A 71,835-nucleotide genomic window follows, 5' to 3' on the forward strand; every position below is an offset into this window, starting at 1 on the left:
ATTTCACTGCGGCTCTCCTCACAGCAGAAGGGCTTTTAAATGTCTCCCTGTGCACAAAGAGTTAAGGGGACTGTGCAGCTCTGAAGATAAGAAACAGATGATAAAGGTTAGAGGACGGATCCCATTTCCATTATGCAGCCTATAAATGCAAACTAATTAGAATGCAGCCTTGTTTCCAAGAAAATGCAAAGAAAGGAAAAAGAAAAAAGAAAAAAGAAAAAAATCCCCCTTTCCTCCCCAGGAAAGAAGCCGACTGAGCACCAAGGGGCTGAGAATATGGAATAACTCAGCTTAGAGCTGGAAAATACACATCAGCCAAAGCGTGCAAGTGGAAGATTGCTCCTTAGCGCTTTCCTGGGAGTGCTGGGAGGTGGCTGAGGAGGTGCTGGGCTGTCCCAGCCCTCTCCTGGGGAAAAAAACTTTGGGATTTACCCTATTCCAGCTGCCCTGTGGGTCTGGTAGCAGCTGATTCCTGCCTAGGTCGGACCCAATGCTTCATTGTGTTGGTCTAACACTTAGCTGCAGAAGGGTGGGAATTCAAGCAAACACGGTGGGTTTTGGTGTGCTATGAGATTTTAGAGCACCAAATGCAGGAGGCTAGCACAGATTCAACGGAGTTGTTGCCATTTAAAAAGAAAGCACTTCAGTGTGTGCTAGTTACGCATGTTTATTGCTGTTTACACTGACACACATACCTGCTGGGCTCTTGTCTTACTGAGGCAGAAGGGAAGCATGCCCCTAAAATTTTTGCTGACCTGGTGCCTAGGGTGTTTTTGGCAAAAAGGGTCTAAATACCAGTTATTTCTGGGACTTTAACGCCACCTATCCTTAACCATTCCCTGAGAAAAGAGTGTAGGGAGCTTACCTAGTGACTTAGAGACACGCTGCAGTTTCCCTCTGCGGATCAGCTCAATGTGGCTGTATGACCACCATTGAGTTTAATTTTTTTCTTTTGTTTTCTTTTTCTTTTAAACTTTATTTTTTCTCTCCTCTGCAGTTCATTAGCATCTTCCCTTTCCTTGCTTGCTTTCCCCCCCCTTGCTTTCTTCTGGAACCTAGAAGTATTTCACTGTGGCTTGCCAAACGATTTCTATCTCAGTGAAAAAGAACTTGCTATTTCCTGAAAACCTACCACTGTTTTCTCTCTCTCTCTCCCTCTCTCTAATACATTCTGAGTATTGAAACAAATCCAGGTAACTTGATAAGAAGTTAATGAAAACAAATGAATTCTGTTTTGCGAAGGTGCGTTGAGGAGAAGGGCAGCAGTGTTTGCGAGGGAGGGAATTGTCTCTGCTGAAAAGAGATTTCAAGGGACATCTGGCTTTAGAATCCTCCCGTGCCAAATTCTGAAGAGGAGAAACGGCAAAAGAAGAAGCTCTGTAAATTTCCACTTGTGTGGGTTTTTTTGTTATTTTAGACATTGTTTGTGAGAAAACTCTAGGATGATGTGGTTTGGTCAATATAATGTGATATGGTTTTGCAAGAGGGACCGCACTTTCCGCCTGATGAACCCCAACCTCCCAAGGACCTCGGGATCGATGCTTCCAGCATCAGTCCTGGCAGCCCCCTCCAACCACTCATGGCACCCTCCTGCCCAGGCTCCCCACAGCCCAACCCACCCCAGCACCCTGTAACAACCCAAGGAGAACCATGGCCATTACTGCTAACGCCAGTAAAAATCCTAATGTAGCCCTTATCCCATGGACGGTTGAAGAGCTGAGTCCCCCAGGGATGCAGGGGATGTGGCACCCCACCGTGCTCTGGCTATTGCTCTCAGGCCAAAGCGTTTCCAGCGCGATGGGGATGTCACCATTTCAAGGGGCATATCGGTAGGCTTTCATATTTTCTTTTCCACTGAGCTATTTTATGAACTGCACTGGAGCACACTGGGCAAAAAAAAGAAAATTAAAAAAAAGGAAGAAAAAAGGTCTTCATTTAACCAGCTGATTCTTTTATTAGGCTGATTTTCAGCTGCATTCTACCTTTCAGCACACAGGAAGTTTAGATTTTAAGAAGTTTATTTCTTTATCGTGCATTCATTTCCGAAGGCTTCGCTGTACTTCAGGGTAGATTTCTGTTTGGTTTGGGACTTGGAGAAATGAGCTTTTGAACCGATCAGTTGTGGGATAAGGTACTCTGTTTGTTAGATGGGTTTCTGTGTTGCATAACTCACAAATATCATCCAGCATTTAAGAAAATGGATGATTATTTTTTTCTTCACCCCCTCCCCCTCTCTAGTCGTCCCCATCTTCTGTGTGATTTTTTATGGTCCATGATTGGAAGCAAAAGGTCTAAAAGAGAGAGGAAATCAAGCCCGTCAATAAATGCTAAAAATATTTAGTGTGGCAGCCTCTGTATTTTCTTTTTTGTGAAACACTGATTAATATTCAGTGGTTGAAGGTTAATACCCCATTCATTTTATTCCCTTTACATCCTCTGCACAGCAGTTGCTGCTCCAATTTCGACTTCTAATTCATGCAAATCTGGTTCCAATCAGGATATTAGTAACTCACTGCATAAGCAGGAGGAGAGTTTAAAAAAAAAAAAAAAAAGAAGAAATCACACGATTGTTAAACTTATCTTTCAGTCCAAGCCTATACACACACAGGGACACCCCAAATCCTGAAGGCTGCTGTAATGAAAGAGTGTTTATTGTGCATTTCTCTTCTCCTTTAAAATATAGAGAGAACATCCACGTAGAATTTTTTTGGCAGGCTTAACTAAAAGTTATTGTTTTGATACAGGAGTGAAAGTGTCTGGCCTGGGTTATGAAGGAGATGGATAATAATAATAATAGCTCATGCTGAGCTTGAAATCTAAGATTCAATGCAGGGACAGGAATGATCCAAGCTCAGGTGAGTTTATTGAGCCTAGCTTTGTGTGTGAAATGTCGAGGTGTGTGAATAATGCAGAAAAAAAGTATATTTGTCACCTCTCACCACCCACCACCCCCTTTTTTCAAAAAAAACCCGTGAGTGCAAAGCACTTTCCATTGGTGAAGCGGCTATTTCCAGCCCTCTGGTGAAGGCTGTGGCTGCCTGTGCCCGGCTTTCCATCCCCTTTGGAGGGCGATGGGGTTCTGCATCCCTGTGGTGCTGTGTTGTCAGGATGGGCTCCACTGAGGGCTGCAGGGGCTGGATGCGGGTCCTCGGGTCCTGTGAGGTGAACCCCGGCTTTGCCCTGGTGATTGCACCACCGGGGCCAGACCCTGCCGCGGGCTGCCTGTCCATTGCCTCCCCACGGGACAGGGGGTGCCGGCAGGACCCGCAGCCCGGGGAGCACCACGCTTCCAAGGCTGGCACGCTGCTCACTTGCAGGGTGGTGGCACACGGTGCCACGGCACTTCCAGCATCTGGTCAGAGCAGACAGGCCACAGCAAAGGGCCTCCATAGAGTAAACTGCCTAAAGCCCAGCGTATTTATCTTGGAAAACAGGCAGGGTTCGGCCTTCCCTACCAGGAATCCCGGTCGAGGCCAGGAGCCAGGGTGGGAATGTCAAAACCTGCTGCCGGTGCCTCTGGGGGTGAGGGAGGATCAGGGTCGCCCGATGCCGCAAGCCCAGGGATAGGGGCAGCTTTGCCACTGAATGGTTTTAACCAGACTCAGGGTGCTGTGAGAGCCATGGCACGCGGCCGTACATCCCCGTGGCAGCGTGCGGGCGCTCTGGTCCCTGCAGCGGTCCCTGCGGCTGGGCTGCAGCTCTGCCCACCACTATCCACTCGCGAGCAGTTCTGCTGCCCTCGAACACCTCTCCAAAGTGGGACTGGGGGGAGGAGCGGGGTTATGATTTGATTTAGATGGGATAGAAGGAAGAACTGTTTTGTGAGGATGGTGGCGAGGCGCTGGCACAGGCTGCCCAGAGCAGCTGTGGGTGCCCCATCCCTGGAAGTGTCCCAGGCCAGGCCGGACGGGGCTGGGGGCAACCTGGCCCGGTGGAAGATGGCTTTGCCGAAGGTGGGTTGGACTAGATATTCTTCGATGTTCTAACCCAAACCATCTTACAATCTATGGCAGGCCTTAGCCAGTGACCAGGAAGAGGTGTCAGTCCAAGGTCTGATCCTCACCCATGCACTGTTGGACTGGGAGGCACCCATGCATGCTGTGGCCCCCTCGGACCCCCAGGAGTGGCTGTGCTCCCTTCTTTTGGAAGATGCTGCTCCTACAGCATCTTCCTCAAAGGCAAAAGCATTTTCTGCCTCCATGGATCACTGGTGACTTCAAGTTTTAAAAATAAGCAAAGGCTCCAGCACAGCCCTGCACGCGATGTCTAGCCAAAATGCAAAACTTTACCACAGTGCACAAGTGGGCTGTGTTTTTCCGACCAGGGAACAACGTTAGGGCCCTTTCATCACCTTTCTTTTGCACTTCTTTTAAAAATGATTTAAATTGGAGGCAATAGTACTGAACCTCTGACACTCAGACAAGACTCCCTGAATCACACACTTAAACTGCATCCATTTTCTGTAACCACTTTGCTTGCAGCTTTTGTGGTTTGTCCTATTTTTTTCTCCCAAGCATTTGTTCTTTCCACTCTGTTTGCTATTTGTGCCATCTTCGTGAGATTTCATTTGATTTTTTTCCCTCAATATAGGAGAGAGTGCTGGTGACCGCTGGGGTTCATTTCCCAATCCTAGTGTTGATGCACTCCAAAAACCGAGGCTTGCTTCCAGCCCTTCTTGAGCACTGGCGTTAAAGATGTTGTGCTGAACCCTCAGTCCCTGCGTCTACCGCTGAGGAGAACACACAGCAGAGGAAAGTAAAATTCCAGATTGCTCAGCAGAAAGGAAAAACCTGCTTGGAAACCCCTCTGAAAAGGGGCCAAGCAATAATCTCATGCTGTGTGGGTGAGAATGGCAGTATCTCCCTTGGATTTAGATGGAGCAAGAGCTGCTCGCACCCACTCAGCATCCAGCCTGCTACATTTACAGCCCGGATTTTGAACCAGCTGAATGAAAATACTTGTGGGCAGCAAAAATAGCCAGTGCTGAAAACTGGTGTCTGCTGAGGGTGGAAATTGCTGGGAGTTCCTCCGTGGCTGCAGCCGATCATTAGAACCTGTGTCATAAATAAGACGCGGTTGCGTGGTGTGCCACAGCCGGGCTCCCTCCCGCTGCGGCGGCACAGAGCCCGTGCGCCCCGGCCGCAGCCCCGGTGTGCTCGCTGCCCCTTGGCCAGAGCCCTGCTGCCGGGTGGCTCCGGGGATGCTGGTGAATGGCTCCCTGAGAAACAGGCCTTTTTGGGGGGCTAAAAAAAGATGCATCGTGCATTTTTCCATTGCATCAGCACAGTATGCAGTGTGATGGAGGAGTCTGTCACCCCAAACGTTAATGTAATTTCTACTCCCTCCCTGGGAGCACAGCTCTTAGTCTTGCGATGCCAGGTAGGAATGGGATTATGTGAAGCCACTGGGGTTACTGCAACTATGGTGTGTTCACAAAGCAGAATTTAGCCCTTATGTGTATGTAAACGTGCCATGCAAATGTATGCAAACTCAAATTTTATATGGCAAGTATATCAGCTGGCAAGATATAGTTAAACAATGTAATCTGGAACTCTGAAGGAAAATGTTAATGCTGTGCAAACCTCCTGCTCTGGCAGTGGGAAAGGCACTGGTGGCAGAGTGAGCACCAGCCTCCTGGAGCCTCCTCCTGTGGGAAGGACAAGCGGGTTCATCCCCTGCCTTCAGGCACGATGCCCTTCAGAGAGCAAGGAGGGGAGAGCTGCTGGACGTTGCTGTGGGGATGCAGAGGATGCTTTTGCATTTGAAGAGCCCAGCCTGAAGGGTCAGAGCAGGACCATGGAGCAGACCCCTGCTCGGGCTCGCATGGGCTGGCAGCCACACGGGAAAGCGGCTCTGCTCCCCGCTCTGCTGTCGGGGGTCCTGGGAGCAAGGGTGTGCAGCGGCCACGGGCCAGCAGCCAGCAGAGGGAGAGTTGGAGCGTGAAGCGTGGCTCTTCCCAGGGTTTGTTTCCCAGGAGTACTGGTTTTGAAAGCTGTATGTTGCCTTTGGATTTTAGCAGCTGTAAGGAAGCCCTTTGCCTCTCAACAGATGCTGTCTCGTGCAAAAAATGGTGATGCCATCACCAGTGTTTTAGTTGGCAGAACCCAGTGCCAGTAAACTGGGTGATCTGGTACATGTCCCAGTCTCATCTCCTCCCGTCTCCTGCTCTAGGAGTGGAGGGAGGAGGGATGGGTGCATGTGCCCTGTGCATGCAGCAGCTGGGGCTGCTGCCAGCGCTGCTTTGCCTTAGCAATATGAAAGAGAAGGATATGCCTGGCTTTCACCTGGAGGTCTCTGGGGTCCTTTGATGGACAGTGCTGGGAAGCACAGGATGACACAGCCACACCAGTAGCCACATCGGTCACAGGGGTGCCTCAGGCTCCCCCCTGCCTGGGCTTCACCTCTCCTTGCAGCACAGCAGAAGCACTGGCCATCAGCTGTTGGTACCTCGGTACTGACTCATTCATTTTTTGGTGCTTCCAGGGCTGGCTCTCAAAGCCCATGTGGAAATGCTTGAGCAGCCATTCTAACCTTTGGGCTGCAATAATTAGCCTCACATGGCATCTGATCTGCAACATGTGGCCTAGGCCATTACTTTGCTTTAGCTGCTTGTTAGGCCCTAATCTCTGTTTGATTTCAAGGTGAAACCGATTTGAGTTTCCTGGAGTTTCTCAAACGAGCTGCAGGGGTGCTGCCCCCTTCAATCCTGCTTGTCTCCCCCAGCTGAGCCTGTGTCTGGAAGGAGGAAGGAGTCAGCGATCACCTGCTGAACCCGGTCCTCTGGGTGCCGTCCCCGTGATGCTGCAGGGAAAGGAGGCGACACTTGGTTATACTGGGTCCTTGCTGATCTGAGGTATCCGTGGGCTGACGAAGGAGCAGGTGAGTCACCTCGAGAGGGAGGTTTGAATTCTGCTTGCACGGTCCTAGGTGGGTACATTGTAAATTAGCTACTTGTTGTTACAGATGTTTGAAGCTTTCCATGTCAGCTTTGCATTTGGTTTCCCTTCTGCCCTAATTGAGACCAGAAATCCAATTAGACAATAATCCTTTCCTTTTTGAAGTCCCTGGCTGCAGTGTCACATAATCTGAGATTGTGGGTGTTGTGCTAGTGATGGGACCAACTGGCCGCAGTGAAATCCTTCCCTGGTACAGATGATGAAATGCATTTTTCAGATCCATCCATCGCCATCCATGTCAGGAGTCGGCATGTGCTGTACTTTGCCGTTCCTATTAGGGCCAGCAGATGTTCAAACAAGGGGCTGTGGCATGCACAGCCTTCTTGCTGTTACTGATTAGGCATGAGCCCGTGCCCCATGTGGAAGGGACGGCTGCTGCTTGAAGTGGCTCGTATTTATTTGCACAGATGCTCTGGGTGAAGGGAGGTGGGGCAGATATTTCAGCGAGGCCCCTTTAGGCAAGTTCCCCGAAAGAAGCTTGTTTATAAGTGGCATTTCTTTGATTCAGAGGTCTTGGGGGCAGTTATGAGCAGCTCCTCTTAATGCCAGCTGCAGAATGGCTCTCCCTGACTGTGGGATGAGTCTGTAATGCCTGTCCGAGGAGCTGGACATGGCTTTGTGGTTCAGCACAGTGTTGCTGTCAATTAGTCGGCTCCTTAAAATACAGTAGTGCCCTGGAAATTGCTATCCTTACAATGCATTCAACATAGGTGTTATGTATTTTTAGTAGGAGTATATATATACGTAGCGTATGTGTATATATGCAGTGTGTACCCACCTGTTTACAGACATACACTCTTGGTTTGGTGTATGTTTTGCAGAGACTTTGAGGAGTTCAGATATGTTTAGAAGTTTTTTTCAACATTAGAAGTTAATGCTCGTGTATCAGGCTTAAGCACCGTGCCCCCAGTGGTTTCTGAGCCTGAGGGATGTTCGCAATGACCATTCGGAGCTGGAAGGGGGTTGTGCAAGCCCCGAGCTGGCCAGTCAGCTGCAAAACCAGACTGCTGCCCAGAGGTGCAATCAAACCCCATCCCTAGGCTTCCAGTTGCAAAAGCCAGCTGGTAGCTTGGGTAAGTGTTGCCTCGCAGTAGATGAGCTGCTTGGGGCTTGCTATTAACCATGGGTTGGAGCTGGGGCTCTGAGTGTGCTGCGCGGAGCTTTTCAGCCCAGAAGCACAAGAGCTGCAAAGCTCGAGCTGCTCAGATCAGCTGCATCTCCCTTCCCTCCTTCTCTCCTTCTGTCTGCTACAGAAAAACAGGAAGCTGCACCAAATTAGCTCGGCAGCTGAGCCTCCCGAAAGCCACAACATGGCAATTGTAGGCATCACTCAATTGTTTTTTTCTTACCCTGCAGCAGCTGTGCATTAGGACAGCAATTTGATTTGGTGTCTCAGCCTGGTATTGTAGAAGAAAGAAAGAAGGGGGAAAAAAAATTAGGGGGAGAGATTTTGAGCTCTGGGCCTCCCATTGCGTTTTTTTTATCCTTTTGCCATCCTGGAAAAAAGAATCAAAAATAGCTCAAACCCCATTTTCCTGCAGGATTACATTAGGCTGAAGAGATGACAGAAACAGCACTGTCGGGCTCTCGATGCTTTCATGCCTCATTGGGCAGGATGGAGTCGTGCCCCTGTGCAGGGAAGGGTTCTGGTGGAGCCGGGCTCCGGCCGCAGCGCCGAGGGCTCAGGGATGAACCTTCTGCCAGCAGGTTTCCCCAGGGAATGCAGCTATGGCCATGTCACACCTCCCACGGCTTGGCACGTCCTCTGTAGCGACTTGCACACTCCAGCACCACTGAAGTACTTTTAGACGGTTGTTGCGTGGCTGTGCTTTTGTCTGAATAAAAAAAGCCCAAACAAACCTAAAAACCCAACATAGCATAATGTAATAATTTCAGATGGGACTGTTTCAGCCATTAATTTCAAGTATGTTTTCTTGTGATGGGCATCAACAGCATCAGTGGTAGAAAGGATGTTCTTGTACCTGGGAGATCAATGTCTGCAGGAATGATAATGTGATGGGTTGAAGCCCAAATGGTGGACGAGTGGAGGTTGGGAAGGGGGAAAGTCCAAAATTTTGGGGAATCCAAAAACCTGTGCAAAAGGAAAAGACAGAAAAAATGGGTCACTAATTCTGGGAAGGTTTGTAAAAGCCAATTAAATGCATCATCTAGAAACACAAGCCACTCTATGCTGGTTTGGAAAGGAACAATTTGCCCCAAAGGGGCACGAGGAATTTCAAGGGAAAAGAAATGAAGCCTCATGCAGTGGGACACGCCTGCACCGCTTGTGCTGCTCTGGCTCATCCTGTCTTCAGCATGACGATTCTCTGTTAAAAGGGCAATTGTGCTTAGTTTAAAGTCATTTTAGCAAGGCTGGCAGGCCAGACAAGGGTAACACAGAGAGATTCAGCCTTTATTTTACCAAAATTTGGGTTTTTTTCTCTTTTCTGCACTTTAGTTGTTTCCCAGCCTGCTGATTCCTCCAGCCTTGCCTTAAAGCCCTGATTCTCAGCTGGCAAAATTCCCCTTATGCCTGTGATTTGACCCATTATTTGACTTGTTTGCTTTTGGCTGTTCTCCAAATATACCTTGCTCCCAGATGCCTCCATTTGTGGAGGCTTTAGATTGAAAGCTAACTATGCGTATTGATGAGTTAAATATAACCGCAACACTTATTTTCTGGGGGGAAAAAAAATACTAGCAGCTAGTGAAAGGGTAGGAAAAGTGTTTATGCAGGATGCGGACCGCAGTGCGCTGCTGGTTTTGGCTAGTTGAGGCTCATGCAATGTTACCCTCTGATAGGGACCTGCTGCTCGGTGTGGCCACAGCTGCCAGCTCCACAGCGATGGGATCCTGAGCCGGAGCGAGTGCCCACAGATCTGGACAGGGACCCAAGCGCTGTCACCTGGGGCTGCCAACTCCTTCTTGCAGCTTTGGGCAAAGCAACTAACACAAAGCGGAAGCCCTCACGAGGACCAAATTCTTCCCCAGCCTTTCAATTAGCTTCTAATCCCTTCGCTCCCATAAAATCTCAGCTGCAGGCTGCCCCTATTTGTGTATTTCCACTGGCCACGAAAGCCACCTCCCTGAGCATCTGTCTATGCGGTTTAGGTTGAAACCTCTCTCCGTGCCAATGGCCACACCTCTCTGCAAAGAACATGTAATTGCAAACTTTTTATTTTTTTTTTCTTCCTTTTCCTCCCATTTAATGTAAAACAAGCAGACACCCGTCACCATCCTCTGCTTCAGCTCTGATGCAAACTTTTTCCACCTGGCCAAGTCAGGCATTCAAAAAATATAAATAAATATAAAAATAAAAAGGGGGCGGGGGGGTGGGGAATAAAAAAGAGGCCGTCAGTAGAGATATTTTTAAACACATGACACAGAGGAGTGTGACACACTTGGTGTTCTCAGTGGGTGGGTGCAGTGTTATTTCATGTTATTCTTGTCGCTGGGCCCAGCATTACAAGTGTACACGTTATTAGTGGTGACTGATAATAGCGTGTGGCACCACTGATTGGTTCCAACCTGCCGTGAGGGTCCGGAGGGCTGCGGCAGTGTGTGCCTGGGAGGGGTTGGTGGGTGGGTGTCCAGCTGCAGCCCCGTGCCGATGGTGCAGGTGTTCTTTATGCCACTGAGCATCATTAGAATGGGGAGGCTCCAAATAAGGGGCATTTCATTGCCTTGCTCGTACCCTGTTCTGCTTGGGCATGTCCATCTGAGCTGGCATTGCTGCAAGTCCATCTTTGCGCGTCCAGTTGTTCACCTGAAGGGTACTGGTCCTCAGGTATGGGTTCTGGGGATGGAGGGAGCAGGGACCACGCGTGTGCGGGAGTCAGGGAGGTGGTGGTGAAGGTGGCAGAGGCTGATGCCAGCCAACGTCTGACAGACTCTTACATGAACCCGTGGTTTTATAGCCCTATAAAAGGCAGCTGACAGAAAGGTTCTGATTTCGGAGGCTCCAGCTGAGCTGGGAGGAGCCGGCCTCGTCTCCGGCGCCGGAGCTGTGTCTGCTGGTGCCGAGCCCCGGCCGTGACGTTGGGGAGGGAGAGCCAGGATGGGATTCCCAGCGTGCTGGAGGGCAGGAGCTGCGCGCTCACCCCAGCCATCCCCGCAGCCCTGCCAGCAGTGCCGAGCTGCTGCTTTCCTGGCTCTCCTCTTGGAGACTGTGTGCAATGCTTGGAAGGGACTTTTCTAGCACCTTGCTCCACAGGGTGGGCACATCTCCCTCCCTTCTCTGGTTCTGCTGTTGGTGGCTGCGCTGCAGGTACAGCAGTTTGCAGGGAAGGATGAGGCCAGCTGAGGTCCTCGGTCTCCGTTTGTCTCCAGCATGCGTATGCCAGCACGATGGGCAGAGCTGGTGTAAAGCAATACAGCCGCACGGTGTGGTCCGCAGCTGGGTCCCTAGCGTGGCCTCTCTCGCTCGCGGGTTTGCTTTCTCTTCCCTGCCCGCTTCTCGCTGCATCCACTCATTTCTGGGAGACACTTAAACACCTCGCTGGCGCCAGGCCAGGTGACTTGGCTCGGGTCCCTTCTCACGCTCACCGCTTTCTTGTGGATTGCTGCCACCGTCTCTGGGGCTGAGCCCTCGGCAGGACCACGCCAGTGATGGAGCAGGATGGGCACAAGGTAGAACTACAGGAACAACATCTTTAAGATCCACTGACTTTGAAACCTTGAAGATTTCGAGCCAGGGCAGGGGCAGGGCTGGGTATGCACCTTCTGTTCCCGGTTACACTTGAGACAATCGCAGAATGCTTGCTCTCAGTGCAACATGGCCTGGCGTGTAGGTTTATTGTTGGACTCAGGGATGCTCCATATGAACCAGACTTAGCCCTGAGTTACCAGCTCAGAAAACAGGGAAGTGTCCTCCTCATCCCAAAGCAAAGGCAGCAAGAAGAAGCTACAGACTTGGAAAAAGGAGAATTAACCTTCTAAAAAAGTTAAATTTCTGTTAAAGACTATAAGACATGGATAAAAGGAGAAACTAACCCCTTGGAAATGTTCGAGACAGGTGTGTTCTGTAAAGCTGGTAACTGGAGGGAAACTGTCTCTTGGCCAATTTCTCTATGAAAGATGGGGAAACTCGCTGTGAAACTCAGCCTGTGGGATGTGCTGCTTCATCACCTGTTATCTGTGCAGAGGTGCAGGGCCAGCTTGGAGGCTGCTGCACCTCGGCTGGGTGCTATGTCACTGGAAAGCAGGGAAAGAAAATGAAAAGCAAATCCCTGAGCCTTCCCTTTCTCCCACTCAGCCTGCCCAGGAATCTCCGTGGTGCTCCTATGCCTTGATCCCCCACCACGACCAATGGATCCTGGCTCTTTTTTTATGGAGACTCCCCACCGAGGTAGACGCTAGTTAAAAGGTTACTACCCAGCTGTGAAATATGTAGACAGGGTAACAGCTAAATGGCGGAGTGACCTCATATCTCATATTTATTGACTAAATGTGGCTTGAACTAGTCACCACTAGTAAAATAAACCACAGCCCCAAGTACTGCAGGATTATTCCATGGCAGACAGACTCCTGGTTCCTTGTCACACTCTTTCTTTCACTTGAAATAATAAAAAAAAAAAAAAAAAAAAGGCAAAACCGTTGTTATTAATCACATTTCATTTACAAGGTAGGTCCTGCAGCAACCCTTTCAGTGCAAGCTTACTTTTTCCTATGAGAAGAGCTGGGAATCTCCAGTTTTGCACTGAGAGGGAGCGAAAGAGCTCTCTGGATTATGTTTTTGCCAATGTCTGCCTCAACAAAAAGCTTGATCAGCCTAGGACAGAGGTGTTAGGCTTTAACAGAGCGAGCTGGGGCCAGGTGGCTTTTTTGTGACATCTGTGTCCATGTCACACTTGCTAACTCAGTGATGAGAATTAGCTGTGAATAATCAGGGAACTGCCTTAGGTTTTGTCTGCTTGAAGAAGTTGATGTTGTGTAAAGGTAAAGTGATTAATTTCTTACTTCTATGGTGAATTAAACCCATTCAGTGTCAGAGATGTCTCCAGCCAGTCTAAACCCTCTGAAGGCAGGAGTGGCCATGCCATGAGTATTAAGGGCTTGGTAAGTGCACTGGGGGCTGCAGCATGCAGAGGGGTGCATTGGTAATGCTCCCAGAAACAGGGAAACTCCACTTTCACAGTCAAAGGGCCATTCAACTCCAGCTTCTTTTGCACAGCGCCCAGAAGAGATGGGGGAGAACTGGGAAAAGCTGCAAGGACTTGGTTTTTCAGCTTTGCGGTCATGACAGTGGTTGCCCACACTCAGCATAAAGAAACAGGAGAAAATTATAATCAAAACACTTGGAAGCATCAAGGTGAGTGGGTTTGTGATTCTGGGTGCTGTTGAACCAGGAAGCAGAAATTCAGTTTGTTCCATTCCCTGGCACCCTGATTGCTCTTGGCATCTCTGTCTTGCCATGGCACATGCCCTTTCCACCAGCCCCTGCCACGCTGCGCCTGGCCTGGGCACTGCACCTGGCTGTTGCACGCACAGCATCACCTTCCCCAGTCCCACGAAGTCACCGGCTGAGTGACCCATTTCTTGTTGCCTCCTGACCCAAAAGCCTGCGGGGTGTCGTAAACTGTCTGCGTTGTGGTTTATTAGCTCATGGCTGTCTGCGGGTCCTGGGGGCGGTGGGAGCCCGGTGCCACAATAACGGTAGTCTGGGCTGGAAAAGCCACAGCACACTGCAGGTGTTGCTATAACGTACTGCCCGGGATTACCTTTTTGGTCAAAACCCATGATGCAGTGTTTCCCTTTGGAGATTTACATGCACATGGAGGGGGGGATGCCGAGTATTGGAAAAAAGATGGACTTGGCACTGGGGTGGGATGCAGATGTTACTGCGTGAGCCCGTGTCAATGTGAGCTGTAAACTGCAGGCTCAGAGCCGAGCAGCTCTTGGTGGCTGCCTTTCAAGATGCTAATGCTGCAGAAATTCCGCCCCCCCCTCGCCCATCCTTCCACTCCCCACCCACTAATTTCTCAGCTAAACTATTAAAGAGCTTCAAAATTCAAGGGCTGACTGAGAATGATTATTTGGAGGTTGCTAGTGATACCTAGATACCTAGACTGGTCAAAAGTCTTCTTGGTCATGTTACCTGGGATCTGATACTAATTGTTATCGTGGTTAGTTTTTCCAAGCTAACGTGTAAAAAGATAACGAGGGTCAGAGAAGGGAGAGGAAATGGCCTCATTAATGCTCGGCAGAGATAATCGTTCCTGCTTCTGGCTGGGGGGAACTTTGCCGGCAGAGAACAACTGGAGCATCTTTCCCCACTGGTGTGACACCCATTCGTCCCTATAAAACTGGGTCACTGAGACTCAAGCCCTCTCTCTTTTTCCTCTTTTATTTAGGTAGGAAAAAGTAATTGTCTCCTACTGTCTATGGTAATATTTTGGTAGGGGAATAAATATCAAAAAGGCATTATAAATGTCCTGAATTACCGCAGCACTATTGCAGAATTCTGCATTTAGGGAAGCTTCACAAATGGTGAAGCTGGTGAATTGCTACTTTTCAATCAGAAAAAAAAAAAGGCAACTTTATTGCTTGCTTGCCTTTATTATCCTTTGATTTGTTTAATTTCCTGTCTCTGACTTGAGCAGGACACTGGTTTGATTTGTGTGTCAGCTACGTTTACTTGACACATGATGAACAGGGTTTGAAGACTTTGTTGGGGCATTTGTGCTGTTTGATTTCACCTGTGCTTCTGGCTGTCCCAGTTCTCCAGCGCTGAACCCAGCCACCTCCGGGCTGGGGTCGCCGACCATCCTCCAGCTCGGGGCTGGAGCCATCACGTTTCATGGTTTCCACCTGAGGTCATAAATCATGCCGGAGCTGGATTAAAGCTTAGGTTAGATTCACTGGCAGTTTTGCTATTTTCACTGAACCTTGCAGTGATTTGGATGTGAGCTGAAGATTTATGTGTATTTGCAGAGCCCACGGTTCCAGGTCAGGGCTTGGACTGAGGCATTACCAGGGAATCATTGCTTCCCTGAACGTCTTTGGTGGCCTCATCTGAAGCAAGAGACATTGCTAGGAAAACGTTTCCAGTGCTTATCTCCCTGCTGAGTATCCTTCTGAGAAGTGAGAGACTTGATAAAATAAGCCCAAAAATGCTGATATAAACATTGCTTAGGAAAAATGTGATCTGCCCTCGTTGTGCTTAACTCGGAGAATATCGGAGCCTGCATGTAACAGTGCTGGGGGGAAAAGCACATGGGCAGATCGTGAGCAGAAAACTAAAAGTGGAGTGCAACATAGGTTTTATTTTCCTTTACTAATCTCAGTACATGCAAATGGGAGTCATAGATGGATGGGCTATCTCGGGGAAACCCCAGCTCTGTGTCCCTGACATCAAGATAAATGGGCTGACATGATACTGGTGTTTGAACCAGGGTGATAGCCTCCAAAACATCCTGTCCCAGAGCAACTCCCCTCTCAGGAAAGGTAACTTGGATGGTCTGTTTGTTACAGCTGTTCCCTTTGCCGAGTGGTTCCCTGATGTGATGCACGTTGCCTTGTAATTGTGGCTATAATTTTCCTTTCTATATTCATCCGGACATCGTTGCCAGAGCTCAGCCCGCTGATGGGACTTTGTTTTGACCTCTGGGCAGGGGGACCAGGCTTTGCATGCTCCCCTGGGATGCTGCGACCTGAGACACCTCATGCTTATCCAGCTCACACGTGCCAGCCCATGTAAGCATCCATATGCGCACATGCACACGCGTTCCCTCGCCGGTCAATCTCCAAATCTGTTCTGGAGGAATTGGAGCCATAACAATATGGCAGTAAAAAATAATGAAATGCCATCATAAAAAAGATGTGGAAAAGCAATTATTTATTTATACCTAGGGAACTAGGAATAATACACCTGTTTCGTAGGGATGGCTGGCACAAAGCTGGCATTGCATAGTGGTACTTAATAATTTTTTACCGCACTTTATAGGCCCTTTCCTGCAATTAATGCTAAATAAAATCAACATTTCTCCAACTTGAGTTTCTGGCTCTCATTAACTCCCTTCTTGCCATTCATCATCTCTTTCTCTTGCAGTATCTTTTTTTCTTTTGTATGTATCTTGTGAATTTTTCTTCGCTCCTCACCTCTCAACGCTCTGGCCTGTGGCAGCTTCAAAGAGCAGCACCCACTCTCTAATTGAATTAACTGAGATTTCCCAGCCTGGTGCAGGATCATTCCAATCCACAGGGTTTAGCAAGGGCTGCTCACCCAGGCGGAGCGTAGTCACCTACCCAAGGGGCAGGGATGAGCCCCAGAGCCCTGGCAAGGGGCTGGGTGGCAGCACCCTCCCCCTCAACAGAGCCCACAGCTGGGAGGGTGGCAAAGCAGCCTGAACCACAGGAAACCCATGGAGGACCAGATTTACAGCTGATGGGTGGCAATGCAAGAGAAAGGCTGGAAATGTAGACCAGCATCTGCTCAAATGAATTGGTAGATAAATCAATGCGGGAAGCAAAATGCTATTGATGGTGCTGGGAGGTGATTTCAGGATGAAACTGAGTTCTGCACTGAATTAATTGTCTTTCTCTGTTATTTCAGGAAGGAGAAGCTTCAAGGACTCACAGTAACCAAGAGCCACTTAGAAGTGCTGGAAGATCTCGGTGGTGAAGTGTTTGTCCAGGTCTCAGGAGATGTGAGTTTTCTTGGTCTCTTGCTTTTGCCCCCATCCTCACATTTCCAACTGATTCCAGATTATGTGATTTCAACACTTTCCTTTGTTGTGAACTCGGAGGACGATGCACCCGGGCAGGAACACTGATAACAGGTAGGATGGAAATCCTGAAGAAATAGAAATTATTTAAGGGTCCATTTCACACTTTTAATATTTTCATATTGCAAATATCAGGCAGAAGTGTTTAATGGTGAAAATGTCCCCAGTCTGGTTGATACTTTCTCTGTTGCTTCACTTGATCAGGCAATTTTTCTTTCTGCTGCATCTCAACCTCATGCCCCAAATAACTTCTCTTAATTCCCACCCTAAAAAGGAAAGTGGGAACATTTTTGCTTCATTAATCCCTCCCTTCTGATTTTAAAATTGTGGATTTTCTGGTTTTAGTTTCTATTCCTTCAAACAAAACACACTCCTGATTTTTCACACAGAAAAATATTTGGGATGAAACACCCTCCCTCTCTCAAAACCTCCTACTTGAAAATGCATGGATTTGTTCCTAATGCCACTAAAATTATTTACTATATTTATTATTTGTTTAGGTAGACAAAGTAAGCTGGGAGAATAATAAAAAGGGGGGATTTCCCTGTGCCAGTGGACCCCAGGTGAGAAACTGACCCGTCACCTCAAAGGCAGGAGAGGATCAGCTCCAAGGACGCACACCACAAAGCCTGAAACTGGCATCACCCAGGGCATTTGCAATGGCACGGGGAGCCCTTCCGAGCCTTCCATTCATTACACCGAGAGTTTTTTTTCTTTTTTTAATCAAGAGCAGTTGCAAACATGCCTCAGATTGCAGGACGGCTTTATCTGCCATCTAGTTCAGATGTGGGGAGGGCAGGGGGAAATAGGACCCACATGTTATCAGCTGATATATGAAATAGAGAGAGGATTATTAAGGAGGATAAAGGCCACGAGGAAAGAGGAGCCGTGCCTGCTGCTGAGACCCATCTCTCCCTCCAAGCCTACGCTCCCTCCTCTCCCTCTTCCCTACAAACTCCAGTTAAATGATGAAAGGGCTGGTGTCAGGGCTTCAGAATTTATGTGGATAACAGCGCAGTGAGGCCTGGCATTAGAGAATTAGATCCACGTGTTGCTCCTGCAGGATGATCTATGGGCAGGTTTCTGGGGATCAGCAGAAAAGTGAAATATGACGGTGGGTCTCTGGCTGGCTCTAATCTTGCCCCGCTCCCACGTCCCCTACCTGCCGGCGGCTCCTCCTGGCTGTCTGCTATTACCCAGCCCACGTGCCCGGCTCCACCTTAATTACTGCTCTGTGGCTTGTGGATGCTCCTCTCGGGTGGCCTGTCCATGAGCAGTGGCTTGGGAGCACCGGTCCAGGGCCAGGTGTCCAAGGATGCTGCAGCCTGGCGTGGGCTGGACCCAACAGAGAGATCAGGAGCCTGCGCAGCACCCGGGGTAAGGCTTTTCTGAGCTTTTGCAGAGGCTGTGGAGTTTCATCCAGCAGCTCTGATGAGGGCTGAATGTATTTCCACAATATTTCTGGCAGCAAATCTGCAGCTGTGGCTGGGCACAACCACAGCCTCTTGTTTGCAGAAGCCCATGCAGCCAAGTGCATCAGGGAAGGGGGGAGGTTTGGTGTCAGCATCTCTGCTGGTACCCAGATTTAGTAGCAGGTCTCCCGAGTATCCTTTCCTCCTGGAGGAGAAAAGAAGGGAAGACAAGCTGGCAGTGGCGCCATCCACACAGGAGGGTGGGAGGGCAGCCTGGCTTAGCTCCGTCCCACTGGTGGGACTGCATGTGCTTGTTCAGCTCACCGTGCAGGGAGCTGTTGTCCAACTGCTGCTCTTCTCTGGTGAGCTGCATTCAGACCTGTGGTGCAAGGTAGCGTCTCCTGCCCCAGGACCTGTTTCCCTGCAGGCTGTGGTCCTCCTTGTGCGAGTTTGCTTATTAAATGCATGCCCCCCCACATCCATATCTGAGGAGGCAGCAAGTGGGTATTATACGTCTCTGAAATCTGATTAAACTCAACCTAGACATAATATTAATAATTTAATATTCCCTTGCATATAATATTTTCACTTGCCTCCCACATAGCCCAAGTAAAGGGTTAGAGATTTGCCTCAAATAATATTCTCTCACTGGTTTTCTACTCTGACCTTTAACCTTTCCAGATTTTCCCATTAAAACACAGAGGGAGAAAAGAAACAAGATCTTGTCAAAAAGGAGGAGCTACTGAACTTGTGACCATCATTGGAGCGGGCTCCCCCACTGCTGGATTTGGAATGTAAGTGGCCTCGTTGAAGTCTATCACTACTGAAAGAGCCCTCTTCCTCCTGCTCTTCTTGAGGTTAAAGCACCCGTGCTGGTAAGTCCATCCTTGCTCCTGTCCCCTCTTCCATCTGTCCTGGTCTACCACACTCCTACAAGGTGACGGGTGCTGAAGCTGGAGCCAGCATCCCAGGGTTGGTGGCAGGAGAGTGCATCCCTTAAGGACTTTGCAAGCAATAATCCTATTTATACCTTCTGGTCCAGTGGTTGCCTTTTTCATGAGGGCAGGTGACTGGTGACTCCTGCCTGACTGCACCATGAGCCAGGCTTGCCCAGCAATCAATGGTCACTCCTGATGTCAGTCGTTCCCCTTTTTCTGAATTAAATGCTTGCTGAATTGTTTTTGAGAGTTGTTTCAGGCTCTAGCTCCAATTTTTTTCAAGATCAAGCTAAACGCCTGGTTTTGGCATTGCTATTTAGGAATTGTCTTGCTTAGACTCTGCTTGAGTTTCTCCATCCTCAAAATAGGGCTGACGCTAATTGCCCATTTGCAATGCATTTCCAGACGCGTGGCTGTAAAGTGCTATATGAAAAAAACAGGCATTGTTATTATGAAACCTTCAGGAAAAAAAAAAAAAAAAGATTCATATAACTCCACGGTCATTAAAACAAACCTTATGTGGATGGAAGAGACCAGAACTGAATAAACCTTGAGCAAACACAGCCTTTCACAATGAAACACAAACTGGTTTTAATCAGCAGTGCCAAATAAGTTTTATTTTCTGAGGTTTCTTTCCCCCCTCCCGTCTCCTTCTTTTAATATTAGCAATTGCAGAAGAGCACTTTGGTCTGATGAAAAGAGGGGAACTTTGCCCGATTCCTGGTCCTAATGAATATCATTTTTAAAAAACAACAACAAAACACTTTGCTTGGGCTGGCTGGGTCTCAAGTTGCTTTCAGCTACACTAGGATCTCAGCCAGCCTTTCTGAGCGTGTTACCCTGTGGTTAGAGCACCGCTATAGCAAATGCCCATAGATTTTGGACAAAACTGGGTTTAAGCCCCATCAGATGGTAAGAGAGAGCTGACAATCACCTCCTTGTGGCCACACAGCAATTTTTCATTCTGCCTCCCCAAAGCTTCTGTGTTTGTCTGGGAGACAGGAACAGCTTTCTGCTCAGAGGGTGATGAGGTTACGCATCCTGAGCTGTCACGGTGAGTCAACCGCCTGGAGCGGTGGGGTGCCTGCAAGGCAAGGATTGGGAAACGCCCTCGGAGGGGAGCCCGGTGCTGTTCGCTCATCTCTGCCTGCACTGAGGACCTCTCTCCAGCAGGACACCTTCCACACGGGGATGTTCTTGCAGCTTTTTAAGTGTCCTGGCTCCTCTATGGGGTTGATAGCTTGATTGTGAAAAGGTCACCATCCCCACCTTTCACCAGAACAAGACAGTCTCCGACTGGAAGAGGACAGGAGAGCTAATTTTCGTTACAATAATGACACCTATCTGTCTGTTTATTCCTTTGCCTCTTTCCTCCATCCAGACTTTAGGCTCTCCATGGACCACCTGCCTAATGACTGGGATGCTGGAGGCTGGGCTCATCAAATACTTACAAATAGTTACCCCTGCACAAAGCTGACCTGGTGCTGACCACCCAGCATCACAGACTTTCCATTTTCATGTATTCCAGGCGACTTCAGTGTCCAGGGCAAAAAGCTATTGCAGAAGGTCATGTTGACATCTATTTTTGACATGAAAGGTGCCAGCTATAAATTACTAGTGGTGGGATTCATCGAGGAGAAGGAAAAGGGGACTTCCCACTTTATCTTGCTTGCCTCACACCAAATCCAAGCTCATCTCTGGGATGAAGGTGGAGACTTAGCATCTTGTCAGCTGTCAAGGAGGTAAAGCTGGGAGAAAACAGTCCTGTGATTAGCATCCTTGCTAATGCGCACCTTATTTTGTAGTAAAAGTTATGAAGTCTGCTTGCATGTTCATTTGTACGTACTAAATCTGGTGACATGTCTTGCAATGACATGTGTGGAGGATGTCTTTTTGGATGAAGCATGAGTCAGTCTCGTTCCTGCATGGGAAAATTCCAGTCGATGCTACTTTCACTGTCTGGAATAAATGAGCACCCTCCTGGTGATGCCATCAGGCCACGTGAGCACCAGCCAGACCCGGAAACATGCAGGTTTTTGGTAGCTATAGGAGTCTAATATTGTGTAAGTCGTTGGCAAAAGTGTGTGTATCTATTTGCAATCTGTTGCCTCCTGCTAACAGGTTTAGGTCCAGATCAGTAATGGTATTTAATCACCTACCTCTTTGTAATTACATTGGTATGTAAAGTTTTAATTATATTTTGTTCTCAGCTGTGCTAGGTCTGTCATTTTGCATTTGTCACTGGCAAAGACTGTGCACAAAGATGTGCAGTAACTTTAAAAAACCTGCCAGTTCTTAGTGATGCTGAAACCTTCATTTTTCTGCTCAGCTGGTGAACTTGTATGTGCTAAAGCTGGTGATCTCACAAAGCTCGCTCAGCCTCAGGTTCATAAAAATGGCACAGTCATTGCACTGTCAAGAAATATTTTCAAACTGTAATGACAGTGCCCTACAGCAATTTCCTTCTAATGTTGCTTGAGATGATGACAATGACTCATAAAAGCTAGAAGTCTCCAGATTCTTTGGCTAGCAGGATGTCCTGGTGATGCTCAGAGGGTCTCACACTTGGGTGGGATTTTGTGTCTCATCAGCCCAAAGAACGAGTGCATGGTGGCTGGACTAGGCTAAGGAAAAGAGACAAGGAGATAGCAGAGATCGAGAACAGAAATGGTGATATAGCAGGATGAGTTCTGGATTTTGCAAGCAAAAGGCATATTCCTCTTCATTTCTGCATGGATTTATTTATTTATTTATTTATTTTATTTCATTTTATGGCACTTCTGCAGGCACCAGTTCAGGGTCACACAGTCTTGTCACTTGAGGAGAGGGTGGCAGGCTGCCCTGTCCCATCCCCAGTTTTCTACAATAGCACTGGGCAGATTCCCCAGCAATGAGAGAAGGACAGCGATGCACCATGCGTCTGGGTGGTTGAAGTTCTCAGAATCTCTGCTGGAACATGACTAACAGGTGAGCTGCAGAAAGGTGCAAGAGAGACACTGCACAAATGCAGGAGAGTCTTCTTGCCAAAACATGTGCAGCCTGATGAGACAGGGACAGGGCAAGCAGCAAGGAGCCGTGTAACCCCGTCCCACTGGCTCGCTTCAACCAGGTCCATCCAGTGCTCTTGAACCACTACAGGTGGTAGTCTCACCTATGAGAATGAACTTCCGAACATGAAGCATCAGCAGTGCATCAGCAGAGACAATTCCTGGTGACAGCGGGTCGCATCAGCCAGCCTCTCCGCTGCATATGTCACAAATCAAGTTATTACACGCCCCATCCAATGTGACTCTGGTGTTACTCACCGTGTTTGCTTTCCATCCAACTCCCTGCTTCTGCAGAGTAGAACCAGTCGTGCCAGCTAACAAATGCCATCTAAACGGTGTGGAATGGACTTCTTATGTGCTAGATATGTTAGGTCATGTAAGTCCTTCCCAAGGGGTATAATTAGAGATCACCACACCCGCCTTACACATGTTGAGCTTGACAAGGCTTGTTGGGCTGCAAACCCCTCAGCAGCACAAGTAAACAGCTTGCAATGAAGCCTGCCCAGAGGGCTGGCTGTTCCATCGCGGCGGCGCATCACCTGCTGCCAAATTCATGGGCCTGAGATGTGGAGATGCCTGCCGCTGGGTTTGTGCATAACAGTCACGACAGCCAGCTGGGCGATGCTCTCCGCTCACCACCCGTTCCCATTTGCTCACTGCTTACATGTTGCAACCAACATGGGCTTGGAGGTGACTTGTAGTGCTCTGCTATAAAATATTACTAGCAGGAAAATACCCTTTTCTTTGCACAATTAGTTTGGCCATGAAAATTTTCTATTTTAAAAAATCAGTCTTTCCAAACTGAAGATATTTTGCTTTTTCCATTGCTGCAGCTTCCTCCCATTTTCCAGTAGCATAAATAGAAATGGATTATTTCTTTTTTAACTTCAGATTCTTATTTTGTGAAAAGACAAAAAAATTGCAGAGGTAAATGCACTTGGAAAACCCTTCATTTATTAAAAAAAAAACCCCAAAAGTGATCCAACTCGGAAGGACGTTTCCAAGAGAATATGAGAAAATGTAAGATTTGAAAAGGAATTGCCTTCTTTAATTGACAAGTGGCAGAAAGGAAACTGTTGTTCTTATTGAAACACAGACCAAACCTGCAGCTTATAAACTTTCTGTTGATCTCAGGCTTGTGGTCCCTGGTTCTTTTTGCTTTTCATCTTTGCATCTGGTTTTTTTCTCCCTCTTATTGCCATGCCTGACTCCTTTTCTCTCTCATGTAGGGTGTTGGCTTCTCAGAACTGATCTTCTGTCAGTTTTGAAGTTGTGTTCTCGATCTTACATCCAGAGTCAGTGTCCTTGTATGAAAATATCCCTGCATCATCAGGATATTTCAGCCCACAGAGGCTGTTCATGCAGCTTTTTCTGAAGTGTTTGGTCCAGGCCACACAGATGCCTGGTCTGTGCTGATGCACGCTGGAATTACCCGTGTTTCTAGGGCAAACATCTCAGAAGATCTCTGATCCTCCAGACTAAAAGACCACATCCTTAAAAGGTGAGGAGGATCCCTCCAGTTAAGCTCTCAGAGGGAGGGGGAAAAATCCCGTATTTCCTTTTAATTTATTTATTTTTTTTTAACTGCCCTTCCAAAAAAATAAAATAAAACCCAAGGCACATGTAGGTATGGAACAGAGCAGGATGTTAAATACGCAACCTACGTCAGCAAGGAGCTTGCTCTTAATCAACCATCCACCTGGAATACCTGGGGGCAAGGAAGGAGGCTGCGGGAACATGTTGCAACAGATGAAGGCATCCCGGAGGAGAGCTGCCACCCAAACAGCCAGCAGGAAGGTGCCTTCAGAAGCCACTTGTTAAACGTCTCCTGCTTGATCCCCACATGACAGCACGCCAGAAGCAGGATGAAAAAGTTCATTCCAATAAGTCCCCCTCCTCATTCCAGCAGGTTTATTATCCTAATTGACTTACGGCACTCGCTTCTAAATGAGCCTGCTTGGAAATGCGATCGGCACCGGTAATTTTCCACTTTATGGCGTACTTTATAATAAATAATTTAAAAAATCATAAATAGCAGTAGTATTAGATCACTGGCGCTCATGAACTAGCCTTAGTTTAAAGTATGGTGTAGTAAAGAGAGGCTTTTTTGATGATGCTAATTTTTGATGATGATAAAAACTGTGTCTGTGTAACTCTTTTGCCATAATTAAATTATTGCTTATAAGAACTTTTGCTTGGTCAAACAAGAGAAAAAAACCCCAATTATAATAATTCCACTTCAGTGTTTTCCATAAGCTCCTAGCCAAGCTGGCCAATAACTAAGGCAAAGAGTAGGGGGGAAAAAAAAGGTATGTATTGTATACTTAAAACTTGGCTAGAAATGACCTTTTATTGTCTAATTTTTTTTTCCATGCCTAAGTTGGCTACTTGAGACAAACTTATTGCCAAGTTTCTATAGTGTGTTATTTTCCTATATGTTATGTGTTTGAAAACTTTAAAATGCTGCCCTCCAAGTGTTTTACAAAGGTTTTGCATGGGCAAGGGTGGAGGAGCCTGGGTTTGATAGCATTACTGATGAAGATGCCGGTGCTAAAAATCTAGATCTATTTTGCTTGCTTTTTTTTATTTTTTGCTTCCCTCCCCCCCCTTTCCTGTTCCTCATGCAGCCCAACATGGCAAGACCTCCAAATGGGCTGTGCTAACAAATGCAGCTGAAGACAGCCATGTGATGTTAATATAAACCTCCTCTGTCAGCTTGGAGAGGCACCAGGCAATCGCCCAGGAATGCTTTTTGCAGCGCCTGTCTCTGCTCGGTGCCACGCGGTGGCATTTGTCAGGCGCACTCAGCCACGGCTCTCGGGAGGGTGCGGAGCCTTTTCCCTCTGTCTGGGTCACCATAACATGTGTCATGTTGTGTCTGAGCACAGGGATGATTTTTAATTAAAAAAAAAAAAAAAAAAAAAAAAAAGAAAAGAAAAGGAAGCAATTCTGGCTTACAAAAACCAACCCCAAAAGCTGTTCCTGTCATTCTGGTGCATCCATAAGGATCCGGCCATCACGTAACTGATACTTGAGTCATGATAAAAAAAGAAGTGCAGCTGTCTTTACATTTCAAGGGTAATTTCTCTTTGAGTCCCTCATTAAAATCACCACACTGGAATAAATATAAAGACCAGGGGCTCGGGCATATTCTTATTTGGGATCATTGCGTTTCAGAAAGGAAGAAAAATAATTTTAAAGTTTGATGCAATTTTTTTTTGTGGTTGTGCAGTTTAAGTTTGCGTTTCACTGCTTTTGCCTCAGAGACATGTTTAATTTCTTTTTTTTTTTTTAATATTTAATTTCATTTTCTGTTTTTTATGAAGTCCCACAATGTTTTCTTTGTGGTGAGCTGCCATGGTGTTACCAATGCATCTGAAATATTACAGGCAGAAAGACAGCCACTTGAAAGCAATAATGAGGGCAAGTCTGTCCTAGCTTTTATTTCCTCTATGTATTTTGTCCTATATAAAGTTATACAAAGGATAAGGCTTTCAGGCATCCTGATCCTGCAACTGCTTATAAACATAGTTAATTTTATTATGCAATGGCACAAACTGAATACATTTCTAACAGAGAGGTATAATGTCTAGCTTTTGAACATGGTTTAGAAATCCAGCTATGGAAAAGGAAATAAAAGTTCAATTTTCAAATGCATCTTGTGACACCAAACATCTTTTAAAACCCTACCGCAAACGATTTAGAAGCAAAAGTCCCACTCAATAAGAGAGAAGCCTAAATCAGTCAAACGTGGCAGAAGGTGATTACAGTCCTGATGGATCCTTTTCCATTTTATGGATTGTGCTATTTTCATGTTCTTATTTTCACTCTGCTGATGGACTCACTCTTTGTTAGCACATTGGTAACCAAGTGCGTATGTAACTCTGCTATGTGCACTGCTGGCATTTGTTGGGTTACTCAAAAGTAGGTCAAATCAGAGAGGACTGAAGGAAAGTAATGGAGACCAAATTGAGAGAGGAAAGGTCATGTGCAGCACGATGAGCGCAGATGGCTTATTATCACTAGGACCATGTGGCAGAATCCAAACTCATCTCACAGTCTGTTTTCATGACACAAAACTCTTTCAGGGACTGCTGAACCTCTGAAAGTATCTGGGTACGTTCTGCATCATGTTCACACTTTGCTGACCTTGCAGAAGCCTCGGAGTAGTTGCAGTTTCAAATCTAGCTTTGCAGACAAAGAGGTTTAGTGCGATGCTTGTGGTGGGATGGAGATCCCATAAATATTTCGCTGTTTGCCAGGTCTCTCAACCCAGACTCAACCCGTTTCTATAGGTTTTCAGAAAGCAGATGAACATTTTGTGGGTCCCACCTTGCTGGGAATCTCTGCAGGAGTGAAAGCAACTCAACAGGAGCTCTTCTCTGTGGATCAGTCCTCACCTTACTCCTGCTCAAAGGCTAACCAGAAAGCAAGCATCAAGCAACTGAAGGATTTACATTGGAACTGGATCCCCATGGATCAGAACATGAATAACACCTCCATCCCCTCCCAAAACTTCCAAGCCTGACCTTTCACAATCCCCATTTCCTGACCAATGACTCCAAAGAAAATAGAGCTGCTAGTTGGTATTTAATGGAAATCTGCGCAAAACTTGTCAAAATACACCACCATGCCTGTCAGATGCCTGGGACAAGACCTCTACAGTAGTTTCCAGAAACCTAGTGCAATTACTTACATTTTAAATTATCTTTAATTGTTGCATGCGAGCTACAGAAACGTTTTTCCCCACGCTGAAGCAAGACCTTGCTATTAGGAGTCACCCCATAATTGCAGCTTTAATAGGGGGACTGCAGCAGGTCAGCCACGGAGGTTAGCGCCGGGCGCAGCAAGGTGAGAGCGGCTGCTCAGCACCAGTAAGTGGAAGTGACACATCACGATGGTCCCATCAATTATGTGGGGGCAGTTTGGAGTGTAAACTTTTTAGTGAATCTAATTACCTCGCCAGATGTTTTAATCCAATCTCCTCGCCCCTCCTCTGCCATCAAATAATACATTGTTTTTTGAGTTCCTGATGTGAAAATGTCACCTTAACTAGGGAATATAGGAAAAACTTGGGGGTTTTTTTTGTGGTTTTTTTTTGTTTGTTTGTTTGTTTTGTTTTTTGTTTTTTTTTCAGGACCTGAGCATTCTTTTGCTACCTGCGAGAGCAGTCAGGTTCATGTGTGACTCGGTACTTGTGGAATTGCACTGAACCAGAATGAACACGCTCGTGGATTGATAAGGGGGTCATGAAGGGTGCAAGACTGATGAAAAATAGATGAGATGATGGTGTAAGTGTGCTCAAGAGCTGAATGACAACTGTTAGTCCGGCAGGGTTGCACTGAAGCAGGTCTTATCGATAGCATTAGAGATGCTGCACCAGATTTTCCGAGGCTGTTTGCAAATTGACCACGTTCCTGTTGACACAAACCCTTGCAAGTGCAGCTAAAAGCAGCCCTGCTGAACACTCCTGATCTGCTCACAGGCTGTGGTCAGATGGGAGCATGAAAGGAAACACTTGCCTATGCATCCAGGAGAGCAGAAAATAGGAATTGACTGGGCATGCAGGTGCATGATATTACCTTCCAGAAGCGTACGGCAGGGAAGGAACCTAGCAGCGCTGGGAATGACATTCCTTGTCATTCAGTGAACTGTGGTTTTGGGTTTGGTGGGAAATCCGCGTGTGCAGCTCGTTGTCCAGTCCAGCCTTAACGGCAGTGCACAGAAAAGTCTCTGTCTTTGACAACTTCAAACCGTACCATGAAAAAAACCACAGCCCAAATCAGAGGAATCTCAAACTGTTCGTTGTTAGGACGCCAGCTGAATAATTTGAAGGTCTTTATTTTCACCAGCTTATCATATCAGTAGTTGCTCATCTCCACTTCTCGCCCTGTCCTGTTCCCCAGGAGGAGACTGCTCAGGCTTGCACCAGGCACAACGTTAGCTGCGTGCTCTTGGGGTGGAACCATGCAGAGCAAACAATGACAGAAGGCTGTCTGTAAAGACTTCAGCACGTTAGGCAGTGGAGAAGAGCCCAAGTTTCCACGTAAAGGCCTGAACGTATAACAATGATGTGAAACACATGGAAAATATGGAAAATGTGGAATAAGTAATAAAATTATAAATAAAACAAATACAATAAATTGGGAATGCAGTTTTACTCATAATGATTTGTGTTCCTAGTAACCCAAGACTCCCTTACCTTTGGAAAATTGCATGTTTTTCCAACGGGGGAGCTGCCTGCAGGTAACAGGGTTGACGGGTTGTGCGGTGGGTTGGATCATCGAACAGCTCAAGTGTTCAGCAGGGACTGCTGTAGCCTTGCATAAGCCCTTTCTCTGACAATGACTTGCGTCATGATCTCAGGGAAAATCACTTAAGCGGCAGTTAGTGCAGGAATTTTGGCCAGAAATGAATCTTGGCTTGTTCTTGGTGGAGAGATTTGCCTGGCGGAGTTACCCAGATGCATCGCGCTGGGCCTGCTTTTTTCCTGGGGTTTGCTTGGTTATTAGTGGCAGCACTTCATGCACTTCCCTCTATGAGTGTGGTCTCCCAGTGAATCCCTGTGGGTGTTCTGGTGGGATGGGGACTCCACTTTGTCATTGCCATGAAAGCTGGCAGGTACTTCTGGATCTCATACTGGGGGGTTGCCTGCAAAAATCTCCACCTTCATAAAATGCTCATACAGAAGCTCTCTTTAACGACCTCAGTATCTTTTCAGCTCCAGAAAGGAATGGTCAAAAGCTAACGCCAAAAAAAAAATAAAAATAATTTTTAAAATTTAAAAATAATGCTTTAACCACTGCTGATGCTCTATCATTAGACCAACACTAGTTAGGGTTACAGAATAATTTTATCAAGTGTATGAACTGTGGCTTCTATTTGTAACTAGTCAAAGTTCTGTTGGGGTCCAGGGGCCAGCACCATTAAGGGCACCTGTAGCAAAAGCCAGTAGGACAGAAAGAGTGATAGAGCTGGACTCGGTTGCCTCTGACCCTTTGTCCTAATTAATTAGGTACCAATTTAGATGTGGTCTATTGGGAATAGCTTTGGCATAAGCCAAAGGATAAGGCTTAAATTCATGACTTTTGGGTGGAAGAATTGGTATCCAAATGGACCATCTCAAAGGGCAGCAGAAGCCCGGAGGAGTGAGGCAACTTGCTCAAAGTCATGATGAGAACAAGAGTGCAACAAAGTGCATTGCCATGGTCTGGGACAATGAAATGCTGAATTATATGAAACTGTCCCTTTGCTGTACATCAACAGTTGGAAAAGTTTCCTTTGATACCACTATGATGATTCATTTTGCTGTGCTAGCAATGGGGGAAAAAAAAGGGGGGGGGGGGGAGGGGGGAGCATGAGCAGTGTATGAATTGTGGCTATTCTTCGAGGTGAAAGATCTGAATTTCCATTTCCCTGTGCCATTAGGACTGATATGGGTCTGACTGGCCAGTATACAGTGAAAAAGTCCCTCCGTGTGCCAGTATTGAAAACTGTTTGTGCATTAGCTGGAGTCTTTGCCAGTGAAATAATATCGTCCCCTTTGTTTATTATATTGAAACTCGATAAAAGAAAGCGTCGGAGGAGGAAAAAAGTAAGTTTGCGGTGTGAAATGAATGTTCTCGTCTGGGCTCCAGGATGCAGCCATAACGTCTGTGGCATCGGCGGGTGTCCCATGGCAAAAATCAGGTTATTGTGCTGCAGCTGTAACCTGGGGGTTTGCTGTGAGAGGGGCAGTCTGTGCTTTGCCAAGGGACTCCCCCACTCCATCAGTTACAGGCACCGTCTTCTTGCAGGGGCATTGCCTCCTGGGCTGGTGACGATGGCTCAGACTCTGGTAGGTAACTCAAGTCCAGACCTAGGTGCTCCACACTGTTATTCCCGAAAAAGGCAGACCCGAGCAAGCTTGTTTTGAAGCCCAGCATTATCTCGGTGTCCCAGCATTCAGAATAGATTCTACTCCCCCATTCTTTTTCTGAAAAAAGTGACCGCATGTTGGAGCTATTCCTGGATCCAAAACTAGCTTTGCTGCATTGAAAATTGGCAGAAAAGACCCCAGACAAATGAAGTGTCCTTTTCAAATCAGAAAGCCAGACTCTGTCTGTTGTCAATATGCTTGCAAGTTGATGGAACCCCTTTACAATACAGTGGCAAGAAATTACTTTAAATTACAAAATCAAAGCAAAGTCAAAACAGAAACGACACCCCTGCTGCCCCAAGCCCACAAGGTCCCTGTGTACAAAAAAGGATAATAAAAATCTCAGATGGCTGAAATGCTGTGAGATTCCAGAAGTATTAAGCAACATCAATTTGTGAGGGGGAGGAAAAGTATTAGTCAGATTGTAGATGCTTTGGGCCAGTCCTCACAATTTTATTTCACATCTGTAAGTGTTAGCACAGAGGGCTCTTACTCTATGACAGGGGACCTAGGTGTTAATGCAATAGGAACTGCAATAATAGCAACAACACAAACGCCAGTAGAAATATCGGCATCCACCTCACCCAGCTCAGTGCACACGTCATTGGTACTAGATATGGCACACAACAGCACACAAACAGACTATATTGATTTTTACCTGGGCAGCTACAATGTGGGAATGCACGGATGGATATGGTACAGCAGGAAGGCACCCACAGCACAGCACAGCTGTATTTCACCTTCCTGAGCCTGAGGGGCTGCAGCTCAGGGATGGAACAGCCAGTCCCTATGAAATTGTCTCTTTGTATTTCTTTGGGTCCAGCACCTTCAATATTACCCGCACCATCTTTCAAGAATTTGTTTTTCCAGAAGACAGACACTGGCTACATGAATGAAACTAATAAAGGTTCATTTGATAATGAGGATCATTCATGTTTCATATTTAGTTTTTAAAATTTCAGAGGGTATTTCAGATCATAGTTTTTAGTATCTCTGTAACAAGAGCATTAGAAGCTGCTTAAGTGAAATTTGAGATTCACATGACTCCAGAAGCTGGAGTTTTACAAAACAAGAAAAGGACCATCCCTCCACCCCGGCTCACACCATGATAGTTTGAAATATGGAAATATAATATTGCTTTCATGAAATGCTGTAACTGGTCAGCCAGTCCCTTCTCTCCTGTACTGCTCTATAGGATAGATGTCTGTCCTTTTCTCCTTGAGATGAAGGCTGTGATAAAAGGATACCCCAACAATTTAATATTATATGGAATGAAAAATAAAATATGGAATACTAAAGAGAAAGAGCCCCTTCTGACATCAGCTGCAGCTTGGTAAAGTTTGAGAGCAGGGCATCCTAAGGGTTAAAGGAAGAAATAGTCTCCCCTTCTAAGTGTGTGTATATGTGTGCATGCACAAGAGCCCAGCTTAGCCTTTTTTCCTCACCAGCAGACAACACACACGCACACACACACTCAGCATGATCCAGGTCACTCCGATTTCAGGGGACTTATTAGCTTTACAGTGTTAATAGAAGCCAGTCTCCAACGCGGGGTGGAGCGGCGAGGTGAACCAGGAGGCCGGGAGGGGGAATTTGCTCTCCGAGGTGTTGAGTACTAAAAGTGGCAGCAACTTCTGACAGCTCCTAAAAACAGCCTTGTTGTGGCTCGCTTGGTTTCTGGGCAGAGATGCCTGTGAGCAGAGCTGGAGAGCAGCCCCTGATGCTGCTCAAGGACCTTCCCTCCCACGGCACGTGTCCCGGAGGGCAGAGAACAGCTCGCTGGCTTTTGCATGGAAAGACAAACACATGCTCCCACCCAGCCTTCGAGATGGGTTCACAGGGGTGTTCTCCTCCTAATGTATAGCCCCTTAATGTACAGCCCAAGATGTTACTCAGTGTGTTGGGAAGCAACGGAGAGTGCGGAGATGACAGATGAAGAGCGCTCTCACTTGCTCTGCCTCCTAACCCAGGCAACCCCTGTGATTTTCCGTGCTGGCATGTGTGACCTGGGATTGCTCCCCACCCTTTGCACCTGCGGCTGCTGCCAAGCCCCTGCGGGCAAACCCGCGTCCCCGCTGCCTCCGTGCCTCCGGGTGCTGCGGCGGAGCTGCCTGAGCATGGCGAAACCACGAGGTGCGTCCCAGAGAGGCTGTTTAATGCACCATGTGTTAATTAGGGACAGTTGTGGGGTAATGCATGCGGCAAAATGCTCATTTGCTATGCAGTGAGGTCTTTATGCTTTTAAGCCTTTGCTCTTTGCTCTGACACTATCACAATTAATTGGACATCTGAGGTATTGCCAGTGCCGTGCGCTGGCCGGTCTTTAACCACCACTAAAAGCTGAACCTCCAGCCCAACCCCAGTAGCCACAAATAGATTTATAGTTCTTATGTACGTGAGACAAGGGTGTGTGTGGGGTGATAAACAAAACAGAAAAGGGCATCATCCCTGGTTGCAGCTCTCCAGCACATACGAACAGCCTCCTATCCCAAAACTGCCGGTCCAGCGCTGAGCTCTGCAAGCTCCCCTCCAGAAACACCTTCTCCCTCCTGCAGTTGCATCCTCCTCCCTTCCCAGCATCCTGGGAAGGATGGCTCCAGCTTCTGGTAGGAGATCTCCATCAGGGAATTAGCAGCCAAGGAATTGCCCTCCACTGCAGGCGTGTGGGAGCTTGGGTAATGTTCTAGTACTATCAGTCACATCACTCATATTTACTTCTTTTGGCCCGATTCTCTGCCTGCTGAATAAATTTGCAGCTGCAAAGGCTGAGCTCTAGTCAAAAGCTGAAGGATTTACTTCCAGTTATTGAAAAGTTTATAGCTGGGAATGTGAAATTGCACAGATTCTGCTGCTGGCAATGCATTGTCCTCCTCTTCCTCCCCCAGATGCTGCTGGGTTAAGGGGAATATTGCATCACGGACCACGTTCAGCTTCTCCACTCATCTGCAGTGACAAATCCCACCTTAAACGTGTCTAAAGGCAGTAATTCAGAGGCAGAACTCGTTGCTGGTGCTGGGAGAAGAGAGCGGTTCATCGCTGTGTGCACAGCAGAGAGCTCATGGGCACTGAAGATGAGTTGGGATGAAAAAATTCCTCCCTGTGTTATTCCCAGCCATCCCTGTCGTTTCTGCTCCATTAACTCTGGGACTGGCCCAAACATCTTCGCTGTGAATGCGTGTGGCTGGGGGAGGGCTCACCAGCGCCCGCTGCAGTGAAGAACTCTGGAGTGCTTTTATTTGACTAAAAAGGGTCATTCTGTACAACTTTAAATTCACAAAAGGTGAATTATGAACGGGTTTGTCTGTGGTTTTGATTTATTATCAATAGGGAGAGACTGCGCTTTTCCGGGTAGCTGGATCAAACAGGACCAAGCCCTCGGATGAGACACTGCCTTCTCTGTGCGTGGTATTACTGCAATGCTATAGCTCCTGGTTCATTGAATTGCCCTGTTACAGCTCAATGCTACTCTAAAAATACAATAAAATAAAATAAACAAACCAAAAAACACAAGCCCCAGAGCAAGATGGTAGCATAGGCATTATATAAACGGAATATAAAAAGCAGAGAGCTGGGGAGGGAAAAGGTGTCTGAAGAGCAAAACAGTTTGCCAAAAGAGAGGAAGATGTGGCTGAGCGTGATGGAGAATGCGGGTATCTCCACCTGAGTCAGCCTCAGCATCACCACTCGTGAGCACCTTCAACCCCCATGGTTTGATGCCACATGGCAGAGCAGAGATTCACAATAAGAGAAACTAAATCCTTGCAGCTGCTGGTCCCAAAATGCCCTCTTCACTGCCCACCCTGCTGTCCCTGGGACACGAGTCTGGGGCTACGTGGGCCAGCTGCGCTCGGAGGGTAGCTGCTCCCTTGTTTTCCCCTAAAGCACGCTCAGGCCCAATGGTGCTGGATGCTCTCCCCACCCTTCAGGACACCAGCCCTCACTCAAGCTGTCTTTATTTAAGCAGTTGGCGTTTCACAGATTACTTCCAGGCCCCTTGAGACTAGAAAGTCTTTTACCTCCTCTGGCCCTGAGACTATTCCAACAGCTGTAACTATTTCATTTTTAATTTACTTGATACAACTTGTCTCTGCTTAATCCATCAGGACAAGTTTGAGGGTTCCTAACCCATAAATCCAAAGGGGGGAGGGTGGTGGGCTTTGGGTGGGAGGCAAAAGAAGGGGGGTGGGGGGGTGGGAAAATAAAGAAAAAGAAAAAAATGCAAAGGATTTTGAAAAACTGTATGTAAATCATAGCCAAATATATTTTCCTAGCTTACTGCAAAGTGCAAGACTGGACCCAGCAAGACAGCCAGGTCTCACCTCAGTGCTTGGGGCTGAGGCAAGACCTTTGCTTTTGTCATGGTGACATATTCCACGACACTTAACTTTTTCAGCAGCTTAATCCTAAATCGGACTGGAATGGACCTTAAATCTTTTTTTTCCTGCGGACAAGTTCCCTTTGCTTAACACAAACACTAAAGAGCAAAAACTACTTTGCATCTCTTTTACATAAATATACACAAAAAGGTTTTACATCATGAACTTCCAAAGGCAAAACATCCCCTCCTCCAGGTGCCACTTTCCCTCCGTTCCCACTGTCAAAGGCTCCGTGCTCTTGTTTGGGTGGGTGGTAGGGCTGCTCTAAATCAATCAGTTGACATTAGGCTAATGTCTAATTAGCTATGGGTGGGCATGTGCTTTGATTATAGGAAGAACCCCAGGCAATGACTTGTGCTTGTAAGGCCCACTTCTACACATATCAATCATCTTATGACATGCAGAGCAGGAGGGAAGAAAAATAAGCTGCAATAATAAAAAAAAAAAATCTACAGAAAGAATTCTGAAACACTGATGTGTACAGGAGTGTGTAGAATCGTGTGGCTACACTGCAGTTACGACAAGAGCGCACTCCCGTACATTGGCATTAATAACAAGAGCTTCTCTGGCTTAGGAAGATGTCCAAGAAATAATTTTTTTCTTTACCATCCTCTGATTTTAAGCAAGGAGAGAGGTTTCCTATTGAAGGAGAGAAAGGTGAGATGTGTCATCCCAGACAGACTTGATACTACTAAAGCTATTTTGAGCAGAGCTAAACAGACATCTCTCATCAGTGTAACTCCTCCTTTGGGAGATGTAAAATCAGGCTGCACTGCCCATGCCTGCTGCTGCGGTGTCATGGCCATGAGAGGCCATGGGTCTCTCTTTCTCCTACTCCTTTCCAATAGCCTGGCTCTCATGAGACCAAATTTCTCCCTGGGCTGCTGGCCATATTCCCCTTCCCTCCCCCAGGTCTTATTTTGCCATGATGAGGGCCATTTATCTGAGGGGTTTTTTTGGTTTTTTTTAATTGCACATGACAATTTACCAAGGCTTGCCATCTCTGTGTTCTCTGTGTGTTTGCTGCTCCCCATAACTAGCTCCATCTCACTTTCTTGGTAGTCACCCTCTGTCTCCAGAGGCTACCCAAGTGTGGACAGGAATGTTGCAAAGAAAAAGATGATGCTGTGAGAACATCTCAAGTTGGAGAATTTTTCTGCCTCAAATGAAAAAAAGAAAAAAAAAAAAAGGAAAAAAACCCTCCACCCTCTTCAAAAAACAATGTCTCCATTTCTCACTTTTAATTGTTTGATTTCAGTCTGTGTAACAATGCTTCAGTTTATTGGGAAAGACAAGAGGGATTTTTTTAGAATTACACGTAGGTATAGAAATCGTATAGGAAAGGTTCTAATTATAACTATTAAACTCAGAGAATAAAGGGATACAGTATTCCTAGCTCGCTCGGCGGTTAGGAGTTATGCAATACTTTCTGTGCTGTAAAATGTGTGGCAAACGATGTGATTTTTTTAAAGGAAAAATTATTTTTATTTTATTAAACTCACCCTCAACATTGTTCTGCTTTGGGTGATTGACTTCGCCTCTTTCCTGAAACATTCTACGCAGAGCAGATGGGGAAGAGATTTTTGTGAGACATGCCAGAGGTGTACTTTAAATAATAATAATAATAATAATGCTAATAACAGTGAAAGTCCTCTGATGTGCAGACTCTGATTGCTTTATTCCTGGCTCCTCCTGTAATTCACTGAGGCCACACTTCAAAATTGCTGGGTGATGATTGCCCAGGGATTAGGGATTAGCATGGTGGCTTGACTGCTGTCAAAGCCTCAAAATAATACACAGATTAAAAGAATCCAATTTTCTCATCAATAATAAAGCAGATTATTTTAAAGCCCATGTAACCTCTAATGGAAAAAAAAAAAAAAACCAAACCACCATACAGCAGGTAATGAGAAGGGACAGATTTTCTGAATGATCTCATGGTATCTGTCTCAATGTTAGTTTGTCTGATTTCTGCAGAGAGATTTAGCAATATCTATAGCATTCAATAAAATTTCAGAAGATCATTTAGGCTGGAAATGTCATTTAGTATGCACATATTGGGAATTTAGAGATAAATGTAATAACTAAATACAATAGAGCTGATCACCCACAGCAAGTAGCTTTCTCCCCTTCCAAATAAAAAAACCAAACCCAACAAAAAAAACCCCAACCAGGTATGAAAGGGAATGATTAAACAAACAAACGAAACAAATCAAAGTTTTCCACTGAAAGTTACTCATCAAACCTTGAACTCCTCCCTGCCTTGTGGCAACCGAAAGCAGCCAGAGCTGGGACTGGAGGAATGGCAGTAGCTGGGGAAGGCAGGGCTCAGCTCACATCTCTGCTGAGGAGACACCATGGGTTTTCCCAAGGGGGAAAAAAATGTCAAAATAAACAAGCACCTAATAATAATAATAATAATAAAAATAAATATAAAAGCAACCTGAAATAAACAAGGGCTCTAAGTACTCTTAGCATTAAAGTAAAAGGGGGAATAAAAAGGGAAAGATGCTGAAAACAGGTCAGTGGGCATCTATCTGAATTACATGCAGAACACACGGACATCACTCCTAGAAATAATTCAGTAAAGAAGCACCCGTGAGCGGTGCTCAGCCATGTACCCCTGATGCAGCTGTGGCTTCCCCAGCTGCCCCTGGCTTTGCTCTCTTGGACTCTAGAAAATACCCACTGACCTTGAGCCTGTGTGTGTGTGAAGCCCTGAGAGCCCGAGCCCACCAGCGTGGTGTGGGCTCGACCCACCCGAATTCAGCTGGTGCCTCTGAACGTCTCGCCCTGAGCTGAGCGTGACCAGGCTGCCCAGTACTGCAGCGGTGCTGGAGGGGCGACATCTGGGTGCTGGCTGGCTCAGCAGAAGCCCTGGGTTTCCTGAGGGACTCGTGGAAGGCAGAGGGAATTAAAAAACAACAAAGAGAGCGCGATATTTTCAGAGAAGTTGTGATGTAGGGAAAGTGTTCACATTCTACGTTAACATCCCTCAGCATAACAGTAATATCCCAGGGCATCAGTAGCATTTATATTATATTATTATATGATACATTACATTATATTCTATTCTATTATCCTATCCTATATAGGAGAGTGCCAATATAGTGGTCCCAAGACCAAAGAAGGAATTGATCGGGAATACCAGCAACCAGACTGCTTTTTCTTTCGCTGTGTTGCAAATGAATATGTATTTTTTTGGTCAAGCACTATCACGCTGCTTTAAGCAGTTACTTTGTCTTGCAGCTTGTCTGCAGGGAGGACCGCTGCCCGGCGGGTAGCGTCTGGAAATGAGAGTGAAGACACCTGGATTATGTTAATGGTACCGCCACTGACTTAGGGCTGACAGCTCTAAACTGGGAGGACAGCTCTTCTAAGTGCTTATTGTCAGAGCCTGAATTACTATTGAAAAGGTTTTTCCAACAAGGGTTTAAAACAGAGAACAGAGGAGAGGCTTTATCAGATGACAATAAAATCCAGCTGGTGGTGGGGTCCAGCTCTCGCGCGTTGTGCACGTTCTCACCTATGGAGGACACGGAGGAGGAGGTGCTTGGGCGATGACCACCCTTATGGCCATCTGAGAGAGCGTGAAGGAGGCAGAATAAAGAACCCAAGGGTACCTGTGCGTCCTCGCAGCCACATGAGTGGCCCTGGAGCTGCTTTGCGTGTTGATTCACAGCTTTGAAGAAGGTCCCAAACCACAAATCCTGCAGTGAACCACTGCACCAAGCACGTTTACTCAGACTTCATGCAGGGAGTTAGGTTTTTTGTCCATTATTCTATTTATGACCAGACATAAAAATAATAACGCCTTCAGCTGAGGCTACACAACCACAATCGGTCAATTCAGTCCACAGCTTAGACCTTCTCCTGGATTCCCTTCTGACTTCAGACTTTCACTGGACAGTTTCTGAGAACAACTTTTCCTGTCTTTGCTCAGCGAAGAAAATCCATCCCATCCTGGCAGGCGACAACCTGGATGCAATTTCTCACATTATAGGCCTGTTCTGTGGGACTACAGCAATAAATATGCCCAGAGATGATGCTGTTAGCATCAGAGCTCCAGTTGGTGCCGAACACACATTTTTTCAGCAGATCAGGTGTTAGGAGGTAGCACATCACTTCTGTGACTTCCCCATGAGCTGCAAAGCCTCTTTGAGGACATTGGTCTCCATCTGCAAAGCATTTCACAGTAACAGGGTGTCTGAAACGCCCACAAGCTGGAGCCACCTCGCAGAGCTCAATGCTGGAACCTCCACTGCAGCACACGTGTCCCCTGGGCAAGGACATGAGAGCCAGCAACAAGACAGGTATTTGATGCAAAGCTCAGCACACTCCTGGGAGAGGTCCAGGCTGCGTAGGCAACTAAATATAAAGAAGGATGTAGCTCTGGGCAGGGATGTTTTGGATGGGTTCTCCTGCGTGGCAATAAGAATAGAACAAACCTGGCTTGCTGACTGCTTATCTGCTGGATGGGGCTTTACTAAAGCCCACTTGTCTCAGAGGTATGCTGTCAAGCCAAGAGTTAATCTCCCAGGTACAAAGTTGGTATTCAAAAATGCTGGAGGCTCATTTGGTTGCAAAATCTCAAGAAGCTTTGGTACAGGAGCAACTGGGTATTTCAGAAATGACCACAGAGGCAGATTGTGGTATGGCTCTACACGGTGGGCTTGAGGTTCCAGATGCAGTTTAACGCATCTTCATCACCAAGAAAACCACTAATGCTGAAGTATTTAAAAAAAAAAAAAAAAAAAAAAAGCAGCCTGTGTTTCACTGCTCCATAGATTTCCTCTCAAGTTGCTAATTACAAATCCTACAGATTCAAGCAAAATGAATTTATGGCTTTAAACGTGTCACGACTTTGAATTGCGCTAAAGAAAGTCCAGGTTACAGTTTTTTCTCCCAGATCTCATGTTTGCTCATTAATTAGTGCTAGTTTCAGGAGATTAGATGGCTTTTTAATGTTTCCCATGTAAAAAGAACATGAAGTTTTTTTGTTTTGTTTTCCCTTTGCAAATGGAAAAGGAAAATAAAGAGACCTTTTTCATTTATACGCAGCTATTTTTTAATTTTCTTTTGAAAAATGTTGCCAATACCTAGAAGTGTCAAATTCTAACACACAGGGGGAATAATGTTGTTTTTTAGCTGGTAATAGTCTGTGTTTTTGTGGCTGACTATTGGGAAATTTTTAACATATTTCTTCATCCTGTATTTTCAGGAGATGAGATGACTTTTGAATGTTTCAGGGTAGAAATCCCATTTAAGAAGTACATCTTATTCTCAATAACTTTGAGGATATCTTACCTAGAAAGCAAAATTAATTACATAATTGCAACTTTTTGTATACATGTCTTTATGTTCATTTATCAACCAGAAACCTGACAACACACGTGTTTGTATGGAATTCAACTACTTGCACACTTTGCTCAGGATTTCAGTGGTGTGTTGTCAATGCCTGGGACTTAAAGATGTGCGAGGGGATGCAGCAGCCCTGTGGCAGCCTGTCCCATGTACTGCACCTGCTATTTTCAGTGATTTTCAAAGCACTTGCAGTATCGGGTCATTTAGGAAGAGCATTGGCCTTGCTGGAGGTTGGGGAGTTTCAGCACAGCTGGACTTTCCCAGCAAAGGGCTCTCAGAATGCATCAGCCCCTGTGCCTTCATAGAGCTGGAAAATAACCAGTGAACTAAGGAATATTTCAGGGCATCGCCTCAAGGCGGCTTGGTTTTGGTAAAGGTAGTGTGCAAGATATATTTCAACTATGGCAGGGAGCAGGCATCCAAAAGACCCGGCTGAGGAGCACCGGGCGGGTGCCCTAGGGCTGACGCGGCTGCTCTGCCCAGGGCAGCGGTGCCAGCTGTAGCTGTGACAGAGGGGCAAAAGCTCATCAGACCCACCCCAGACACTGCTCTGAGCTGTGGAGCTAGCTGAGGGGGGAGAGAGAGGTCTTCTCTGTGCTCTCAGAACCTGACTCCCAGACACCATGGGCTTGACTTTGTGCAACCAGGAATTCAGAATTCTGAGCTCTTTTGCTAGTGCTTCCATCCACACTGCAGCATCGCAGCCTGAGCTTTGGCGTCTGGGTCTGATTCTGCTTACTCTTAACTCAGCAAAGCCCAGGAAAACCTCAATAACTCCACGGAGGTTTCTGCTTCAGGCAGTACTGTGAGAATCAAAGAATAACACTGTGGCAACGATGTGAGCTAGGCAACCCTGTGAGGCAGAGATGCTCTTCTAAGCACTGATACTAGCCCTTGCCAGGACCAGCACACAGACTGGGATGCTTACGGCAACGCCCTTGTTCCCATTTGTGTGTTTCACTGGGCATCTCACACATGCATCTTTAGCCTGGTAAATGCTGTATCACAGCCTGTGAGATCAAAGGGGCCTGAACACCCCATGGAATCACAGCCCTTGTTCTCCGAGTGCTGGATCAGCTTCTCAAAGCTGAGAGCACCACGCAAGCCCTGGGACACGCAGCACCCCCACCTGCCCTCCCCTCCATCTCCCCACCAGCAAGAGCCCCTCCAGCAAGGCGGGGGTAACCCACGCTGCTGCAGCTTTGCCCTGCTGCTCAGTCACATCTTTCAACATTTATTTTATGTGACTAAGGACACAAGTCCATGCCTATTTCTTGATCCCACTGTGCCTATGAAACAAGCCTCTCTGGGCAGTTTCCTTCTGGGAGTAAACTGTCATTTTTCACCACATAAAATTTTATAAGTTTCAAGCAAATGGAAAATGGATTTTTTTTTTTAATATCTTTTTTTTCCCCCCCCGAATGTTTTACGGCTGCAAAAACAGAATTTGTGGTTTGAACTGTTAAGGTTTGATGCAGAGGGCTATGGAACCTTTTATGTAACCCGCTGGCCTGAATAATTATCAAAATATTTTGCTTTCCACTCTTTCTAAGCCTCTGCATCAGAAAAAAATAGTGTATGCAACCTTTTGACCACAAAATAATAATACTAAGAAAGCCCCCTTCAGAAGCTGCGCTCGCGGGGCTGCCGCAGAGCTGCCCTGGGGAGGCTGGTAGCTCACGGTGGCAGCCGCAATGCCCAGGCTTATCGGTCCTTGGTGGGGAGAGGGGACCTGGGGGGAGCGAGCTGGGGCAGGGGGAACAGACCCCACCTTGAGATGGACCTGAGTGCAGAGCAGCCGGTCTCAGGGAGGAGGAAAGCACTCGCTGCTGAGATTGGCGAGATGCAGGGAACGGCCACGTCTGGCTCAGCTGGAGGGACCAAGGCTGCCGACATCGGGGACAACTTCCAGATTTTCAAAGCATAACAGCGTATGCAATTTATCTCTCCAAGAAGCATCTTAGATCTAGTTCATCTCCTTTACCCTTCAGTCAAATACTCTCGCTGTTATTGCTATCAGCCTGACAGGAACATTTAGAATCCATCACCCAAGGCACGGTAAAACCCAGTATCTGCAGTTCCAAAGCTTATAGACAGATGGCTTTTGCACACACTCACAGTGTCAGAGGTGGGGACAGATCCCCAAACCCAGTGCCTGGTACTGGGAACAATTCTCATAATCAAACGAACAAATACCAGCAGGGAGGAATTTGTCCCTGTGCTCCAGGGCAGAATCAGTGCCGAGAGCCCCATCCTGGCAGGGCGCAGTGCCCTCTCCGCTCTGATCCTGCCTCTTCCCTTTGCCAGCTCACACAGACCTGTGTGGCAGGGGAATTGTAACACTTTTCAAGCGGACAGAGCACAAAGCGTGAACAACTCCCCCATCTCCAGGGTCTGGCTGTTATTTTATTCCCAGAATTACTATAGTCTCTGAAAGAGAAGGCATCGCACTTCCACTGCTCCCTGCAACTCTGCTTTTCACTGGTTTGTATTCGCTCATACTCTAGAATTTTAAATGCTTTTAGAGTAAAAGTGTGGATTATGTATTTCTGCATAGCAAGTAGGAAATTGCTATTTCCAATCTGACCCATTAATCTAATCTTTAAATAGAAAGTTAGGGGTTTGATCACATTAGATTTTTTTATTACATCTTTCCTATCCTAGGAAAGATACTGGCTTTATTTTCCTCCAAAATTCTTCAATCCCCTCAGCTTTGGGACAACATATTTTGATTGCTGAAAATCCAAAAGAAATGTTAAAACTTTTTTAAAGTAAAAACAGTCAGCAAGAATGACAACATTCTATCTGATCAGCTCTCACAGATACAGCAGTCACTCTTCCTAAAACCTAAAGATGCCAAAGGCTATTTTAAAAGCTCTGCCTGAACTCAGCTCCTTTTGATGCAGTTTCTATCATTAAAAAAAGTAAGGGATGCTCTGACTGTCCCAGGCAGCAGGAGGATGCCCCATCCTCCATGCAGCTGATGTGCTGCCAGTTTGGGTCAACCCCACAAGCAACATTGATGACATTTTGGACAAGAATTAATCAGGAGTGGTTTAGTTATCACCGATTTTACCTTGGGGCAAGGGAAATGGGCTGGCTGACCTCTGAGGGTCACTCCCCATCCTATAGTTCAGGATTTTTCATGCCCCCAAGGGGGTTGAGGGTTTTAGCTCTGGCTCCTGCAACCCCTCCCTGCATCCTCTCATCCTGGCTACCTGCTGCGCAGGGCATGGAAATAGATTGTGATATTTGGCTTGTGATATCCCTCAGAAACACAGTCACATCAAGTCTGGAATGAGACATCCCCTCCAACATGAAGGTATCCGCTTTCCAACCTTTGCAGAATTATCTTCCCCCCGCTCCACCCCGAGGGGGTTAGGTGCTGGCACTCTTCACTTCCATTTTTGCCTTCAAAGCAAAACAAACCCAAGGAAAGCAGTTTCTCTTTTTCTGTTGAGCACTGCTGAGCAGTGAAAGGTAGGCTGAGGACAACCAAGACTGTAGAGGTTACCAAAACCTTTCCACACGTGTTGAGCAGATGTCTGCTCTGCACTAAGGGTTTCCTCCCATGACATTACTTGCTCTCCACATTCGCTTTGTCCCACACGCTCTGCCATGAGACATCATCCATAGCAAGCTTCCACAGCCTCTCCATGCCACCCTCCTCCTCCATATGCTGAAAGCTGGGAAATGCAGGGGGATTATGTGGTGAGCTGCCCTTAGTATGTCCCACCTGGAGTAGGATGGGAAGAAATCAACCTTTTCTTGGTGTAAATCAGTGCAATTTGGTCAAATTCTGGGACTGGGGCAGTTTGTATGAACAAAATGAAAAAAAGACACTTCAAGCATAGATTCCCCTCCTGTACCCAGCATCAGGCTTTGGGCAGTCTTCTGCATTACAGCACTAATTAGACAGGGTTGTTAAGGAAAGGCAATGGTGGGGGGACAAACTGGAGGTTTGTCACTGATCTCATTCTTGTGGGGACTCAGAGGATGATAAGGATGGACAGAAATCCCAATTAGATAGCTAATTTAGCTCCGTGAGTAGATTTTAGCCTTTGGCCCTAGAGTCAGAAGAAGCACTCATTGCTCCTGGGTTTGCCATGCTCGGCTGATTATCGGTTAATTGGGGCTTTTCACTGAAAGGCCTGGAAACGCCAGCTGACCTAAAGGAATGTGCCTTATGTCCTGAAGCCATCCCCACCAGCTCTGCCTCCCTCCTGCTTCACCCAGCAGTTAAAATGAGCTGAAAAACAGCTGGGAGAATGGCCAGAGGCCACAGCCAGGCAGAGGAACAGGGATCCCAGGGGATGAAGAGGAACTTCAAAAGGCTGGTGTCAGTGGGATGCTCCCTTTCCTTCTGCTCACTGTGCCTGAAACCATGCAGCTGGGCACAGCCAGGAAGCCCTACCCAGTTACCCCAAGGGTAACCACAGCACTAAGCGAGGCCCCCAGCACCCCCAGGTCCATCCCTGCTGCAGCTGATGCCTGCCAGGGTGCAGGGCTTTGCAAAGCCCCGTGGTCACAGCGATGCTGCATGGAAGGAGCAGGCAGGGTGGCATTCCCGCTGTCCCCATTTGCGTTCCAGTGGGACCAACTCCCACATTCACACAGACCCTAGAAGCAGCTTCCAAATCACCATGTGAAAGCTTGTGCCAGTCCTTCCTCCCCCCTTTGTCTGGGGGTCAATAATATACAGTTACTATCTTGAAGCATTTTGTGAGGTTTTGCTGAATCTTATTAAAAAACCCAAACACATATCTTCCTCTCTGCAGGAAATCTATGGAAATAGCTGGGTACAACTGACAGGAGGTCAGGTACAAAGCTCCGTACCTTCCTTTCCTTTGATTTCTAAGTCAGCCAAAAGTGTTTCTTGCTTCCGTGGCAGAAGTGCCATGTCCAGAATAAGACCATTTTCCTCCTTTACAGCACTAATCAAGAGGTTTATATGTGTACAAAAACATATTCCATAGCTCCTAGGGCTTCCTATAGTGTTGCACACCTCAAAGGTCTATTTTCTGAAGACACTGAACCATGCTGTGACTCACAAAAGGGGGATCGGGGTGCAGAAGCAAGGGCAGGGAACAGGTCGTTTCTTCCAGATGAGCTCACCCATGACCAAGTGGGGTTTTGCCTCAGAAGGATCCAGCACATTTTCTTTGTACTTGCCTACCAGACATGATAAAAATCTTCACTTCCAGCCCCAAATATGCTTGAGTCAGTCCCAAGTGTCCCCCAAGTGAGGCTCCCTTGAACATCTCTGTGCATGTGCCATTCCCTCTACACACACAACTACTGATTTCAAATAGTGGCTTTTTTTTTTTTTTACTTTTAAAATAAAAAATGACCAGCTGTATTCATTTGTAATGTCAGCCTTGAGCAATGTTACATATTTAGAGGCAAGTTGAAAATTTTTATGAGAAAACATACACAGTATAAGCGATATTTTTCACAATGGAGCAATGAACCCTGAGCTTGCACACCTGATGCTCTTTAGTATTCCTCACCTTCGTGAGCCTTGGACCTGAAATTCAGATTTTGGGACCATTATGAATAACCATGAAGAGCAGAAATCAGTTTTATTTTTATGGGGAAAGCCAAAAAATCTTTCCACGCTTGCTTACCTTCAGAGCAGGGAGTTCCAACCATAACACTGCATGCTGGGAAGCTCACAATCAATAACAAGTGCTGGAAATAAGGGTGCTCCTCCCTCTTCTCCACTGGGGTTCAATGTGAATCCTTGTGTGTCTAACAACTTGTAGTCTTACAAAAAAAACTCTGTTCCACAGGCTCACAGCATAAGTTTTTTAGCCCGATTAGTGTTGTGTTTTTGGGTTTTTTTTTTCCTCACCAGAGTAACTGGATTTCATCTCCACACAGCACTGCCCAGTTAGAAGTGGGTTGCAAAAATACCTACTTTTGCCAAGATATCCTAAACACCATTTTTATAGGTAGAATATGCAATCCAGACCCTCAGCTGGAAGAATTTGGCATTGCTCCAGCAAAGCCAGTGCAGGAACACTGATTTACACCAGCACAGGAGCCAGCCCACCGAGTTTCTCAGCCTATTTCATTATCTCTATCTTACTCCATCATAGTGTTTGGGTTTCAAACCCACCATAGGAGGAAAAGAGCTGCTTTGGATCATTGACAGCAATTAATCTGCCTTTCCATAGGATGCTATTGCCATTTCAGGGACTCTGAGGATATTTTTGATTCCTACTTGCAAAGGGACAACCCCAAACTGCTAGAACTAGAAATCCCTGCCTTGTTCTTCTGCATCTTTCCTGAACTTGCTGCTGTCCCTCCTCTGCGGGCAATAGGGAAAAGGATGGAGATGGGTAAAAAAAAAAGTTTCCTTTTTATGGAGAGACTTTACAGTATTTCAGGAAATAATGATCTCAGTAAAACCCAGACCTCACTGAATTGATGGACAGCCTCAGAAACAGGCAGGGAGGTGCCAGAGTCAGAATCCTAGAGAGAATAAGGCCTTCAATTACTGCAGTGATATAATTAATTAATTTATGACTGTAGCCAGACAGCAGCGACAGCAATATTGACTGACTTCACTGCAATCTACATTGCTGACTAATGCTCATATCAACACCTACAGCAACCAACCAGCCACCAGCCCCTTTGCTGGCTGAGATTTAGCTTGATTTCTCCAGAGAGAACCTTTCCAGATCATTTGAACTAATTGAGGTAATGGAGAAATTGTTCTCATGCCAAAACACTTTCTCCCCCCGCCTTCCCCCCCCCCTCCCCCCCCCCCCCCTTTTGGTAAGATGATAATATTTAGAAAGCTTCTGGCTACTACTTAAAGGAGCAGGGGGAGCATCTTTAGGAGTAGCTCAGAGGCTTGGTGCTACACCTCATCCTCCTCAGGGTGCCAGGAGCCAAATTGCACCCCAACATCTGCTAAAGCAACTGGCAGCACCCCTTTAGCAGCAGCACATTGCGCACTAATTACAACAATTATCAGCAACCAGCATTTACAGCCTCCCTGGCCACAGGGGCCAAAGGCAGCAGCAATGTGGTTTCGATCAGGGCTGTCAGAGGAGGGGATTCGTGCTGCCCTTTGCCTCCCACCTTGCACAGAGCCCCCCCGCTTGAGACCGCGGCTCACCCCTCCCCACGGGTGCTTGCACTGCCTGGGCTGGGGGATGCTCTTCAGGTGCAGCTAAACACCATTTAATTCTTAATTAGTGCCTCAATTCACACAGCCGGTTCCCCTCAGACTCAGCGGCTGTTTGCTGGGGTATCGCTACCACAGCGCATTTAACAAAGGCACTCCGAGCTGCTGAGGCTTCCCACAACACCCCAACCTTGGTCACCAGTTGTGTAACTCAACACATCAAGAATAGATTGTTCTGGGGCAGCACACTGAACAGAAGCTTAGATAGCCATCTGTGACTAGAACTGCTGCTGCACAAAAAATACCCAGGTAGGTCCTATGCGAGTTTGGGATCTTGGCAGGACAGCACTTTTGGAAAACATGTTGCCTCTTGCAAGTTGAGTAATACAGGAGTCCTTGCCAGGCAATCTGGATTGATCAAGGTTAACAGACAGATTGCTCCCAGCAGCAACCCCAGCCCTTGGAGAAACACTCCGTAAGCAAGCTTCCCGCGTGTCCCAGCCAGGCTGCTCGGATGCAGGGCGAGAGACATGGAAAATAGGGAAGCAAACCAGGGAGCAGACCACACCGGGACAGCAGGCTTCCCCTTCGGGGCAGATCCCCCCGTCCAGCCAGGCAGCAGCATGAAGAGCTTCCTGGAAAATACAGACGGGAGTTCAGAGGAGGGAAGTCTGTTCCTGCCTACAAGGGAATTTGGCTGAAGTCTCCAGGAGACACGCTGGGATGGAAAGCAAAGCCAATAGTGGGGATCTACCCCAGGCTGCTCTAGGCAGCACCATCCTTGAGGTCCTTGCCCTTCAGGATGCATGGGCTTGTGGAGTTAGAGGACAGAAATGCAACACTGGGTGGGCCAGCCCAGGTTTGGTGGGGTTTTTTTTGGTTTTTTTTTTTTTTTTTTGCTATAGCACAGATATAAAATGCTCATTTTCATGTTTCATAACTTTTTCTTAAAGCACATTTTTGATTTGTGTCCAAAGACATAGCAACCCCCAGATGAAGCCTGCTGCCTGTGTGTGTTTCTACATGAATGGAGGGTAGAGAGAGAGAGATTAATCCTAATCTCCACTGAGCCAGCTTCCCCCAGCCCATATTCTCCTGTAAACTGACTGCTACCAGGTACCTTATTAGAAATTGCACCAACTGTAATGGGCAACATTTGCAGAAAATAAAAATAAAAATCAGCAGAGTGCTACCATTCTGCTCTTTTGCTCCAAGTGAATGTTAATTACACAGGACTGCCACAACTAGTATTAATCATACCAGAGTGTCTAGAGGCCTCTAGTGTCCAGAAGCTACAAGAACTAGGCCAGCACCTCCACGCAGGCAGAGACATTCCTGTTCTAGAGCCACATTTAAATAATCAGGACAAATGGGATGGGCAGAGCTACCTGCTACCTGTAGGAGCCCAGCTGAAAGTCATTGCTTTGTTACAACAGATTGCTTACTCAGAAAATGACCCAATCATGGATAGGTGCTTTTCCAGTACTTACAATAAATAATTCAGTACACAGTGCTGTAACTCCACAGTTACATATTCAGCTAACACGAGACAGCTGTGCTCCTCCCTGCATGGGTGATCCATGCAGCCCACAGGATCAAGCAATAACCATAAGCACTGGTAGCCAGAGAAGCGTGTTCAGGGACAGTATAGGCAAAGCCCACTAAACCAGCATGTGCCTGGTGTTATCTACTAACACATGAGGCAAGAGAAATCCTTACTTTGGTCATATAGGAGACCCCAGACACACAGATTTCCCTAGATGGAGGTCTTTGACGTGAAAGAGAATTGGATCTCCAGTGTTGGAGGGACTAGCACTGAAGGCAGAACCATGCCAGAACAAATGCTTCAAGCCGGGGGAATGGGAGAATTGGGAAATGACGTTTTTATTTTTGTTTGCCATTCCCCATGCAAATATGCGGGCTGTCAGAAGTATCTGTTACAGGAAATAAGGGTGGCAGAGGCCCCCTCTCCTCCCACCTGCCCATCCCAACAAGCTGTGCTCCCCTTCTCCATTGGTCCCACATGAAAATGCAGATAGATGCCACTTTCCAAGGAGCAGAAAAGGCTCCTTCTTTGCCAGTAAGTCAGAATAATGTGAATTTAAAAGAGAAGGTGGGGGAGGGGGCTCTAACAACTTATTGTTTTCCAGAGCTGCATCAATTAGCAAGCATCCCATGGCCAGGGGGCAGGAGGGGAGAGAGAAAGGAAAGGAATTTCATGCACTGACAGAGCCCCAGTCAGTGGTAAACGCTCCCAGCTCCTGCACGGAAAAAAACCCCAACTTTCATCTCCCCTCGCTCACTCTTGGCATTACATCACTCCAAGTGCATCCTGGACAATATTGTTATGCTAATAAAGCAGCCCATGAGACTGGATTCTCCTGTGCTGGGAGAGACATTCCCACCAGGTCCTGGCACTCCAACTTATTCAAACCGTGCTGAATTGCCCCCAGAGAATAAAAAATGCAGGCTTAATTAACTAACGCTCTCCGTTCCCAATCCCAGCGCGATTGTTGTGCTGGCTGTTCTGGTTGCTAAAGAAGCCGTGCCAGGGCACCCGATACCCGGGCTGGCCTCAGGACCAGGGCTGCTGGACCACAGCAGAGCTCAGCCTCTCCTCTCCTTGTTTTATTTATTGCTATTGTGGTGCTGCGGGTGTTGCTTTTCCGTGCCAGTGGCTTGCAATGCTCACATCAGTCATGGAAAAATTCAGGACCCTTATGCCAGTTTTATTCCCCTTTCCTTGTTTTCACTATTAGGTGGCTGTCTTTTCCGGTTTGGATCTCTTAAAGAGCTTTTATGACTCTGGACAAAAAAAAAAAAAAAAGCAAGCCAGCTTTTACATCCAACAGCATCTTTAATAGATTTTACTAGCTGCCTATGCTACTGAGTTTGGAAAAAAAGTTGCATGCTTTAAGGCAGAAAAGCAGGAGTACCATCTGGCCTTCCCTGACCCTCTCCCCAGCCCTCCTAGGAAGGAAAAGCAGGCAGGAGCTGGCAGGCGATGCAGACCAGCAGCTGAACGGCACAACCAGGACAGCGAGCCCCAGGAAGGGGCCAAGACCCTCCGGGCCAAGTCCCTTCCTCAGCTCAGGAAAGCAGCTGCTGTTCTGCAGGGTCCTCTGGGAAGCAGCCCTGGGTGGGGATGGAGCGAAGGCGTGTGTGCATCACCAGGCTTCCCCGGGAAGGGCTGGGAGGGAGGGGATGGAGGGGGAGCAGCTGCTGCAGTTTGGTGGGCCTTCTGCTGGTCAGGCAGGTGAGGGCTTTGCACGAGGGAGCAAGGCACAAATGGGAAGACTGCTTCCACCCGGGCAAGCAGCCAGCCCAAGGGTGCACGGCAGGGCTGACTTCTCACATATGCACTGCAACTTCGCTCTTGTTTGCTGGCTGTGTCCCCAAGCAGCCCCCACTTTTTCGCTGTGGCAGAATCCATTCTGAGAGCAGAGGGAAAGCCCTCAGCTACAGCCTGTCCGTGCTGGACATGAGGGAATCTCACCATTTGACATCATGCCTAAGGAACCGAGCTGCCTGGGGGGAAGGCTTTGCCTGCGCTACGAGCCCAGCAGCCCCAGTGAAGGGGGGTCCTTGCTGTAGAGCTGGGCAATGCTCACAGCAGCTTCTGTTTCAGAGCTGCTCAGCATCTGACTTGGAGCTTGTTGGCATCTGCCTGCAAACCTGCACAGCCTCAGCTTGGAGGCTGCAAACACGGAAGGAGAATGTCAGGGATACTGGCTCTGTGGGAGCGAAGGGGGCTCGCAGCAGGGTGAGGGTCCAGGCACTGGAAGTTATCGCAGCCCAGGGGGATGAACCTCTCACATCTGCACAGCTGGGGCCCTGCCCCTCCAGTTAACCAGCAATTAATGCTGGAGAGGGCACTTGGTGTGCCATGTATTAGCTTATCTCAAATGGCAGATCAAGGAGGAGACCACTTTAACCAGGGAGCTGGTTTATCTCTTAGGGAGAAGCAGAGTACTTCTGCCTCTGTCCCCTGCCCTTGTGATTTATACTAACCTGACATTTGCATTTACACCAGTAAACCAGGTTCTGACAAGAATCTCATTAAATGTTGCAATAAATCAGTTCCTCTGACAAGTATCTTTTTTACTGCTTTTGGTAATGATAGGTGTATACCTATTCTGGGACTTATGCGCATGCACGTAGACACACAGATGCACGCACACACTTACGCACATACAAACACACACTGAAGAAAAAACAAACAACAAACCAACTTGGCTCAGCATCCTGAGAGGCTTTCCAGGGATGAAATACTAGTCAAGCTCAACAGCAGGCGAAAAACGCAAGTTAAGAGTTATAGACAAGGGAGAAGAGAGGCACTCAATATGAAATGAGATGGGTCACCTGCCAGAGGGATCCAGGGATCTCTTCCAGACCACAGAAGCTCCAGAGGCAGCAGGCTATTGCACCCACCATGCTCAAATTGTGCAAAAGTTGGGACAGGGCAGGAGCCAGATGGCATATGGATACGTATATTTATAAGAAAAGCTAGAACTAAACCTTTTAGAGATTACATTCAGAAAGTACGCAGATGTTAAAATGAGAAAGAAAAGCCAGTTAAAGTTGGTCACAGGACAAAATCAAATGAAAATAAACAGTTTAGAAGCAGCAGCTACAGCCCTTACAGGAGAATAACTCCATTTTCAAATCCTTGCAGATGCTATTTCAAAGACCAAGCATGAAAGAGCCTGATAAAGGGGAAACAATTATCATGGGCAAAAGAACAAAAACACACACAAAACCCCCTTCTTCATCACTTACCAACTGTGGCCTGATGCTAAGGACTTCTGGTTCAAGCAGACACACAGCAGGTATTTGAAGCAAGCTGGATGCACCCCAGTCCCTCAGGAGCACAGCAAGCCAGCATCTCTCTCCAAAAGCCTCTGCAAACCCACAGCTGCTACACATGGCTTTATTTACACACACTGACATTTCCTGCAAGGTACTGGCTTTAGGTATGGAGTAAGTAACTGCCACCTTTATCCCCTTGAGGAGAAAGTTCTACAACATTGATTTCACCTGTGAAATTAGGCACCCTGGTAATGAGAGCTCTAATCCCACCCTCAATAGTAACTTGCTACAGGTTGAGCCTTTGCCTGATACCAGCATTTGGCTCATGGTTTCCCATTACAAAAGCTGTTGGATGGTGAAGGATAAGAACGGGCGTTAATTCTGCCTATATATCAAGCCTTAAAGTCTTGAAGAGTGTAGGCTCTCCATCTAGAGGATTACTGAAGACCATGGGGACAAGGATCCTCCCTGAAGGACCTAAGACACGGATGGATCATGTCCCATATCTTTTCACTTGCCAATCACATGACGCCTCCTGACTAAATGAAAAGGTCATTTCCCCATTTTGCCATAACAATGTGGTCTAAAAATAAACTCTTGCCTTAAAAAATATCTCCGTTGGCCTTAAAAAGAGAAGGGGGGGGGGGGGGGCCGGGGAAGAGGAAAAAAAATGAGAGAGGCAGAGAGGAAGAAAAAAAAAAGAGAAGTCATAAGTTGTGCTGTTCTTCTTGCCAACATCCACAATCCCTCTTCCAAATAACCTCTCATTTACATGCATGTTTATTTAGTTTTCATGGCTGTCTGGAAGCCAGAACTTTTTTCCCCCCTTCTTGTCTAAGACAAAGATGCGGAGAGGTAGAGAAATGTAACCTCCATTAGTCAAACACATCGCCACGACCAACCACCATGGTGGGTTTTCTGACTGACCAAACAACCAACTCACACGTGCTGAGGGTTTATGTACAGGGAAGCTGTTTTAAAAAATGAGCTGATAAAAAACAAAACAGAGGGACATGCATGAGAAACAGCCCTTCCAGCTCCCTCCTAACATCCATAGCAACATTTCTGAGCTTTTTTTAACCTGGCCCTTGCTTTGTGGAAGGTGATATTTACCCTGAAAAGCTCTGCATTGGTTTCATTAGATTTCCTTAAATACGTTATTTTGTTTGCCATTATTAATTACATAGCGATTGTGCTAAATATCTCAGGGAGCCATCGGAACTAGATAATTCATTAACATAGGGTCTGGAAGTGTTCTAAAGACACATGCAGAACTCATGCTTCAGGACAGAAAAGGATTCAGATAGTATTTTAGAAGGACAAACTGCTTTCTCTGAGGATCGAGAAAGAACACCATTGACTTTTGAGACCAACAAAATCAGCACTGGAGTGTGAAATGGAGTAGGTGTAATTAAATATTGAATAGCCTATTGATGTTCTTTCCTGCTATTTAAATCACACCCTATGTGGCTCTCATTATCCAAACACATATGTTTAACTTTGACCGTGCAAATACGCCAAAGTGGAAGTAAGAGAAATATCCACGCATAACAAAGCTACAGTGCCATCTTTATGGGATCAGACTGTCTGCACCCTATTTTCTTTTTCTGTAAGAAGGTGCTGATCTGTGTGGTCTAGAAGATGATCTCCCCAAACCTTTTATTATTTTTTTCAGTGATGGTGCAAGAATTTCAAAAGCACATGGGTGACAGGCTGGAAATGGTCGCTGCCAGTGACACCTGAAGGACAGCTCAGTGATGGAAACCGGTCCACGTGCTCTGTAAAGTCTTTGCGGTCCTTCAGAGATCACTTACCATGATGAGCTACTGGGAAGAAAGAGTGGAAGGGTGAGTTTCCATAGCGGTTGAATTTCCATAGCGGTTATTTTTAAGCTGTCATAATTCTTTTGGACCACCTGATGGACTGAAACCAGAAACTGCAATCAGAACCTATTGCTGTAATCCCAGGGTATCAAATCTGGGCCTTGATTTATCGTTTAACTCCGGCCTAGACACAAAAAGGGCAGATTTGACTGCTTGGGGATGCCAAATACACAGGCAATTTCTGAAATTCTTAGGAAACTCTTTCCTTCGATGTCTTTAAGCTCCATCTGGCTGTGTCAGCCTAGACAGTCAAGAAGTATTTTGGTTATCGCTACCTACCTCTTTAAGGATTTTCTATCTAAGAGTTTATTTTTCTTTGGATGGCTAAACCTGTATAATTTCCCTGATGTGGGTGAAGCTCTACTAATATAAAAACACTTATATTCATATGGCTTATTCCTGTATGAGAAAAGGGAATGAGCTTAGATGGTATAAGGCACCCTTATGCTGTCCACACTACAGGATATGCTGCTATAACTGTATGGGTAAAATATCACAGCCTTAGCCAACATAATTACACCAGTACAAAAGATACTTGTGTGTAGACCAGAGCTACATGTGCAGCTTCCTAATACTTTCATATGCCACTTTTGGCCAGTGTTGTACCTGAACTAAAACACTTCGTTCAGTCAGGTCCTTGTCAGATCCCAAGCAGAATGGAAAAAAACGGCCTGTTTACCTGGATCAACAGATATTTCTGACATGGAAAGGCAGAGCCAGAGCAGGCGGCCCAGGGCAGTCCCTTCATCAGAGGAAAGCGTCCCCCTCTCATTTTGCTGGTCGATGGATGGATGATCTAGGACTCTGCTCAAGACAGGGGTTGAGAGTAGAAAGGGAGAGGTGTCACAGGGCAAGAAAGAGACCCCATCTGAAACTTTGGATCATTTTTTGCTGTTTCTGGGGCTAGCTGTTCTCTGCCTGGCATGTTGCACGTCAGCCACTCTGGAAAAGAGAGTTTTCCTCTGAATAAACATTTGAGAGTCACTGCAATGGGGAAAAGGCCATGGGAGGTGGGAAGAGGAAGGAGACCTGCCTGTTCTGCTCTTCCACGGGCAGCAGCTTCAGAACGGCTGGCACTGCTGAAGGGCTTTGTCTTTCTGGGAGAGGACCAAGGGCAACTTAGCATAAGTCTCTGCGAACTTAGGAATTAAGAGGTTCTATCAGACTTTCCATGTGCTTTTGGGCTGTGCAGATTTTCTTGGGATGTGTCTCCCTGTGCCTTAGCTCAACCTCTTCAAAATGGAGACAGTAGTTAAGTGAACTGCTTGGATTTTGGCCAAACAGGCTGGAATACACTGAAGTCATCTAGTCACGGAAGTTAAGTAGCCTCAGGCCCCTACCGCGCTTGGATGAAAGGCCAGGCCAAGCCAAGGGGTCATGGTGGAACATTAAACCAAATAAATCAAACCAGCTGGGAGACTCCATTCGCTCTCAGCGTTACTTTTGAGTTGATGGATGGGGAGAAAAAAGAAAGGAGGAGCTCGTTCACTTGCTCTGCAAATGACAGCTGCTCGCCTATCTGAGTGGGACAGAGAGCATGAAGATCAACAGCTACTATCAATCAGTTGGTCCCGGGGTGGGGAGAAGGCTGGAAAAAAACATATTGGATCCTGAGAGATGGAAAAAGAGGAGTTTAGGGAACGGTGGTGTGCTGTGTCCATAACGGCAGCGAGACGTGGAGGCTGGGGACTGCCCGGCTGGGCTGCATGGCTCACTGCTGCTTGGGGCACCCTGGAGCTGACCCCCGGGGCAGGACTTCCCCGCGTTGCCGTCCTCAGCCTTCCCTGTAGCGCCAGGTATAATGTGATGTGACAAACGCTGAGTGTTTGAGAGCAGTCAGCCCAGCTGTAACAGAAGGGCCTGAAGGGCACTCTCTGAAGACAGCTTCTGGAAGTGTGTAAACCACTCAGCAGAGCATCAGGGAAGAATAGTCCAGGCTTGGTACACATCAGAATGAAATAAAAGAGACTGAGGGAAAAAGCAGAGCAGAAACAATTGCTAAACTGGATTTCATGCCCATGGTGCTGTTCAGTCAGTCCCTCGTATTAGCAGAGAAGCTGGTTCTGGTAACATGCTGCTGCTGTAGGATGCTCTTATTCCCACAGGCACTTCCACACCATGTGCATGAACAAGGGCTTGAATACAACACTGAGCAAGACCCCATCCGGTAAGGACTCATGGAGGGCAGTTGAATAGAATTGAGTTATAATTTCAGTAGGATGGGATATGTAATAAAAACAACCCCTTGGAAATGGTTCTGAAGAACCAGCCGATGCTTTCATTGGGAGGGTCAGGTACTGTATGCATCATAAAAAATAATCCTGAAAGGACTGTAGTAGAACTGAACCATGCGAGCTGGCAGAGCAGTAACAGCAGGAAATGTTGAGATAGTTCCTTTTCCCAGTCCCAGTATGTCTTGTTATTTGTCTAGGAGCTGCTGAAATTATTCTTTGAAGATGTGCCTTAGGAAAAGCTTATTATTGTTCAATCTGAATGAGACAGAGCCATTGAAATCTCACTGCAAAGATGAGCACTGTATTATGGGGGCAAAGACATCTTTACCTCTGAAAGACCTTCAGCTTAAAGTGCCTTGTTGCCTTTTGCCTGTATCTGTACGGTGGCAATAGTAACTCGATGCTGAAAGACACCTGTGGCTGAGAGAGAAAGCCAGGGTGCTTCACGCTGTCAGACTCATTCAGATCCAGCGTTTTTCCAGCATCACAGAGCTGTGGCTGAGTTACTCGACTAGGTAGACCTAAGGGCTGACCTAGTCTGGAAGCTCTTTATGCGTACAACACCCTTGGCTTTTTCGTCATGGCCTTTTTGCTTTCTGTTGAAACTCCTTCCCCGTAAAGTCCTGCCTTCCTGTGGATTCCCTATATTCACCTCCACTGTGGCTGTTTTGTACTTCTTAGCACGATGCCCTTCGAATGTGGAAAAGTGCCTCTGATCTCCATTGCTTCTGCCTCCCTGCATCCTGCACCTCTAGCCACCTTCTCCTGTTGTGCCTCTTTTAAGCTGAGAAAAACAAGGGGCAGCACACGTTTGCCCGTCTGTGGCACTGTCCCTGAGCCTGCACAGGGAACGGTAGCAGGGCCTCACCTCAGCTTCCAGACAGCGTGCAAACCCACTGCGGGTATACTCACACCGCAAACGTGTGTCAAACCTGAGCTAGCACCCCTGGGTGATCGCTGTCCCCTGGCAGTACTTCTTTCAATCTCTCCTCAATTGTGCCGAGTGCATTTTTGGGGTTATATTATCACTATACGCATAAAAGAAAATCACCGTCATCACCAGGCTTGTTGCACACGCTGCACAAAGCACCTACCACTGCGTATGAAGGAGGGGGGAAATATGAACTTCTGTGTCAGCACACACTTCAAAAATTGCGTTAGACCTACAAGAAAAAAGTGAGTCTAGTCCATGCAGAGGCATAGATACAGAAAAGTAACCCGGACTTAGAATTTGGTAAGTTATTCATGTGTCAGATTTGCAAATTATTTCAATTTCTATGTTAAGTACCTAATTGTTTGATCACACATAGAAGCAGAGAAAAATACAAACGCAGCATTTGCCTTGCCTACTACCGTGAGGATCTCAAGTACAGAGTAATTAGACTTGGACTCCCCAAGTGTGGAATTAACAGTATGTTTGGGTTAAACTCTTAAGACAAATCATAGCTGGGACTTGTCTCAGCTTCCCTCTGCCCCCCCAGTGTAACCAGCCTCTGCGTTTGAGAATATTTTGGTCTCCAGTTCTGTTATTCTATCACTTCTTATTATTAGAAGTTTTTCTCATATCCCGATTGGTAGAAAATGTCATCATCGATTGCCAAGAATAACCTAATATTGTTTAAAAACATTATTGCTGGGGCTGACCCAGGGCATGTCGTGCTGTGAGCGGAGTAGACTTGGAATCACAAACTCCTTTCAGCTTATGGAAGCAACAAGGGCCGATGTGTTTCATGTGCTTTCGGAGGGCAAGCCGGGGAAGAAGGTTACCCCCGCTTCACATCGGCGCTTCCTGGCGGTCAGCAGAGCAGCGGTGGCCGCCGGTGGCTGCGGAGGCAGATGGTCACCTTTCCCTAGGTGAGAACAGGAGGGAGAAAATGTACAAACCCGAGGGCGACGGAGTTTCGCCTCACGTGTCATTGTCTCCATCACGAGCAGCTCTTGCAGAGGGCTGGCAAACTCCTTTTCAAAGAAAATAAAAGCATCTCACAACATTTGTGTAAAACTTGAACCACATCTTTAGGGATTTTGAGAAGTACTGGATCGTATTAGAAAAGTTTTGCCATCATATTTCCCCCCTCATCTCCAGTTATTTCCTGCTTTTTCCATAGCTCCAGACTAGCCTTGTGCTTTCTAGGATAGGAAACATCAGACCTGTTATTGCTGCTTAACTTCAACAAGACTTGCACCGAGTGTTTGTGATGGGGCCACCCAGTGCTGGGTACTATCCCCCATGAACTCGACCCCTTCCTGGTGGTTCTTTGTTGTGACCAAGGGTGACACAAGGCAGGACGAAAGCGCTGTAATTATCTGTGTTTTACAGGCCTGACTGGAGGCTTAGAGAGATGCAGTGATTTGCCCAAGCACCCAGTAAATCAGTGGCAGAGCCAGAAGCCTTAAAAATGAGCCTTCTATTTGAACCTTCGAACCAAAATATCCTCCTGCTGCCAATTCAGGAAGGTAGCAAGATGCTAAAAACCATCTGGAGGGGAAGGGGAGACACAACCACATCCATGGGCTAAAGATGAAGTTGACGTCTCCAAAATCTTGCTGTTTGACCCTCCAAAGGCTGGTCTTCCTCCATGGGCTACTGGGCGAGCCCAACACAACCCTGCTCCTAGCTCCTTAGTTTATGTAGGGGCAGCTCTCTCCCACCCTTCCCTTGCCCCCTTAGAGTGACTGAAAATGTTATGCGTAAACAAACTACCACGAGACAATTTATTTCACCATTTCCAGTAATATTTTTCTTTTTCTTCTTCATATCTGTGGTCCAGTTATAAAGAATCCAACATGCACTTGGAAAGCTGAATATTCTGTGATTCATCCACAACTGTTTCAGGGCAGATTAATGCACTGTTACAGTGAGAAGACATAAATAATTAGGTGTTTGTTGATTTATTTGTTGCCGTTAATATTTGTTCACAATTTGGCCTCTTTTTTTCTTTTACTGTCTGTGAATTGTTCATAACCGGCTCTGGTTTTGTTACAACAGTCATTTTTTTAATAGATGTTTGACCGAGAAACTGGAAGGAACATCTCCCGATCGCATGCGATCTGTACGATTTGATCATTAGCTGCTTGCTATTCTCAGTGTCCGGTGATCACCTGATTCACAGGGCACCGCTTCTGCTTCTGGCTCGGATGGTTCATACTTCTTGGAACAATATTTTATTGTTATTGTTTTCACATGACTTTGAAATGTGTTTATGGCCCACACAAAGAAAAAAAGCAAACCAAAAAACCAAATAAAGGCAAAAATTCTTAGAGCAATAAGGAAATACCGGCTATGAGGGGAAAGAAAAGGAAAATAAGACAATGTGGTTACTCAGCGTGTTGTCACCTCACCTTGGCTTTGCCATTTCACCCTTTGTCTAATTTAGTTTGGTCTAATTTTTGTTCAGCCTTTTCCATGCACGGGGCTGTAGTTAAGCCCTGGCAGCAGAGCTCCCTGCGCTGCCCGCTGCCCGGCTCTGCTCGCTGTAGGAACGGCAGCGGTGAGGTGTGAGTCACGGAGGTGGATCTCACCACAGCTGAATAATGGCCACGAGAGAAAGCTGGCTCTTGCATTTCAATCACCTTATAGTTTCGGGGTCTCCAAATATTTTCATGATTAAAACAATTACTTGCAACAGGCGATGGTGGTGTTAGTCAGCACAGCCATTGTTCTCTTCGTTAGTTTGGTCGTGCAAATTATGCTGTGAGCAACCAAATTTACACCTGGTTTTCCATCTGAGTATAATAACTTTTAAAATTCTTACTGAAGTTTTATTTAACATATGTCAGGATACAAAGATTCTGGAGCCAGTGATTTCGCATCATTTAAGAAACGATGGCTGACGAAGACAGCATTAACTCTTACAAATAAATTACAGGATAGTAATAGCTACAGCAAATCATTTGTCATCTGAGATGATGGTGAGACAGGAAAGAGCGAAAAAGAGAGTCAGGCCAAGGCTGGGAATTACAAAACATATGCTCATAGTAAGAGCAGTTTGGGGTAACAGGATAATATCCCCCAGGGTATGCACAAGAATTCATCACTGCAGAGATCCAGCAAAAAGTGATTACACAGAGCATTACTGAGTCGCTCTGGAAAGCTCAGAGCTCAGACGGGATGGCCCACGGGACCTTTTCCTACTCTACTGTTTACGATTCCATTAGCTGAGGTTGCCAATGCCAGTCTGCAGCGATTTTGTTCGAGATCTTGCCATTTGCAAACTGAAATGCATATAAAAAAGGAACAAATTTGTATGCATGTGTAGTTTACAAATGGGAATTCCCTGAATTTGTTGCCTTCCTGAAGAAGCCTGAGATTTAGCACTGTGGTAGGCCACTCATGCAGCTTCCCATCTTCAGGGACTCACTGCCAAAGCTGCCACTGGAGAAGACACGTTTAACTGTCTGAAAAAGAGGATACAGCCACATCACTCTTCAAATTCCCCCTGCCAACTGTTCCATGGTCAAACGATGCTATGGAAAAAGAGTCCCTTGCCAGCCCTAGAGGGAAACTTCAATGCTTCTTGCCAGGTGGATGGAAAGAGAATCATGCAGCTGGCACGAACATTATACTGCTGATAGTAATAGTAAAAATTCTTGTACGTATTAGTTACTTTGCATTACCTGTTCATCAAAATTCCTTGCCCAAGTTCTCTCCCTTGATGCTAAACAGGCTGATCAGATGCTTGTTGCCAAAACCAATGCATTGACTCAAACAAAATAATTGTATGCCGTGCTCTCCATAGCAGCAGGAGGGGGATCAGTGGGGAGAGCTCCTGGCTAAATCAAATATAGTTAAGTGAAAAGACAAGTTGCAAATTAAACTGGAAGGAAATGGAAAGACCTGCACTGTGTGGACGAAACCACTTGGAAGAGAGTTGCAGAGAGCCAAGGCTGAGGGTAGGCACCATTTTTTGTTCAGGGTCTGATCTTGGCTGGAAGTGAGCTAATCCTGGGTTATTCCATCAGCTCCGCTGGGTTTCAGCATGGTATGACCAAACAGACTCAGCTACAAACACCTGGTGGATTAACCAAAAGCTGAAACTGAAGACCAAAGGCCACTAGTTGCTTAGATGCTACTCTCATTACTGATGGATAAAGTCTCTCAGAAACTGTAGTCTTTGAAGGCCAGTTTTTAATGAGCTCGGTTGTAAGTTTGGATTATTCCAGGTTATTTCTTGTGTTCAGTGGACCAGCCCTAGGAGCAAGGCTAATATTCTATCATATTCTCAATTTAGACTGCTGTGTGACAAATGCTGGACGATACGTATGCTTAATCTTTTCCAGTGTGTGGAAAAAGTTTGACTTTCCTTAAGTTCAACACAGTAACCTTAGTGTATGTGGCTTGTTTTTCTCGTGATGGACTGAGTGAAACTAAAACTCCCCAGCTACACGCTGTTCCTTTAGCAAAGGGCCTGGGGTTGATCGTGTCCCTGCTCAGGGGGATGCAGGTCCGTGCTCAGGGTAACTGCAGGACCGAGGTCTCTGGTTTTCAGGCATGCCTAAGCTAGGGAAGGAGGGGAGGGGTAGATCCCAGTGGTGTAGATGAAATAATGCTGGTTTTGCTCACTCTGGTCAGTGTTTTTTCCCTGCCTTTGTTAGGACTATAATTCCCATGATTTATGCACAACGGCTGTCCCACTTTGAATGACATTTACACTAACTGGGCAGGCTACCTGAGCCGTACTGGAGCCATACAAACGGCACCAGCTGATCCGCAGCTCTGTCTGGGCACCCTCGAGATCCCCCGCGCTGCGCTGACCTTGTCCCCCCGAGCAGCCTAAGCAGGCAGATGTCTAACTACCACTGGCCCTGCACCAAACAGGAATGATAGAAGCTGGGCGGTTTTTATAAGAAAACCTTTCTGAAGCCATGGCGGTATCCTGGCAAGCCAAAAATGCAACACAACATAATCCACAAACAGGTTTCTTGAATGAAAAGAAAACAGGGGCAGATAACAGCATGGGGCTACTTCCTTCAGTGCAAATTGATAATGAAACATTCAAAATAATGCCGCCATCTCCCTTTAAGCTGATGGATTGCATTTGATTTCTGAAAATGCTGAGAGTAGCATTCTTTGAGCAAATATACCAGTGAATATTATTTTCTGTCCCAATGGGAACAAAATACCCCATCTAAATCTCAATCTGTGGCAGGGAAAGGAAATCACCCAATATTTTCCCAAGGTCTGTTTTTGTTTTGTATTGGAAAACAGAAGTTCCAACCACTGTGCAATTACCTTGCAGAGGTTTGGTGGTTTTCATGCTCTGCTTAATCATTTTGTGCTTTCAGTATTGCATGGCAAGTATCAGGGATGGTTGTTTATCACGTAGCTTCAAGACTAAAGGCTCATATAAGCCTGGAATTGTAAGTACTTGCACTTTATAGCTTTTAAGCAGTACTGTCATTCTCAGAAATTAACCTCAACACAGTTAAGCAAAGTGAAGACACAGTTACAAAATGTTTGCAAACATTTAACACTTCTTAAGCAACTGAAGCCATTAAACTCAACAGAATAAATGTGTAAAATCCAGGACAATCTCTGTGCTAAGGAAATCAAATCAAAGCCAATATTTAAACAGGCCAAAACAGTCATCAGACAGATTCTCGAGAAGATAAAAGGAGAAATATCTCCTATCAGCACTTTAATCCATTGCTTCCAGAGTGCTACTGTGCACTCTTGACCCGGGAAAGGAATGAATCCTGAAGGGGAATAGCAATCGCTGCAGTGAAATTGGAGTTCACAACTGGAAGGTGCTAATTTTGCTTAATCTCATTCAACTCACTCAGAAAGTAACAAAATATTAAAAATAACACTTTTATTTCATAAAAAAGATTGGCAGCTCCGAAGCCGAGAGCCCCTGTGGCTCCATTACCGGTACAAGAAAAAGTGTGCGGATCAGATAAGGGGATTAATCGAATTTAAAACTCCTGGGTGAGCCGAAGCCATGGCTGAATTTTCCCCATGCGCCTCACGGGCTTCCATGTGCCTAAAAACTTGAAAATCAATGTGCATCCTGAAGAGTATGATGGTGTGGCAGTCTGCCTCATTCGTAGATAAGACTCAAGATAAAGATAAAACCAGCTTATGTGATTCAGGAAACTCATCTCCTATGTTGCTCTAATAAAAACACTGGTCCTTGGAGTTGTCCTTATCTCTTGCTTATTTATATATTTATTTATTATATAGGGCAGAGAGTGGGTACTTCCATAATGTAGGTTAGTGAAAGGACTGGGAACATAACAAAGCGAAGTCATCGGTAGCTGACAATTCTCCTAATTTTTTGCTGATGTTGGATGTTAGAAAAACAAGACGGTTTCCTCTTCCATTTTTCACTCGAAGCCTGAGGTTGCCCGCTGGCAGCCCACAGTTGGGGGCTTTGAGTGAAAGCTGTAGGCTGAGTGTTAATTTTCATGCTAGTCAGTCCCTCCTGTGCCAGAGGATAAACAGCCTGTGTGACCATCGCGTCCATCACCCAGCTGCAGCGAGGGTAACAGGCACCTGCGCCGAGCAGCCCCGGCCGTGCTCCAGCTCTGCAGGCAAACGGCTCTTGGCTGCTGCTTCCTCAGACAAGAGCAATGCCTCCAGATTTTCCAATTTTCACTCACTCTCTATCCAGCTGCTCATGTCTAGCCACAGATAAGCACTTAATAGGGAGAGGAAATGAACTGCGATGGAGCCGCCTTGGAGTGAAGGCAGAAGACAGTTGTTTAACAAAGAGCTTTCTGAAACACAGCAGCGTAAGGGATCTGCCCGCCACTATCTTCACCGCCCTGACTAGAAAGCCATCTGATTGCAGGGTAGCTGGCTGGCTGGGTTCCCTCCAGCTGACCACAAAGCAGCTGGCAGAAGAAAATGGCTTTAAACAACTCTTGTTGTCAGGCCACAAACAAAATGTTTGTTATGCAGGATGTAAACCTCAAACCAAATGAATTAAATGGCAGTGACAACGCTCCTGCCACACTGCTACGGCATTCCTCTTTGCTCCCACTGAGCAACTGGGCACGGAAAAGCAAGGAAAGCACTGGTTTCCAGCTCAGCAGCAGTGTCATGCACAGGAAAACAATTTAAAAGCGCTCTTAGGGATATTAAAACTACACTGAACATCAACCAATAACTCCTCAACTGCCAATTCATTTCCTTTTTGGTGTCCTACAACTCAAAAAAGTGTGGTGTGCAGACATCTTCACCTTTGACGCATAGCCCCCCCACCCCCCGGACCCCCCCAACCCGAAAATCCCGCCCGCCCTTAAAAAGGTATTTCATCCTTACCAGCCAGATCTGCTTTATGAAGCTTTTACTCAAATAATATCTTTGATTTATAGACACACGAAAATCATATAAAAGTCTACCTGGGGCAGTTCTTGAAAGACTTTTTACAACCATGGCACAAGCAACAATGATAATTTTTACTGCAGAGACAGATCTTAATAAAAATATCAAAATCTAGCTGTCAATACGTTCAGCAATTTTTATTCTTGTTTTCACGTCCATACTATGGTAATACATCTTTATTTTAAAGCTGGTCTTTGTTAAGGAAAAGTTAGCTCTAACAGCTAGATCCAAAGGAAATGAAAAGCAAGCCCTTCTCTGGAAATCCACCCAGAAGGAGACAGGACACTTTTGTTTAGCGCCGTTTAGAACACAGCTGCAGCTACATCTCAGTTTAAACCAGTTTTCTATGACATCTTTAACAATTACTTGTATATCCTGACCAGACTGTGGCGAGCGAAACAAGGTTGTCAGTGTGTGTGGTGCAAGGGTGTGCGAAGGTCTCCCGGGCGCTGGGGACCGGCGCGGGCAGTCCGGGAAGGCTCTGACCTGTCCAAGCCATGCCTCAGTCCGCTGCAAGCCTGATTCATTGCATACCATGAAGTGACCCATGGTAGACTGCTTGCTTGCATTGGCTTGGCTAAAGAAACCACAATGCCTGCCTTACCCCATATGCCTACAGGAGAGGCCAAAAAACCTCGGTAAATCCTTCTTCCCACACATACCCCCAGACCTTCCCCCATTCGGACCATTTTTAGGGGCCCCTGTATCAGGGCAGCCTCCTCTAGCGTTAATGAACAATAGCCTTTTAGAAAAAAAAAAACAAACCCAAACCGATAGGAAAAATCTACATCAGGTCTGGAAACTTTACTGACATGAGCACCAGAGATGTGACCAGTTCCTTGGGTGGTTGGCTGAGTATCAGCTGGGTAATTCCAGTTCTCTAGTCCCCTATTCCCTTGCTTCAAAGCTATCCAAAATCCAGGCTGCAGAACAGCTTCCACCATGGGGAGCTGAGAAGTTAGATGGCAGCACGGAGCAAAGCACAGCATCTCTCCGGCGGCACACCTACCCCAGACCCACAACAAAAGGTTCTGAGGAAATAAAGAACACAAGATCCAAACGCACAAAGGTATGCGGCCGCTTTTCTCCCGCTGAAGAACAGATAACAGGGGATTGACAACAGGTTACTGCAAGAACATCTCAGAGGAGGCAGTTACTGAGGGCGCAGGCTCCCACAATTTGCACCTTTCACACTGGCAAGGGCAGCGTGGAAGTCTAACAGGAAAAGTGTCTCTGGCTTAACTTGGCATTCCCAGCTCTGACTGTGCCAGTCATTAGGCAGTACCCAGCTTTATTAATAGATAAAAATAATAAGAAAAAATCCCTGGGCCAACTTGTCTAGTTACTTTTCTCAGCAGAGTTCCTCTTTGATCCCAAGTGCATTACTCTTTCAACTCTGAGATGTCCTTACCCACATCTGTAAGGAGGAGGGAGCTCCATCTGCCTTCCCTGGCTCGTTCTAGGGCATTCGACCTCTCAGACGAACTGCTGTGTTTGCATGTTTCGCTTCTTTGATCCCAAAGTCCAAAGTCTTTGGCTGCCCAAATATGCACTTCCATGCGGAGGAACGGCATTCCCCATCCAAGTCAGCCCAGTGGGAAAACAAACAGTAAGGGAGCAAAACAAACCTATAGCATCAAAAAACATCAATCACCAAAGGTGTCAACTGCAGAGGCATTTGTACTCACACCATCAAAGCCAAGCAATTGTTTTCCATCCAGCTAAGTTGGAAGGGTTATTTGTTTTACTATATAATTTAAGGAAATGTAGTTGTGAGACAGGGCTACTATGACGTAGATTTATCTTTTAAACATCTTGAGAATCCCACAACTTTGCTGCTAAATATTTACAGAAGAAAACAGGCACAGAATATGCAACCGCTTCTGGTGAGGGAGTGGAGCTGGTTAACATCTCTGTGTTGGAGCACAGGAAACTTGCAGGTGTATACGTAAATTTGAAAAAAAAAAAAGCAGACATGGGTCCCTCCAATACTGTAACTGCACAGGGCGATGCTCAGGATCTGGAGGAATAACTCTGATGAAGCTGATCCCGAGATTAGGATCTGCTTTCCAAGCACTGCTGTCCCAGGGAAAGCTAAAGGCAGGGACACCCTCAGCGGCGGGCTGGGAGCGGAGGTGGCAGTGGGAATTCGCTGCTCTGCTATTTCTAAACATGAGGCGGTGGCTTTTCCCCTCCGGGTGGTCAGGAGGCTCAGAGGATGGGTTCGGACAGGCTGCTTCAGCTGGAGCGGGGGCACTCCCCGAGCAGGGCAGCCAGCCCAGCTGGGGCTCAGCGGGGTGCTGTGCCTGCCGCACGGCCAGCAGGCAGCTCAGGTGGCCACTGCAAGGCAGTAAGAAATCTTCAAGAAAAACTGCATTGAAAAATTGGTGTGCTGAGCTCCTGGTACCCGCCTCTTGAATGAGCTGGTAGCTGCTCTGCAACACCACTTTCTTCAGGGGCTCAGATTTGGGGGCTGCTTCCCTTGCAGGTCAGGCAAGGCTTTTTTAAAGACATTTTGTCTGGGATACTGTTTGCTTAAATGCTGCTGAGGGATTTCAAATCAATGGCCTTGGAGAATAAAATGGGGAGAGATAAAGTAAGGTCTCATACACTGAGCAGCCAATAGGCCACAGGCTGGAGGGGATGCTGCGAGATGGGAAAGCAGTTTCAGCAAGTGCTCACTGGGGGGAAAACCCCAACTAAATCCCATCCCTCTTTCCCTGTCCTTACTGGGTTCTCTGTTTCCCATCACTGTTGGGCCAGGTCCAATATTCTTGGACTTATTTATGATTCCCAGCAGTAAGAACTGAAAATGGGAGTTTAAGGACATGCAGTCGTCTTCTGAAAGCAGCAGGGGGATTCAGAGACATGCTGGAGACCACGTCCCACATCTCAGGTCACCTGCTCAGCCACCCAAATCCATGCTACTTCGGGAAAGGGAAGGTTTCCTTTCACTACAGTTACCTTTGAGACTGAAGAAATTATTTCTTCAGGAAAGTTTAGTTCTCCATTTTAGTGGAATGTCTAAAATGCAGCAGTTTCCAGTAGCTGGTGTCAGTTCCTACTTTCTTCCTATTGCTTCATAACGGGAGACTGGGAGTTACCACCCTTCCAAACACTTTTGCTTTTGATCAACACAATTTCCTCCTCTTGGAATTTCCTCACTTGTGAAATACTGTTGAAAGGTTTAATCGTGCCATGAAAGTATTGCAAGACCATTAGGGTGGAAGGAGCATTGTCACTGCAAAATCATATTGGATCAGTATTTAGGATACGGTTGCCAAAGCTGTTGTTACCTGATCACGTTATAGCAGACAACACTTCTCTTACAACTCCTAGTAGGGACAGAAATACGTCATCTCCAGACTATCCTGCTCCATCCTGAGCTCCTGAGCCTCGGAGTGCTTTTCAGTCCCACAAGGACCTGCATCATTTTGCCTGGTGAGGCAAGGAGGATGAGGAGCTCCCACCTGCCGAACTGCGAACAAGGGGATGTCCCCTGCTATCAGCCACTGCCCGCAGCAAACACATTTCTAGATTACACTCCAGGGAGAGGCTAGGAAGGAAGGGATATTGTTTGTTTCTCTTACATCTCCCTCCTGCACTAGAAATTTTAAATTGGTTTATATGAGTTGCAGGCTAAGCTAAACATTTTAACTTGTCAATCAACCTATGTTTGTTGACCTAAGATTGGCAGATATGGGAGACAGTTATTAGGAAAAAAATAATGAGCACAGCGGAAAAAATCTTTTCTTGGGCTTTGTTTCAGCTATATCATCTTGGCGTCAACTCTGAGTCTTTTTTTCTTACTCAGTTAAATAATGCTGTAAAAATAAACACACACAATCAATTCATCTCCTTAAAGAGACATGTGTGTGTTTAATAATGTTTAACTTGTTTACTGCAAGGAACTCACAACTCCTCACTTTATTTCACTGATTAAACCCTCCTTTGGAGCCAGTGAAAGTTAAGGAGGTTTGACATCTGCATTTTGCTGTGCCTTTAGCATACTCCAGAGTAAACCATTTTTTCTTTGGGGGAAGAAAGCAGGCAGCTACTGCTGCGGAGCTCTTTTGCAATTGCTTTCCAGGAGCTTTCTGTAAATCTGCCCTTTCATTTTTGCTCCGGGATGGTTTGACATAAATTTCAGGAATAAGCAGATTAAAGCCAGCAAGTGGAACCTCAGTATTTGCATTCTCTTTTCCAGATCAGCTGCTGACTTGAAGTCCATAGGATCCGCTGGTCCCCAGCAGCAGTGAAAGTCGGACACAGAACAGACAGCTCCACATCAGTATCAAGCATTGCCACAAATTCCTCAGTCATCCGGAGCATTTGCTGGCAACTCAACACACATTTCCCAAAACTGCTCACAAACCTCTGCAAGGGTTGACTAAGTAAGCGCGGGTGACCACGCGTGATGGCCCCCGCAAACGATGAGGCCACATTGCAGAATGCAGAGAAGTTCCCCTCACCCTGACCATTCTGCCTTCCAGCATGATGGCTTCTTGTGGTCCAGCCTCATATTCCAGAAAAGAATGGGAATAAAGCTCAGAGAAAGTGGTGGTAACCACAACAGGCTGACTCCACTTGGGTGAGGGTGTGGAAAGGGAGCGGGTATCATGGTTTTCTGGGATTGCACAGAAAACCTGGGGAGTTCCTATTCCCCAAAATACAACATTGCCGGTCCTCAGTTTTCAAAATGGGAGGATGGGATAGAACCCCTAAAGCAGTGTAAAATCAATGCAAATAAAAGCACATTCCAAACAGCCCTTTCCTCCTTAAAAATGGATTTAAGCTACCCTTTGCAGTTTATTTAAACCCCGGGCCACCCGCAGAGCTGGTGCAGACCAGTGTGGTTCTCTTGAAGTCAATAAGGTTTATATCAGCTGAAGATTCCCTCCCTCGATCCTTGATTTCCAAATATTATTTCCTCTTCTGGCAGGCATTAAACTTGCATCATAGCTGGATGAAAATTGACTTTAAGGTCTCAGACAGGCAATTCCCACAGGCCAGAGGTGTCATAAATGTGGTTAGATATTTAGCAAAGGGCCACCACTGGCAGCAGGCTTAGAAATACCTTTTATAGTTGGACACATACTGTGCATAAGTAGAAGATGACTCTACAGTTCGTGGTAACCTATCTTCGCTGCATTCCTTCCATGAGATTTAGCAGCAGGTCAGTTTTTAAAAAGCTAATACTGCTGGTAAAGAGAATGGGTCTGATCCACCTCTGCCATCAAATCTCTCATAGATACCCGTGCAAAGTATTTCCAGCTGAGAAATTAAAGACTTGGCTGTGTATTACAGATCACTGATGTTACTGTAAATGCTTGCAGTGGGTAACAGGGGGTGGAGGGTTAGGCTCAAGGTTTTGGTGTCAAGAAGGATGCCTGAAGGTCACCTCCTAGGGAGTGGTGATGAGTCAATGTAAAATAAAGAGAAAGAAAGTGTGATCAAGTCCACTTCTGGCAGATGGGCATTTCTAGCTTCCTAGCTGACATCTAAGGCGGTGAGAAAGGATGTGTGTTCAGTTCTTCTCCCCATGCACTGTAGGAAAGGCAGGGTGCCAGCTTCTGCTACAGCAGAGAAGATGCAGGTTATGTGTGAGGACTTGAGCTCCAAAATAATGGGCTGTGTGTTGCAGCAGCAAGGTCTCCTCCTTGGGAGGTTTTATGTGAGCTAATTAGGGTCATAAACATTTAGGGTCTTACCGAGCTCCAGCCACTGGCTGAGGCAGGTGGCAGATGTCTTTTCTGCACTACTTTCCTCATTTATAAGAAGGGAACGACAGCACTTGGGGCAAACCTGTTCCACTGATCGTGAGACGCATCACCCCAGGGGACGGGAGACTCACTTGTGTTTGTTGCATGTTGGACCAGGGAAAGGTGTGCTCTCAGTTTGCTTCTGCATCATTCCTGTGTCCTGGAGTTGTATCTGGAGGCGGTGGGCAGAGACACCTCCTTGGCCACTGGAATTTGGCTAGAAATACTAAAAAGAACACCTCCTCCTTCTGCGTATTTGTCCTGCTAAGGTTTAATTACCAGAACATGCTGGCTATAGAGGCTGCTGAGAGCCTCCAGCTGACAGATGAGACACCTATTCCTTTAGAGCTGCCCACGGTAGAGAACACATTCTTCCTATTATCCCAGTCCTGCATGGGTTTCCAGTTGGTGTTCAGGTGTTTATGCGGATCTATAAAATCTCACAGAGTTTGGCTTCTGAAGTCTTAGGCATGTTCTGCAGACAACGTTGCATTCACACAACTCCAGCTATGCCTTTAAACTTGTGTAATTAACTCCGGGATGCGTGTGCGCGCACACACACTTGTACAGTAGCTTAAACCTGTATTTTTCTGGCTTGATCCGCAGCAGAGGAGCTCTGAGGCGCAGCTGAAGCAGAGACACAACGAGCTGCCAGCGCACCGGTGTATGCTGAAGCTGTTGCTGCTGCTCCTCCCCAATTACAGTTAATGTTACCCAGCTCAGACTTCAATGAAAGTGTAAATGAGTGAACACAGCTGAATATACTGCTCTCGAAGTAACGTTTGTGCATGTGCTCAAAGGCTTAGGGACAAGTACATTTTAGATATTGTAAAGATAAAATAATAAAGGCCTTGAGAAAACATTTAAAGTTTATGGGAAGTATGTGTTATTTCACATGGGGCGTAATATCGCAATCAGCAGTGAGATAAGATTTTTTAAAGAATAGTGTTCAAGAGCATTTCAGACATACATCTACCCTGACTTAAACATTCATCCAAGGCACTGAAATTTTGGTCCAGAGAGACAAGAGCTGGCTGATTTCATATCAGACAAATGATTTCTGCATAGGTCTGAACTGAATTAGATGCAGTGGGAAACGTGGCTGAAACACCCAGCCATGGCGACCTTTTGATGCACCACCAGGAACTGGTCTTGGTTCTTTCTTAATTAAAGTGCTCCCATCTCATCCATCAGATAAGATGTTTGCTTCACTTCTGGATGCTTCTTCCAAGACAGGGGAAGGAAGAAGGGAAAAGGCAAATTACAATACGGTCCCAGGAGGGAAGGAGACCAAGGGAAAAGCATTTCAGCAGAACTACCTTAAGCTCTGGTGAAGTCCAACACGCATCCCCCTTTCCGCTTAAATAGCCAAAGGACCAGAGGTGCTGTAATTACCCTGCAAACCCGTATGTCATTTGCCGGACCACAATATTTTTCTTGCTCACTGTGCTCTCTTTCTTAAAGACAGATTTGCTCTGTTGATGAAGACATGAATTATCCTAGTAGAGGCTTTCCAAAAAAACATTTTATTTTAAAATGGCTGGGGAAAAACCTAAACGATGCCAATGCAATCTATTTATTTTGTTTTAGAGAGGTGGTGTCCCTCCTCTTTATGCCAGTGACATTTAACTGCAATATATATATTAGGAGCCTGATGAAAGCCTCCATGTGTGAGGAGGAAGGTCACAAGGGAGATGAGTTTGCAGTCATTAGCCCTGGCTGCAATTGCGAATCTACCTCAGAGGTTAACACACCTTGTTACAGTGGGTTTTCAGAAGATGGACTGGAGGATTAAGTAACCCCTGGGTGGTCCTTCAGGGTCAGATGAAGGGATATTTCCACTAGCTATATGTGAGGAGGGTTGGTTTTAAAAGGGCTTCAGTTTCCACCGATTCCCCCGCCTATTCCCACCAGCAGCCAGGGTGCCGGCACCGATGCTGCTCG

General features: G+C 46.5%; 1 long non-coding RNA gene across 5 annotated transcripts; it reads left to right on the forward strand.

Moving 5' to 3' along the window:
• The first annotated feature begins 3,432 nt into the window (after positions 1-3,432).
• LOC130143719 (uncharacterized) lies at positions 3,433-28,183 on the forward strand. Of its 5 annotated transcripts, none has more exons than XR_008819847.1 (6): positions 3,433-6,879; positions 16,510-20,773; positions 21,818-21,998; positions 23,308-23,579; positions 23,696-27,369; positions 27,985-28,183. It is a non-coding gene; the product is annotated as an uncharacterized LOC130143719 (long non-coding RNA). The 5 variants fall into 5 exon arrangements; XR_008819846.1 differs by having other exon boundaries at positions 23,696-24,056; positions 24,706-28,183; XR_008819845.1 differs by having other exon boundaries at positions 16,510-18,968; positions 20,560-20,773; positions 23,696-28,183.
• Positions 28,184-71,835: the final 43,652 nt, after the last annotated feature.

This window comes from Falco biarmicus, chromosome 1, assembly GCF_023638135.1.
Source record: "Falco biarmicus isolate bFalBia1 chromosome 1, bFalBia1.pri, whole genome shotgun sequence".
Lineage (NCBI taxonomy): Eukaryota > Metazoa > Chordata > Aves > Falconiformes > Falconidae > Falco > Falco biarmicus.